We start from the raw sequence: 68,122 nt of genomic DNA on the forward strand, positions 1-68,122 counted from the left end.
ATTTATTTTCTGATCTCTAAAATATAGTTCAAACACTTGAGACAAAGATATGAACTGAAGACAGAACATCTTACTGTTTTACAATATTTCTTAAATCTGCAAAAAATGATAAAGTTAATAAAAATAAAAAATATATCTCTATGTTTTTTTTTACTGCAAGTCATGTGTACATGAATATAGCTTGTATTCAGTGTTGTGGTAATTAATTAGAGAGTACTCTAATTACTTTTTTCGTGTAACGTGACACGTTAGTTTCGTGCGTAAAGCAATCAGTAACTTCGTTATTTTTTAAAAAAGTAATCCGAAAGGAAAGAAAGGAAAATCCCGACTGCAGCCTGCTTTTTGTCCGACAGTACTGTGCCACCTGCGGATGTGTCAGCGGAGGCGTCTGTGCCCTGCTGATGACCGACGTTACCTGTGTGTGTGTGTGTGTGTGTGTGTGTGTGTGTGTGTGTGTGTGTGTGTGTGTGTGTGTGTGTGTGAGTGTTTTTCAAACCCCCGGCCAGATGGCAGAGAGAACAGCTTTTGCATCGTGGAAGTACGCACATTATTTTCAATTCGCCAGCGAAAAGGACAAGAACAACATAACGGTAAAATGCACACTCTGCGTTGGTGAAAAGCTTCTGTTGACCGCAAGAAATTCCACTTCAAATTTTAAAAAACAACAGAAAAGGCTAGATGACTTACGTAATTCATCATTGTCACGACTTCTCGGTGCATTTAAAGGAGGCTGTGTGTGTGTCAGTTAAGTTGCAGCATGTGCGAGGCGCTGCAAACGGCGTTTAATTTTTGGTAACGCATGAGTACTCTAACGCGTTTACTCTAACTTTTATTCATAGGTAACGCTGTAACGTAACTGATTACTTTTAATTGATGGTAACGTTGTAACCTAATTACCTACTTTCCAAAGTAACTATACCCAACGCTGCTTATATTTACAAATGATTATTTCGTTATTATCTTTATATTTAGGACGTTGTGTCGTTATTCACCCAAAACAAATCCAATAAATGATTTTAAGGTCACAAATCAGACAAATTAAATATCAAAATCAAGTTTGTACAAAAACAAACCAGTATCTTAGTTTTTGGTGTCATATTCAAATTTCTTGCAGAAATAATATAAATGAAAAAGAAAATGCATAATGAATCATTTTTTCGTTCTCCAATGTTGGAATCTTAATTGAACACAAGTTTATTGAAACTCTGCACCAATTTGCACTGGACAGTTAGCATCCAGCTAGCTTGTGTTAGCTGTGTGTTGCTGTCCACAGTATTAAACGAGTCAATAAGAGCTGGAGGGACTAAACCAGACAAGCTGCTGAACCAACCCAGTAAACTGACTGACTGTTGATTCACAGTGGGATCAGCAGTACGACACTTTGATGTCAGAGGAAACCATCTGATTCAATGATGTCATCAACACTTTAACTCAAAGGACCTTCAGCTTGTGTTTGTCTCTGAGTGGACAGACACAATGTGACTGATTCTTCATGATTCCTCCACAGAGTCGACCAGGAGAGCTCAGAGGTTCCCAGAGGTCCGTCTGTCCAGCAGCATCAGACACACCTGGACTCCATATTTATGGTCTGTACATGAACAACAACTACTTTTACATCCAGTCTGTTCATAATAATCTCCATGCTGCACTTTACAGACCAGTGGTGAATCTGTCCAACATGGATCTGATGTTAAATGTTGTCATTCATATAATATTCTGTTTCAGCTGCTGGAGGAGAACATTGTCACTTTTGTGAAGAACGAGCTGAAGAAGGTCCAGATGGTTCTGAGTTCAGATTACCCAGAATGCTCAGAGAATCAGAGAGAGGATGAGGAGGTGTTGGATGGTGAGGATGAAGAGCAGAGGAGGAGCAGCAGAGAGGCATTTCTGAAGATCACACTTCACTTCCTGAGGAGAATGAAGCAGGAGGAGCTGGCTGACTGTCTGCAGAGCAGTAAGAGGATTTCTCTAAAGATTTAACATGTTGGATCAATGAGACGTTTACTAAAGACTGATGATGAATCTGTTCATATATAAAATCTTTACAGGAGGGAAATTGACATATTTTCTTCATAACTCATCAATAACTCATTTAACTTTTTGATGTGTTTATTTAGAAAGTCATTCTGGAGTTTGTCAGCGTAAACTTAAATCTAACCTTCAGAAGAAGTTCCAGTGTGTGTTTGAGGGGATCGCTAAAGCAGGAAACCCAACCCTTCTGAATCAGATCTACACAGAGCTCTACATCACAGAGGGAGGGACTGCAGAGGTCAATGATGAACATGAGGTCAGACAGATTGAAACAGCATCCAGGAAACCACACAGACCAGAAACAACAGTCAGACGAGAAGACATCTTTAAAGCCTCACCTGGAAGAGATGAACCAATCAGAACAGTGATGACAAAGGGAGTGGCTGGCATCGGGAAAACAGTCTTAACACAGAAGTTCACTCTGGACTGGGCTGAAGACAAAGCCAACCAGGACATACAGTTCACATTTCCATTCACTTTCAGAGAGCTGAATGTGCTGAAAGAGAAAAAGTTCAGCTTGGTGGAACTTGTTCATCACTTCTTCACTGAAACCAAAGAAATCTGCAGCTTTGAAGAGTTCCAGGTTGTGTTCATCTTTGACGGTCTGGATGAGTGTCGACTTCCTCTGGACTTCCACAGCACTGAGATCCTGACTGATGTTAGAGAGTCCACCTCAGTGGATGTGCTGCTGACAAACCTCATCAGGGGGAAACTGCTTCCCTCTGCTCGCCTCTGGATAACCACACGACCTGCAGCAGCCAATCAGATCCCTCCTGAGTGTGTTGACATGGTGACAGAGGTCAGAGGGTTCACTGACCCACAGAAGGAGGAGTACTTCAGGAAGAGATTCAGAGAAGAGGAGCAGGCCAGCAGAATCATCTCCCACATCAAGACATCACGAAGCCTCCACATCATGTGCCACATCCCAGTCTTCTGCTGGATCACTGCTACAGTTCTGGAGGATCTGTTGAAGACCAGAAGGAGAGGAGAGCTGCCCAAGACCCTGACTGAGATGTACATCCACTTCCTGGTGGTTCAGGCCAAAGTGAAGAAGGTCAAGTATGATGGAGGAGCTGAGACAGATCCACACTGGACTCCAGAGAGCAGGAAGATGATTGAGTCTCTGGGAAAACTGGCTTTTGATCAGCTGCAGAAAGGAAACCTGATCTTCTATGAATCAGACCTGACAGAGTGTGGCATCGATATCAGAGCAGCCTCAGTGTACTCAGGAGTGTTCACACAGATCTTTAAAGAGGAGAGAGGACTGTACCAGGACAAGGTGTTCTGCTTCGTCCATCTGAGTGTTCAGGAGTTTCTGGCTGCTCTTCATGTCCATCTGACATTCATCAACTCTGGAGTCAATCTGCTGGCAGAAGAAGAGCAGTCAACATCCTGGTGGTCTGACGTCTTTGGAGGGAAATCAACACGTTTCTACCAGAGTGCTGTGGACAAGGCCTTACAGAGTCCAAATGGACATCTGGACTTGTTCCTCCGCTTCCTCCTCGGTCTTTCACTACAGACCAATCAGAATCTCCTCCGAGGTCTGCAGACACAGACAGGTAGAAGCTCAAAAAACAATCAGGAAACAGTCGAGTACATGAAGAACAAGATCAGTGAGAATCTGTCTCCAGAGAGAAGCATCAATCTGTTCCACTGTCTGAATGAACTGAACAATCGTTCTCTAGTGGAGGAGATCCAACAGTACCTGAGTTCAGGAAGTCTCTCCACAGATAAACTGTCTCCTGCTCAGTGGTCAGCTCTGGTCTTCATCTTACTGTCATCAGATGAAGATCTGGACGTGTTTGACCTGAAGAAATACTCTGCTTCAGAGGAGGCTCTTCTGAGGCTGCTGCCAGTGGTCAAAGCCTCCAACAAAGCTCTGTAAGTGTGGAGAAGTTTCTTCAGAATGCAGTAAATGTGCTGTTATTGACCCAAATACAAATAATTGTCTTGTTCTGCTTATTATTCTTTATCCAGACTGAGTGACTGTAACCTCTCAGAGAGAAGCTGTGAAGCTCTGTCCTCAGTTCTCAGCTCCCAGTCCTCTAGTCTGAGAGAACTGGACCTGAGTAACAACAACCTGCAGGATTCAGGAGCGAAGCTACTTGCTGCTGAACTGAAGAGTCCACACTGTGTCCTTGAAACTCTCAGGTCAGGATTCATTATTTTATTTTATTTTATTTTGAATGTGCTGTTATTGACCCAAATAAAAATTAATTTTCTTCATCATTCTTTGTCAAGACTGAGTGTCTGTAACCTCTCAGAGAGAAACCCTGCTACTTATTATAGTTTAATGTCTGTTTAATCCAGATTTAGTATTAATGATTTTTCATATCTCTGACATATTCGCGTAAAACAGAAAGAAAGTCTACATGTGCTACAATGATATCATGAATACTGCATCGCCTAATGTCTTCTTCACTGTTCACGCTCCAGGCTAGGTGTCTGTAACCTCTCAGAGAGAAGCTGTGAAGCTCTGTCCTCAGTTCTCAGCTCCCAGTCCTCTAGTCTGAGAGAACTGGACCTGAGTAACAACAACCTGCAGGATTCTGGAGTGAAGCATCTGTCTGTTGGATTGGAGAGTCCACAGTGTAAACTTAAAACTCTAAGGTCAGGTAGTTCATAGTTTGTCTCAAACTACTTTTGTTATTTCTTTAGCATTTGAATTCAGTTCTCTCTCTCTGCCTCGTGTTAGAACTATGTTTTGAAACCATACTACTCATTTTTGTTAAATGTCTGTTTATTCCAGATTTCCTTTTGTTGATTACTAATTTCTCTGACATATTAGAGTAAAACAGAAAGCAAGTTCACATGTTCTACAATGATATTATCAATACTGTAAATGTCTTTTTTACTGTTCACGCTCCAGACTTGGTGTCTGTAACCTCTCAGAGAGAAGCTGTGAAGCTCTGTCCTCAGTTCTCAGCTCCCAGTCCTCTAGTCTCCAGGCATAAATCTCAAGCACAACCGGACTAAATAGTGAGACGCCATCTGTCTCAACTGGTTGGGTTGAGACAGACACAGAAGCCCCATTCACACTCTCTCTTCATTCCACCTTACTGTAGATGTGAAAGTTACAAAGGTGGAATGGGGGAACAGTTTCATTCCACCTCTGATCCTCCTAAAACTATAATATATATATTAAGATATATACTTTCCTCAGGATGAACTGTAATTTATTTTCTTGCCATCATCAGTTCATCATTTTAATCTGTACAATATGTTGGTTCATGGCCAAATATTTGCAAAACTAATGGCATTTCCATCGACTTCAGTTATACTCAACGTTTAGTGCTGATTATTGAAAACTAAGATAATGAATATGATAAATATTAAACCCTTAAACGCAGATGTGCACTGAATTATCAGGACCGTCAGCTGATGTGTGATGTGTGTTGATTTGTGTGTCTGCAGGCTGTCAGGCTGTCTGATCACAGAGGAAGGCTGTACTTCTCTGGCCTCAGCTCTGGACTCCAACCCCTCCCATCTGAGAGAGCTGGACCTGAGCTACAATCATCCAGGAGACTCAGGAGTGAAGCAGCTTTCCGCTCGACTGGAGGATCCAGGCTGGAGACTGGACACTCTCAGGTATGTAGAGTCCTGCTGCAGCCACAGACAGTCAGTAGCCACATTCACACTGCACACTGCCAATTCTCCGCATCTGTGTGAATTTTTCGGAGGCGGCGAGGGGTGAAATTTCGCTCCGACGCTGATCCGCCTCTGGAGGTAGTATCAGGGGCGCATTATTGACAGACTGAACCAGTGAATGAATAAGCCAGCTGTGCATATCAAGGGACTGTCGGTCTGACAGTCTGATAACAACACAGGTCCTTCACTCAACTCAGTAAAGAGAAATGTCCCACAAACCAAAGTTACAGGACCAAACAAAAGCTGAGCAAGAAAATACAGCAGATACACGTGACTTCAGTGAATTTTCCCCCAGAAAACAGCCTCCGTCTCTGTTAGTGAGTCAGACAGTGTGGAGTTTACTGATGGAAATTATTTACTTAAGCAAGTGAGGTCCTGACCCACCAAACATCCTTGAGAGTGACAAAGTTAGGTTTTTAGCTCTAAATCACTACACATTATAACAGCATCCATGTAAGGGATAATGCCCGACGAGGCGTCCATAAACAGGAGTTAATGGATGACGCAGAGGCCCATTAACTCCTGTTTATGGACACCTCAAAGAGCATTATCCCAATTATACCATGGTCACTTGCCAAAGAAAAGAAATTCGGACCATTAATTTACATTTTCATGCGTTTTACAATCAAAATATAAAGCTTTTCACAAGCCATAACTTAGTTTCCCTGGTAACGCCTGAGGGTTTGACTAATACCTGGAACAGTCATTACTCTCCCGTAAGGTTCTTATGCAACGGAGACGTTGTTCACTCCTCCAGTAAATAGGACGGACCATAAATACGACTTGGCAACGGGAGATATTCTAGTCCGCTCGGCGATGAGCCAGAAAGCTAATGCTATGCTAGCAAGATTCAAAGTCAATAACATTGCATACGGTTGACAAACAATAAATGTACTTTGACAGTATGCTAGCTAACACGATTAGCTAACTAACCAGTCATGTCATTGTCCCCAAATCAATAGCAAGATTTTCACAAACAATGACGGCCGTGTGTAACGTTACTGCCGCCGCAGCCTGAAGCAGAGAGCTGAACAGTGAACAGGATGTGAGATTATTCGCGTATCAGTAAGTTTAAAGGGGAAGTGAACTTTCTGCAGCTTGTGTGTTACAGTCGCCACCCTGTGGTGTTCAGAGGATACTGATGGACTGATACACTGAACTCAGTGCTGGAAATAAAATATTCAGATTTGGTACGCCAGCTAGCGCATTAATTTGCAGTGGTGAACAGTCAAATTGACTGGAACTACTTAGTAGGTGTCCATATATCAGGGGTTAATTGACACCCTGCAGCCAATCAGAATCGAGTATTCCCCCAGACCATGGTATAAATGATTATAAAGTATTCGTGGGTTTAGATTGACAATGAAAATGGGGAAACACCTTAAAAACACACAGACGTCATCATCATGATGTGTAGGTCACGCCTCTATAGGAGCTGCAGCGTCGGCTTTCTGTGTGAATTACACGTCAGTTTGTAATCAAGGCGGAGCTGCTTCACTCTGTGTGAGCGACCAACGGCAGAGAATTGGTGAAGCGCTGCTGCGTTTGGGTAGTTATCATTATAACAGCCTGCAGGGGCAGGAAAGTTTCAGTGTTTTGCACCACCAGCTAAATCAAATGACAGAAGACATTCTGTGATCAATCATCTGCTCCATTGATAAACATGATATGTGAGCTGTGCAGAGCTGCAGCTCTCTACAGTAGTTGGTGGACCTCTGGTTTAATGCTGTTGTAATTTACTTCAGCCTGGCTCGTAGCTGCTGACTCAGTTTCACTCTCAGCTGTTCTGGAGTCTGTTAAAGTGCAGCTGGTGGAAATCCAATGTTTCCTAAATTTGCTGCTTCCAAGTAAAATCTGTTAAATAACTACATAATGCAGGACCTTCATTTTGAAAGATTTATAGGAAGTGTTGCATGCAGGAAGATCGCGTGACAACGTTGCATGAATGGACTTTTAATTTATCTTCTGTGGCAGCAACACATTGTTTCAGTCACTAACTGAGTCTGTCCACACACTTTATGTCCGACTACAGTAATAACAGCAGCACTTTACTGTGACTGCAGCAACGTGCTCGTAGCTCTGTCACATACCGGAGAGACTCACTCCCTACCAACACAACAAAGAGTAGTGTTTGTTGTCACAAGTTATAGAGCTGCAACTAACAACTATTTTCATAAACCATTAATCACATAAAATCACAAAAGCAGATGTTTTTGTTTTTTTTACATGTCCAGCATTTTATTAAAAGAATAAAACATTGCTCTTACATTTTCCTCTTTAGTCTTGTTCAGTTTACTTTCAAACAACTTACAAATTGTAAAAGCAACATAAATGTATTAGAGGTGATGAAATGTCTCCATTATAAGATGCATCATGCTGCAGAGACAGAGCATCATCAAAAGACTGCAGCTCATGTTGATTGTTGATTGTTCGGCCCCAGTGTTGTATCTTAAAGCTGCCATGTGAAAACTAGATTATTGCAGACAAACGTGAAAGACGCTGCAGATGGATACAGGTTTGATTGAAGAGATGCAGCTTTTATTTTGTAGACTGCTGTAGTCTGATTATTGGAAGGACTTTCAGAATAAAAGATCATTGAGGATTAAGGCCCGACTGATAAAGGATTTTTAAGGCCGATACCGATACAAATATTTGGTGATTTAAAAATCAGATATTATATATATATATATATATATATATAAGATATCGACCGATGTATATACATGTACATTTAAAAAATTAATCCAGAAATGTGTCACAAAACATAAACACATTTCTGTAACATTAGTTATTTGTAGTTACTTATGAGTCCTCAATGAAATAATATGATAATGCAGTTTAAAAATAAACTTGTTTGTTTTATTGTCACAACAGAACAGAGGACCATCAAAATATATCATAGGGTTTGTGGCGTTGTAGAGCAGGGTGCACACACTGTTTTAACTTGTGAGCTACTTTCAAAATGACCAGGTCGAAATGATCTACCTACATTAAAAATACTAAACATCTCTTAATTTATACATACACTGAGTATACTTTATATAACACAATGCATAACTGATGTTGAGAGAGTATTGTAACCCTTGGTGCTGCACATAAACATTGACAGCAGTAATGCACATAGGTGACAAACAGCCGTCAATACTGCACAGTTTACACACCAGGACCTGCTGCTGGTTTTCTCCTGAAAGTCTTTGAATGACTGAAAAATGTCCTCTCCCCACGTGTGTTCTTTCATGAGCAGTAATGTTAACAGCTCCTCTTTTACAGTCATATCTGTAAACATCATCTGAATAAAAATGCACATCTGGGCTGTATCGCTGGTGTCTGTAGACACAGGCGGTGAATAACCCGAGGTTTGTTACCCTTTACCATTTACAATAACTTAAGCAAAATATATGAATCCATTAAACATTTTTTTTACTGTGTTACTGAGTAAAGCTTTAAGCTTCTTGGGGTCCAGAGGCTGCGTCTCTCTGCAGATGGACCGACCTTGTTGACCCCTCCCGTCAGGTTGGACTTCAGTAGGACATCAGTGCTGAACAGGCCCAGCAGAAGGGTGCGGGCCTTTCCTTTCACTGTGGGTTGTGATTTTACAGTCTCCCAACAATGAGCAGACACTCCGGTGGAGTCTCATTCCCTAGTTGCACCTAATTAATTGTAGGAAGGAAAGAAACAGGAATAAAAACAAAGAAAATCACCAGTGACAGAATGTTTTATGTTTTTAATTGATCATTACAAAAATGTACTTACTGATGTTGGTTTGGGAGATGTGGGTTAAGGAGGTGGTGATTGTAGAGCAACACTGGCCTCATATTCACTTTCACCTTCATAGCCTGAGCTCTCTGTGACTTTATCTGAAATGAGGGTCTTCACAGCTGCAAAGAGTGATGGAATTTCTGGGAAATATGGCCCACTGAATTTACCACAACAGGACTCCAAACAAGTTGTAAACACATAATATGTCAACAAAAATAAGCAAAATACACCTGCGCTCATTTTTGGTGTCTCAAAGTGTAACAAAATGTGTGAGGGGTTCTGAAGTAGCTAGCTAGCTAACGGCCGTTAGTCACTTGAGTTCTGCTTCATTAGCTAACGCTAATGTTAGCTAGCTAGCTACAAGTTCAAATGAAGGACTCATGTGACTGATGTTCGCTAGCCAGCTAACATTAGCGGCCGTTAGCGCGCTAGCTAACGGTCGCTATCGATAGCTAGCGCGCTAACGGCCACTAACGTAGCTAACGTTAGCGAACGTTAGCTACGTTAGTTAGCTGGTTAAAGGCCGCCAACGTTAGCTAACAGCCGTTAGTCACGCGAGTCCTGCTTCATTTGAACTTTTAGCTAGCTAGCTAACGTTAGCTAACATGTCTGGAGACATGTGAACCACAGACAGACAGAAAGAAAGACAGATTCCTGGCTTCATAGTCAGATGTTCCTCTGGTCACATCTGGACACATCATGTTCACCACAGCAGATTTCAGACTGAGAGACATTTTCTGTCATTGTTTCTGCTTTTAATGGCATCAAACATGACATGAAGTTCTCCTCACAGTAACTATTACTGCTGTAATATACATCAGATATCAATCCAGCACCAAACTATAGTAACATGAACATGTCAACACATGAAACCATGAAACTGTTTCTATCACAAACAGGTTCAGTGACACTTGTGAGGTTCTGGAGGGAAACAGTCTGGGAGTCTCTGTCACTTGGTTTTGTGGCAGAGGTCGGGAACCAACGTCCAATGTTTTCTGATTGATTTATTACGTATAAATTGTATTTGTTTCTTTGCACAGTAAAACAAAGCAGCAGAAACACAGCAAGAACAAAAAGCAGACTGTGCAGCTGAGATTCAGAAAAGCCCTCCAAGCTTCAAACAGGAATCGGACCTCAAAAGTTCTGACGTCCAAATCCAAAAGTCCTATAATATAGAAACATAAGCACAAGTTGACACTGGATCAAACAGCAAGCGTAAGGTCGCCCACAGGAAACAGCAACAACATCCAATAAAATAAAGATGAAGTGATAAATCCAACAGGAGGTTTGTGTGTGTTCTCAGATGTTGTGGTCTTCTTTCACACACACCAACATCCTGTGGCTCACTCTCAGTGTGTGAGGAGAGTGGCAGAGGTGAAGAGGTTCAGGGAGAACAGGGAGAAGCAGCCTGATGGACAGATTGTGTTTCTGTGTATGAGAGTCATGTCATGTCCATGTTTGCATGCTGAAAGAGGATGTGCTGCTCTGACCCCCCTCCTCCTTTCAGGGTGGAGCCTGCTGGAGTCCGATGGTTGACACCAGGTCTGAGGAAGTGTGAGTGTCTTTTTACTTTCATTCATGAAAACACTGTGACATCACTCATTCACATCTGTGATGTCATCATCACACTGATGACACATTAATAACTGCAGCTGTGTTGTGTCTTTTTCCCTCCATCAGATTCCTGTGAGCTCACAGTCGACACAAACACAGTCAACAGAAAGATCAAACTGTCTGACAACAACAGGAAGATGACACGTGTGGAGGTTCAGTCATATCCTGATCATCCAGAGAGGTTTGACTGGTATCCTCAGCTGCTGTGTAGAACTGGTCTGACTGGTCGCTGTTACTGGGAGATCGAGTGGAGAGGAAATGTTTCTATGTCAGTGAGTTACAGAAGAATCAGAAGGAAAGGAGGCAGTGATGACTGTGGGTTTGGATTCAATGATCAGTCCTGGAGTCTGAGGTGCTCTGATGATGGTCGTTACTCTGTCTGTCACAATAACAGACAAACAGACATCTCCTCCTCCTCCTCCTCCTCCTCCTCCTCCTCCTCCTCCTCTGGTAGAGTAGCAGTGTATGTGGACTGTCCTGCTGGCACTCTGTCCTTCTACAGAGTCTCCTCTGACTCACTGATCCTCCTCCACACCTTCAACACCACATTCACTGAACCTCTTTATCCTGGATTTGGGTTCTGGTCCAGTTCTGGTTCCTCAGTGAGTCTGTGTGGTGTTTAGTGTGCAGAGTCTCCTCCTGTCACAGAAACATTGTCAGTGCTGAACAGTTGAGTCTGTACAGGATCACAGTCACATCAATCTTTCAGCTTCTTGTAATAAATTCATCAGTCAACTTTGTACAAAATGATTCAAACTGATTGAAAAGATTCTTCATTTACATTTTAAACTTCTTCCATTAAATTGTGTAAATTGCGTTGACTTGTACTTTCTGTCATGTGTTGTTTTGAATTCTGGCTCTTGTTCCAATAAAATCCAGAACTATTAGTGAAATGTAAGAAACAGAAAACATTGACTCGTCTGCAGCTTTAATTGTAAAGAATCATTGTGAACAAAGTTGTGAATGGACAGTAAAATCTGATCAAATGTACTCGACACTCCACCTGAAACACTCTGACTTGTTTCATGTGTTTCTAATGATGAAACTAAAAGTTTGATGGTGTTGGTTAACACATGTAATTATGTCCGTAGTTACGTGATAAACTGCACAACATCTGTTCATTTCTGTGTGATTATTATATGAGAAGAAAACACATTTTAATGACAATCATTGTGTTTCTCTCAGTGTTTTGTGGCTGTTGAAGTCCGGCTGTATTTTCAGGACGTTTGTTGGATTTGAATCTCGTCTGTGAAACTAAACAGCTGTGAGAAAAGTCTTTCTCTGTCTGAGCCGGTTGGCTGAAGATGTTTGGAAGTCTGAGAGCCGGATGAAATACTGAAACACTTTCAGAGATCACAAACTAAACTGTCCTGATGACGTTTTTAAACAACTGCTGAAGAGATTTGAGCTCATGTTTGATGCTTCTGAACGTTGATGTTCAGAGCAAAGAGTCCAAAACTTGTACAAATTGTTCCTTTTTGTTTCAATCTGACTGTTTGTGAAACGATCAGCTGACGAGTTTATAATCAGACTGAAAGATGTCGCACAGCATCACTGAAATGTTTCTCCTCTGATAAAGTAGCTCAATATAAGAACATCAAATATTTACAATATTAATGAGGTAATAAGACAATTTTTTTCCAACAGAACACTGTTTGAAGCCAGAGAGGTGGCAGGGTCCGCCACATATAAACACAGTGAAACAGTATAAAGTGTGTTTATTTAGTTTGTTGATCAGCTGATGAAGATCTTTGTCTGCTCGTTGTTGTTGATTCAACTAAACTACAGACTGTTCCTTTAAACTTTCTTTCCTGGTATCAGAAATCGAGTGAAGAACAAAAACTTTGACTTGATTTTAGAAAATATCTGAAACAGAGTATTATTCTGTGTGATTGCAGCACAGCGAGCACAACTTAAACTCCTCTTTTTATTTTATTATTCTGACTTGTTTCAGGATAAAAGACGTTTTTAAAACAGATTTTTAATATCCTTAAAGCTTAAACATGTTTTCTTTTAGAGAAGGAACAAATAAATAATAAAACCAAAACAGAATGAGTGTAAAAGTTTGCTGAGACATGAATTGATGATGAAATGAAAGCAGGTGGCAGCACAGAATCAGTGGGACTCAGAGATCTTCTGTCCTGATGACTCTCATCAATCTGTATGTGACTCATTTGTTTAACACTCACATTCAATCATTCATTTTCTCTTCATTTCTTTTGTTCAACGCTTTAAGTTCTCACCAAATATGTTCAATGCTTCAACATGTGTGTGAATCAATAAGTCATGTAGTGATTATGGGTCGTTCCAACCAGCCAACTCACCCACAATCCAGAACTTTTCCCGCTTCTCCAGAACACTTCATGTAGAAACTTAAATGAACTGAATGTGATCGTGCAGCTGAACTCCAAATACTTTTTAACTTGTGGATTTTTGAACTTTGACTCTCTAAACTCAATTTCAGGATTTTGGTGAAATTTGGGACAAAACAACTATTTGGATTTTACAAGTTGTCATGAATTGAAGCAAAGTTTCAGCACAAATGTCTTTAAAAAGAATGTGTGACATGAGCTGGCAGGTCCTGGGTCAGTCGGTGTGGAGCGACCCGTATCTACAGAACATCTAAATATCTTATTTTACTCTGTCGTTTACAGATGTTCTGAAAATAACACGTGTCATACTTTCCATACGACTTCAGTTTTTATATTTAAACACTTTCACCTGAAAAACATTCAGGACGTAAAATCAAACGTCTCTGAAGCTTTATTTAACAAGATGTGTGTCACTCACATGTTGATGTTTCTGGTTGTTTCATGTGTTTTTATAACGATGAGAAGAAAAAAAAAACCTGTGATCGTGTTCATAAACTCATCTGATGGTTTCCATGGTGACATAATAAACAGATGGATGTAAAAACAGGTTGTTTATCAGGATGTTTTATTACAGAAACTGAATATTAACAGCTGATTAGAATACAAAACAAACAAACAAGTCTGTATTATCATGTATATATTCATTAAACTGTCTCATTGTGCTGATGTGGTGTTTTTCTACTGTTAACTTCATGTTATTTATTGTTTTAAGTGTTTCTACCGTTCTGACAACAGATGTGACACGTTTAACCAGAGTTTGATCACTTTTACTTTGAAAATACTCAGGATGGAAGAATGAAAGAGGTGGAAACCTTTTAGAAACAGGTGAGCATCATCAAAGATTGTATAGTCTGAGGGTCTTAGCAGGAAGTAGACGGAGCCGGAATGATCTCCTCTGTCAGTAGAAACACCTGGTTTCACCTTTTAGAAACAGGTGAGCATCATCAAAGATCGTCTAGAGTCTAGATGATCTTTGATGATGCTCACCTGTTTCTAAAAGGTTTCCATCTTTTCCCAGAGATGATAAAGAGCTCTGTGAGGAGCTGTTGTCTGTAACACCACTGAGACACATCGAGAGGAGAGGACATATATGCAGCAATAAAGGAGATGTTGAGACAGAGAGGTGTCGATCTGAACCAGGTGGTCTCATCACCACAGATGGAGCCCCTGCCATGGTGGGAAGAGAGAAGACGACCCTGATCTCAGAGCTCACCACCGTCTCATCCATCACACTGTTCTGTGCGCTGAAGTCATGAACAAGAGCAGCTCAAGAGTCAGACAGCAACACAGATTTCACTGTTTCTGCAAGATGAGCACAACATGGAGACGGTTGCTGTGTCGGCTGACATCACATCACACCTTCATGAGCTCAAGTTAAAGCTGCAGGACCGGAAACATTCAGTGGTTCATTGGATGAAAGCTGTCAGATGTTTCCACAGGAAGCTGCACATTCTCACAGCAGATGTTGAAGGAGAGTGAACACACTTCCCAAAGCTGCAGAACACACTCAGTCTGAGAGAGATGTTCCTCCCTGTGTTGACTTCATACACAAGCTGAGTGGAAACTTCAGTAAAAGCTTTGACAGCTTCAGCCTCGGGCAGCAGCTCCTCCTGCTGACCCACAATCCTCTCCTCATCACAGAACTTTTCACAGGAGGTGACACAGACGTTGAGGTGGGCTCATGTGGGATCTCTGCAGCTGGAGCTCATTGATCTGTGAGGAAGTGATGCATGAAGAGCATTTAGAGGCCACTGACCTGCTGCTTTCTGGCTGCTGCACACTGTTTTCATGGTCTAACCAAAGCAGCACTGCACACCTGGACCACGTTTGGACCCACTGACGGCTGTGAGTCGGCTTTTTCCACCGTCAACAACATGAAGAACAAGTCTGGTTCCAGGCTCACAGGTGAACACCTACAGATCTGCATGAGAACGGCAGCGACTCCATTCAGCCAAGATTGAAATCAGTGGCAGGACCATCACATGCCCATTCCTCTCAGGAAGACAAGTCAAAGAAAAGAAGCAGATATTCAAAGAGAAAAGGCTGTTTGCACTTTTTATTGACTGTTTTCTGAATATGTTGACGTGTTTTCACTTGAAATGTCTAATTGAAGCGTAAAAAAGGTTATTCTGAGCTCTGTTTTCACCTTTTATAGCTTTTATACTGAGGCCTTCTGTTTTCTTTAACTTGAAATAAAGGCCTTAAATTAATTCGCCTGTGACGACTTCTATTTCTGGTAAAATATCTGGTTGATGACTGTACAAGTGTTGAACATTGAATGTGGGGAAGACTGTAAGACACAAGCTGGACTTTGTGAGGTTCAGACCTTTTACTGGGAGGAAATTTTAGTAACTTTAAAAGCTTTGATTGATTGATTGAATCAATGAATTGAGGCATTGGAACTGGATTTGTTCAAAGAGAATCAAACTCCCCCACAGAAATGGTACATTCCGGGGGCGGGGCCACTGCAGTGCACCTGATCAGCCACCTGTAGCCTATAAAGCTGAGCTGCTGCCACACAGACGGTCTTTTGTTCCTCAGTGTGACATTCGTAGTGATGTGTCTTCTGTGTCGAGTAGTCCAGGAAGATATTTGTGAAGCGCGTATCGAGGTTTGTTCGAAGCCTCACGAGCCGGCCGTACCACGTGACTGATTCAGGAACTGTTTCGTGGTTTTGGTGTTCAATACGAAAGTTAATGGGGCAACAAAATGCAATGGAGGTCCCCCGTTACCTCACATTTTGTGTAGTTTCTGTTTTTTCTTTGCGATCTATTCGAGTGTCATTCGACTTTATGATGGAACCTGCGAGAAAGAAAAGATTTTCCCTGTCTGGGAACAATTTGAGCTGATCTCCCATAATAATGTATACACATAGTAATTACTAGTGTAATATAAATGTGGCAACACAGCATATCCCTTGTTCTGATTTCTTTCTTCTCATGTCTGGTATTTTAAAAGGTGAAGTGTCTGTGTTCCAAAGAACTTGGATACAACAACACCTCCTCTATGCTGAGGCATTATAGGGCCTTACATGAGAACAAGGAGACCAACCAAGGTGGACCAAACTCAGGTAAGCCATTTTAGGATGCAATGATAAGACAGCATACAAACATACAACTACAACATTAATCTATATTTTAAATGTGACTAATTAATGACATCTGTAATTGAATACTGCATTTTTTTGTCATCAGGAGGGAAGACTGATGTGGATGAGGCATGGTCACCATGGTTACTGAGGATTCCCAGCCCTTCACTATTGTGGAGGACAAATGGTTCAGAAAGCTTGTGAAAGCTTTGAACTCTACCCATGTTCTCCCCACAAGGCAGGTGCTTATGTGAGCACATGAAGCATTTTTCCCCATTTCCTAATATTTGCCATTCCAAGAATGTTCTCTTTTCTTTAGACTTTGAAAGCTGTGGTGGAGGACAGATATAAGGAATCCAGGGACAAAGCCAAAGTCCTTGTGTCCCAGGCATCTGCAGTCAGCCTGACTTCAGATATGTGGACCTCAGTTAATACTGATGCGTATCTGGCTGTGATTTGCTATTTTGTAGATGCAAGCACCTCATTACAATCTGTTGTTTTGGGGGTGCTGCATTTCCCTGAGGCCCACACTGTCGAGGATCTGGCTAGGATGAAAGCAGCACCTTTGTCAGAGTGGAGAATCACCCACAAAGTCACGTGCCTCGTGACTGATGGTGCAGCAAATAGGGGTGCTTGTGCCAAGGAGCTCCGTTTGCATCACACAATTCGTGTGGCACATATGTTAAATCTATTGATTAAAAAGGCTCTTGGACAAAACACTGTGCTGTCTGACATCAGGGTAAAAGCAAGAAAGATGGTGGGCTATTTCAAGAGCAGCACCACTGCAAAGGTGAGTTCCTTTATTTCAGTGCAATATTCTAAATCACTCTGTTTTGTTTAAGTTGCTGCTGCAGTAGTGACACTTGAATTAATCACTTTTTGTTGGCAAATTTTATAGGAGAGGCTGACAAAGGTTCAGGAGCAAATGGGACGGCCTTCTCTAAAGCTCATTCAAGAGGTGGAAACATGTTGGAACACACATGCTCCAGCCGTTCACAAACTAAGGGAACCTGTAGGAGCGGCTCTGGCAGGTCTACGTATGGACATTGTCCCCCTGACAACAGAACAGCACGACATCATTGCAGAATCTCTGAAAGTGCTGTCCCGCTTCAACGATGCCACAGTGGAGCTGTCAGAGGAGAAGAGGGTGTCGGGATCAGAGTAATTCCCATCATCGTCATCAAATTGTGTTATTGTAGGCCTGTTTAGTCACTTACAGCCTGTTTCTCTATCCTCAGTAGCAAACTGTGGCATCGGTTGGACGCCACAGTTGTGCAGAAGAGGACCACAAACGTCACAGCTGATGCAACAGAGGTCCAAAAATACCTTCAACCATCATTCTATCAGAAAAACAGACATTATGACTATATTATGTTTATTGGCATTATCATTTAAGCACAATTCAAGTCAAAGCTTCTTGCACCAAAGCCATGAAGCTTCGGCCCAAGTGTGAACCAACTGGATGGAAAGCTTCAATGCTTCATGAAGCTTCATCTCGCCATCACTAGCCGTGCGTACCTGCTCAGGTGAGTGATGTCATGACTTGGTGTTGGTGACGTGATGCTACTTTAGGTTTGGACACATTCTGGGAGCTGCTGTTGGGTTCTGGATCACATGTGTTGGGCTGTTGGTCCACTGGGTCTCTATTTAATGATCATTATGGTTGACTGTCACTTCTGATGCACTTATGGTGTTGCTGAAGAGCACTTTGGTGAAATCAAAGGAGAATTTACAATTATGAATTTCCTTTGTAAAGTCACCAGTCTGAGTTTGTTACTAATTATTTCTGTTTGTTTCTTTTATAGGAGACCACTCCTACTGAACTGTTTCCAAATCATCACACTCAATCTTCAATAAAATAACTGAACAGAATCTGAAATCCTGAACTTCTGATTCTAATAGATCATCTATGGTGGTTAGTTTATCTGCACAGGCAACAGTTTTTCAGGAGAGCTGAAGTCAGCCGATCCTCCGTCACAAGATTTCTGAGACAACACAACAGGCTGAGGGGTAAATGAATTCAGAACCAGCTGACAGATGATCCAGTCTGATTTAAATGTACTTTTAATGTTTCCACAATAACAACTTCCATGTTACAGTTTCTGAATGATGAAAAGGCCAGGAGGATTAATGTACAGACGGACAGCAGCAGTCCAGGAACGATTCTAATATAAAAGTAGAAACGGGTGACAGAGGAGCACAACAGTTCTGGGAGTTGCTCCTCTTTGTCCTCACAGAACCTCAGATGAGCTGATTTCTTCTTCTGGTCCTGTGTGCTGGTGAACCTCTGGTCCAGCAGCTTCTTGCTGTAGTAGATCTGCCAGGCGTGCAGCTGCACAGCGATAACCATCAGCAGGTACGTGGGACACCAGGCTCAGCTGGCTGACTGTCACCTGAGAATGAAAAGACAACAGCCACAACAAGTAGAAAATAAACAGTTTGAAGGTTTGTGTCAGTTTCTACATCCTGTAGTGTTTCTGTCTGATTCTGTCTGCATTTGATTTGTTTCAGATGTTCAGCAGAAACAAAGCCCTGCACGATGAGAAGAGGGGCGGACCCCGGGACCAGAACTTTAAAACCAGCTGCCGTCCAGCTGACGAGGCCTGAAGGACTCGCTGGTGAAAAGGTAGCAGGTGAGAACAGATGAGGCATTTGTAAACCATCCTGTAATGAGGAACTAAGTTTATCATCTGTCAGATTCTTGTTGCTAACAGGAAACTTTAACTTTGTTTCTTCTTCTTCCAGGTGCGTCAGATCCTGAGAGGGAACTCACCGTTATGTCTTTTACACCAAATAACTTCCATACACATTAAAACAAAATCAACATTTAAACATGCTTGCAAAATGTAGAATATGTCTAGAAGATAACACAGCAGCCTTTCACAATAAAATGTAGTTCAGCTGTTTGAACCTCTCGTCTTCTTCATGAACTGAGACCAAGATGAAAAAGTTTTTTTTGTTCACTTTCAATATGTCAACTATTATTGCATTTCTAAGTATAATACATTGTTATACTTGAAAATGCATTAATAGTTACTTTAAAATCATTTTTGTTTTTTTAATGAAAGTTTTAAGCAGCTGCTTCATCTTAATGATGACCATTTTGGTATGATGAGTCTGTAAATCCAATTAGAAATCCTTTTAAAAGAAGTTCATGTGCAGAACTTGCCTCAGAAACTTCACAATTTTAAGTTTCCATCAGTATGAAAGTAATCTGGTGACAGTAGCGTGTATATCCACAGGCACACTGCAAACAGGAAGTTCTGATAACTAATTCAGCAAAGTTTAATTGAGCTCCAGAGATGTTCTGTGGACTACGACACTTCACCTGACTCTCCATCAGCACGGAGCTGAAAAGACGAGGACTGAATTCCTATTTTCAGTTGAATTTACCCTTTAATATCTGACAGCAGCTCTGGGTAGATACAGATGAGGTTCATTTCAAACTCAGAAAAATAAGAACATGAACAAAAAGGAGAAAAATTAAAGCTTTCAACCCCCCTGATGATAATTCATGGAGCACTTTCTGAATCAAATCACACATGAAAAGAAAATATAAACGAGTAAAGTGACAGAAAACAGTGAAACAGGTCAAAGAGATTTATTAAAGTGTGTTTTTGTGTCTCCTGGTGCTTCTCCTCTGCTCTGCTGCCCTTTAGCTCCCTCTTGTGGTGAATCTCGTGTCCTGCGCTCTCAGTCTGACAGCTCTGACTCTTCATCCAGCCCTGAACTGATCTTGTAACAAAGCTGCTTTTATATTCAACATGACTAAGAAGTAGCTCATATTACAGTAGTTACTGTTTAATGTAGGCTGGTGCAAACTGACACGTTTTACAAGGAAATAAACATCCTAATGTTTTGCATTTTAAAGCCGAATTTACAAGAAGTCACCAATGATCTAGGATTTGTTGTAGCTGTTTCACAAATTCTAGAAAGTTTCTCCTCACTCAACAACTCTTATAAACAGACGATTTGTTAAGGGAGTCTGGTTATATTGTATTTATAATCCTTGCCGAATTAACAAGTAGGTCCAGATAGTTAGGAATATGTGGAGAAAGCATTTTAAAACATTTGTTACATTTTTTAATTGAATTCTGCTTCCATCTCGTGCTTCTTTGCTGTAAAAAGGTGGAAACCAGGTGAGCATCATCACAGATTGTATAGTCTGAGGGTTTTCTGCTCCAGTGTGATAAAAACACATTTGTTTTTTATCACAGCAGCATCACACAGACAAATATATTCAAGGATATTCATTGAAATGTGCCGTATTTAATAATGAATGGTGTCCACATCAGCTGTGAAAACATTCTGACCAACACATTCTACTCTTGATTGGAACTTCAATACCCAGAAAGCCTCTGTGGCGACGTGACTAACAGTTTGAACATGTCAACCCCCAGACTATGAAATCTCTCCATTTAGTGAGTTTTTGAGTTAGGAGACACTTTATAAACTCCAGAAACGCTGTTTGTGACTGATTCTTCATTATTTGGGCCTTCTTGTAAATTCGGCATGTGTTAGCTCGTTGTGGGTCGTGCTGCAGCTCTCAGTCTAACAGGAAGACTCCCAGTCAGTCACACGCCTTTCTGGCTGTTTCCTGCTCACAGTTTAGTTTCACTTTCTCTGACAGGTGTGTTGCAGATAGTTTTCTCCGTCTGAACCTCCAGCTGAAGGTAATGTAATGAATCTGACATGTTCGACTCGCTAACACAAGCTCTACTTTTCATTGTTACACCGGAAACAGCACAAAAACTGAAGCTCGGTTGTTTATTTCTCGACGAACTCGTTTAAGTTTAAACTCGGGACGACGGCGGAGAAACAACTGCCGATAAGAACATCCGCCATTTTGTGCCGATACTTGCTTACTTACTGAAACACAGCCAACACAGACTGACGACAGTTTAACTACCTTGGTTAAACATATTTGAGTATTTAGAGTTTCACTGTAGAAGCTTAACTTCTTCTCATTATTCATATTATTACTCCACGGTGTGTTACGTCATGTGACCTCAGACCTAAGCTACGTCACACAGGTGAAGCACACTCGCAACCATAAAGTAAACAAGTGTTATGTTCGTGACATAGGTGTATATTATATATTATGTTATATTGTTGAGCTTGTAACACATTAAGTAGTCACACACGAGGTTAAACTCAGATCGCTGCTCTTTGTATCAGAGTAAGATGACGAACAGAATCTGTAAAAGATTCACTACATAAAAAACATGTTGGAAAACTCTTTTCTTACAAGCATTGATATTTTATTGATCACATATATATAAATATGTATAACATATTTTCACATAAACAAGAAATATTTTTTGGGCTCGATGTCGAGACATTTTTCTCTCTGAACTCAAAATGAATGCAGTTAATTCATCACATGCAGGTAAAATCATGTTAGATGTAATAACAGAAGCACACTAGCAAAGTGTTGATTGTCTATTAATAACAATAATAATAATAATAATAATAATAATAATAATAATAATAAAACATCAGTGTCTTTATTTTTCTTGATGTTTTTCTGACATTAAATACATTCAAATGAAATATTTATGAACAAACTCAGACAACAGTAAATATGTTAATAAATAGAAACTATTAGAGTTTTAGATGATTATTATCAACAGAGGTGGATTGAAACTTAGTACATTTACTCAAATACTGTATTTAGGCTCTAATATTTCTTTTTATGCAACTTTATATTTCTACTCCACGACATATTAAATCTAAATATTTGTCTGACAGACTTAATTAATAGTTAGTTTTCAGTTTCTCCCTGCTGTCCTGCCAAGTGAAGACTCTGTGTCGTTTGGTCTTTAAGATGTCAAAAGTTGTGGAGAACACTTGACAGTTTCTTAGAGCCAAACGTTGTTTAGAATAATAATTTCATTGGTGTGTGTGTGTTGCTGTGTAATCTTTGCTTCACACCTCTTGAATTTAGTCCATTAAACCACTGATAACCACTGACCAATCAGGAGCTGCGCTGTGTAATTCTGCAGCTCATCTTAGTTTTTAACATTTTCATTTTATTTGTTGAATGTTTCAAACATTTTGTCCTTTCTCTCTTTTTCAAAGGTCACTTTATACTTCTTGTTGAGAAATAATTGTTTTATGTTTAAATGTTCATGGTTGAAATGAATAATAGTCAATTAATGTTCAGTTGATGTGCAGATGAATGATTTGTGTTTCCTCTCCAGATGAAAGTGTGTGTGAGTTGAGCAGCATGAATCAGTGTGAGGACAGAGAGGAGGGAGGCCCTCCCTCTAAAACCACTGGACCTGGACCTGGACCTGGACCTGAACCAGGACCTGGACCTGAACCTGGACCTGAACCTGGACCTGGACCTGAGCCCAGCTGTGTGTCCTTCAAGAGTGACCAGTCAAATGATCTTCTCATTGATTTTAAAGGACAACCAGCTCCTGCTGTAAAGAGGTGAGCTGTTAATAACATTAATATGTGACTGATTCATGTTTTAACTGTGGAGATGTTTTTTGAAACCTGATGTTTATTTTCAGCTTTGTTCTTCTTCACTTAAATTTATCTTCTCACTTTAGAAAGCTGCCCAATAGAACCAGTCTTCAACTCTTCATTTCACTTTATTGAATTAGTTTGGTCCAATATTCTCTGAAGGTTTATTCCTGATATTTTCCTCTATTTTATGGACAGAAGCTTCTGTGTCTGAAGACTATAAAGTGAATTAACATCTCTGGTGGTCTTCTTCTCTGTCCAACAGGAGACCAGCCTCTACTGGACCTGAACCTGAACCAGGACATGGACCTGGCCCTGGACCCAGCTGTGTTTCCTTCAAGAGTAACAAGTCGAACGAGTTTGTTATTGAATTTAAAGAAGCACATTCCTCAGACAGACAGTAAGTTGTTGTCATGTTGCTCTCTGTTGATGTTTGTCCTCATTAAATCCAGTCTGACCAGTTGTCCTGATGGTCTTCATGTTCTCAGAGTGATGATGGAGGTCAGAGCAGGATTAGTATTAAAGGACAGGTTCACATTTCTTCATGTCCGTCCCTCAACAACTCTGACAGGACAGTGTTCCTCCTGTGGACAAACAGCAGTGACTCACCTCCTCCTGAAATCTGAGTCCTGCTGCTGAGGAGAGGAAGAGCTGTGTGTTATATCTGATGTTACAAGGGCCCGACCCATCCGGACTTCATGGGGCCGGTACTGAAACCCATATGAAGGAATAAAAAACTCTGATAACTGATACATCGGCTAATTAGATATAAAATATATAAAAACAAATAACTCATTTTCTGATCTCTTAAATATAGTTTGGACACTTGAGAAAAAGTTATGAATGAAGGCAGAACATTTTACTGTTTTACAATATTTATTAGATATCCAAAATAATAAACTGTTACAAATATGTCTAAAGTTACGTGGAGCATTTTTAAACTCAGAGATAAGTATTACAAGTCATGTCTACATGAGTATAGCTTGTTTTTACAAATTATCAATTCATTGTTATCTTTATAATTAGGTCATTGTGTCGTTAATCGCCATAAAGCAACACACAAAATAGTCAAAATCAAGTTTGTACGACAGTCAGATTCAAATTTATTGCAGAAACAATTTAAATGAAAACAAAAAGATGTAATGAATAATTTTTTCATTCTCCAATGTTGGAATCTAGATTGAATACAAGTTTATTGAGACTCTTCACCAATTTGCACTGGACAGTTAGCATCCAGCTAGCTTGTGTTAGCTGTGTGTTGCTGTCCACAGTATTAAACGAGTCAATAAGAGCTGGAGGGACTAAACCAGACAAGCTGCTGAACCAACCCAGTAAACTGACTGACTGTTGATTCACATTGGGATCAGCAGTACGACCAACACTTTGATGTCGGAGGAAACCATCTAATTCAATGATGTCATCAACACTTTAACTCAAAGGACCTTCAGCTTGTGTTTGTCTCTGAGTGGACAGACACAATGTGACTGATTCTTCATGATTCCTCCACAGAGTCGACCAGGAGAGCTCAGAGGTTCCCAGAGGTCCGTCTGTCCAGCAGCATCAGACACACCTGGACTCCATATTTATGGTCTGTACATGAACAACAACTACTTTTACATCCAGTCTGTTCACAATAATCTCCATGCTGCACTTTACAGACCAGTGGTGAATCTGTCCAACATGGATCTGATGTTAAATGTTGTCATTCACATAATATTCTGTTTCAGCTGCTGGAGGAGAACATTGTGACTTTTGTGAAGAACGAGCTGAAGAAGATCCAGAAGGTTCTGAGTTCAGATTACCCAGAATGCTTAGAGAGTCAGAGGGAGGATGAGGAGGTGTTGGACGGTGAGGACGAAGAGCAGAGGAGGAGCAGCAGAGAGGCATTTCTGAAGATCACACTTCACTTCCTGAGGAGAATAAAGCAGGAGGAGCTGGCTGACTGTCTGCAGAGCAGTAAGAGGATTTCTCTAAAGATTTAACATGATGGATCAATGAGACATTTACTGAAGTCTGATGATGATGAATCTTTTGGGGAAGGAATTTGACATATTTGCTTTATAAATAACTTAATGATATTTTTTGTTGTCTGTCCATTTAGAACTTCTTGCTGTAGTTTGTCAGCGTACACTTAAATCTAATCTTCAGAAGAAGTTCCAGTGTGTGTTTGAGGGGATCGCTAAAGCAGGAAACCCAACCCTTCTGAATCAGATCTACACAGAGCTCTACATCACAGAGGGAGGGACTGCAGAGGTCAATGATGAACATGAGGTCAGACAGATTGAAACAGCATCCAGGAAACCACACAGACCAGAAACAACAATCAGACAAGAAGACATCTTTAAAGCCTCACCTGGAAGAGATGAACCAATCAGAACAGTGATGACAAAGGGAGTGGCTGGCATCGGGAAAACAGTCTTAACACAGAAGTTCACTTTGGACTGGGCTGAAGACAAAGACAACCAGGACATACAGTTCACATTTCCATTCACTTTCAGAGAGCTGAATGTGCTGAAAGAGAAAAAGTTCAGCTTGGTGGAACTTGTTCATCACTTCTTCACTGAAACCAAAGAAATCTGCAGCTTTGAAGAGTTCCAGGTTGTGTTCATCTTTGACGGTCTGGATGAGTGTCGACTTCCTCTGGACTTCCACAACACTGAGATCCTGACTGATGTTAGAGAGTCCACCTCAGTGGATGTGCTGCTGACAAACCTCATCAGGGGGAAACTGCTTCCCTCTGCTCGCCTCTGGATAACCACACGACCTGCAGCAGCCAATCAGATCCCTCCTGAGTGTGTTGACATGGTGACAGAGGTCAGAGGGTTCACCGACCCACAGAAGGAGGAGTACTTCAAGAAGAAATTCAGAGATGAGGAGCAGGCCAGCAGCATCATCTCCCACATCAAGACATCAAGGAGCCTCCACATCATGTGCCACATCCCAGTCTTCTGCTGGATCACTGCTACAGTTCTGGAGGATCTGTTGAAGACCAGAGCGGGAGGAGAGCTGCCCAAGACCCTGACTGAGATGTACATCCACTTCCTGGTGGTTCAGGCCAAAGTGAAGAAGGTCAAGTATGATGGAGGAGCTGAGACAGATCCACACTGGACTCCAGAGAGCAGGAAGATGATTGAGTCTCTGGGAAAACTGGCTTTTGATCAGCTGCAGAACGGAAATCTGATCTTCTATGAATCAGACCTGAAAGATTGTAGCATCGATATCACAGCAGCCTCAGTGTACTCAGGAGTGTTCACACAGATCTTTAAAGAGGAGAGAGGACTCTACCAGGACAAGGTATTCTGCTTCATCCATCTGAGTGTTCAGGAGTTTCTGGCTGCTCTTCATGTCCATCTGATGTTCATAAACTCTGGAGTCAATCTGTTGTCAGAAGAAGAGCAGTCGACATCCTGGTTGTCTGACGTCTTTGGAGGCAAATCAACACGTTTCTACCAGAGTGCTGTGGACAAGGCCTTACAGAGTCCAAATGGACATCTGGACTTGTTCCTCCGCTTCCTCCTCGGTCTTTCACTGAAGACCAATCAGACTCTCCTCCGAGGTCTGCAGACACAGACAGGTAGAAGCTCAAAAACCAATCAGGAAACAGTCGAGTACATGAAGAAGAAGATCAGTGAGAATCTGTCTCCAGAGAGAAGCATCAATCTGTTCCACTGTCTGAATGAACTGAACGATCGTTCTCTAGTGGAGGAGATCCAACAGTACCTGAGTTCAGGAAGTCTCTCCACAGATAAACTGTCTCCTGCTCAGTGGTCAGCTCTGGTCTTCATCTTACTGTCATCAGAACAAGATCTGGACGTGTTTGACCTGAAGAAATACTCTGCTCCAGAGGAGGCTCTTCTGAGGCTGCTGCCAGTGGTCAAAGCCTCCAACAAAGCTCTGTAAGTGTGGAGAAGTTTTTTCATAATGCAGTAAATGTGCTGTTATTGACCCAAATACAAATAATTTTCTTCATTCTGCTCATTATTCTTTATCCAGACTGAGTGACTGTGACCTCTCAGAGGGAAGCTGTGAAGCTCTGTCCTCAGTTCTCAGCTCCCAGTCCTCTAGTCTGAGAGAACTGGACCTGAGTAACAACAACCTGCAGGATTCAGGAGTGAAGCTACTTTCTGCTGAACTGAAGAGTCCACACTGTGTCCTTGAAACTCTCAGGTCAGGATTCATTATTTTATTTTATTTTGAATGTGCTGTTATTGACCCAAATAAAAATTAATTTTCTTCATCATTCTTTGTCAAGACTGAGTGTCTGTAACCTCTCAGAGAGAAACCATGCTACTTATTATTGTTTAATGTCTGTTGAATCCAGATTAAGTATTAATGATTTTTCATATCTCTGACATATTCGCGTAAAACAGAAAGAAAGTCTACATGTGCTACAATGATATTATGAATACTGCATTGCCTAATGTCTTCTTCACTGTTCACGCTCCAGACTGAGTAGCTGTGACCTCTCAGAGAGAAGCTGTGAAGCTCTGTCCTCAGTTCTCAGCTCCCAGTCCTCTAGTCTGAGAGAACTGGACCTGAGTAACAACAATCTGCAGGATTCTGGAATGAAGCATCTGTCTGTTGTACTGGAGAGTCCACAGTGTAAACTTGAAACTCTAAGGTCAGGTAGTTCATAGTTTGTCTCAAATTATTTTTGTTATTTCTTTAACATTTGAATTCAATGTTCTCTCTCTCTCACGTCAGAACTCTTATGTTTTGAAACCATACTACTTATTTTTGTTAAATGTCTGTTCAATCCAGATTTAGTTTTGTTGATTTTTCATATCTCCCAACATATTAGAGTAAAACAGAAAGCAAGGTCACATGTGCTCCAATGGTATCATGAATACTGCATCATCTAATGTCTTTTTTACTGTTCACGCTCCAGGCTAGGTGACTGTAACCTCTCAGAGAGAAGCTGTGAAGCTCTGTCCTCAGTTATCAGCTCCCAGTCCTCTAGTCTGAGAGAACTGGACCTGAGTAACAACAACCTGCAGGATTCTGGAGTGAAGCATCTGTCTGTTGGATTGGAGAGTCCACAGTGTAAACTTAAAACTCTAAGGTCAGGTAGTTCATAGTTTGTCTCAAACTACTATTGTTATTTCTTTAACATTTGAATTCACTGTTCTCTCTCTCTCACGTCAGAACTCTTATGTTTTGAAACCATACTACTTATTATGTTAAATGTCTGTTCAATCCAGATTTAGTTTTGTTGATTTTTCATATCTCCCAACATATTAGAGTAAAACAGAAAGCAAGGTCACATGTGCTCCAATGGTATCATGAATACTGCATCATCTAATGTCTTTTTTACTGTTCACGCTCCAGGCTAGGTGACTGTAACCTCTCAGAGAGAAGCTGTGAAGCTCTGTCCTCAGTTATCAGCTCCCAGTCCTCTAGTCTGAGAGAACTGGACCTGAGTAACAACAACCTGCAGGATTCTGGAGTGAAGCATCTGTCTGTTGGATTGGAGAGTCCACAGTGTAAACTTAAAACTCTAAGGTCAGGTAGTTCATAGTTTGTCTCAAACTACTATTGTTATTTCTTTAACATTTGAATTCACTGTTCTCTCTCTCTCACGTCAGAACTCTTATGTTTTGAAACCATACTACTTATTTTTGTTAAATGTCTGTTCAATCCAGATTTAGTTTTGTTGATTTTTCATATCTCCCAACATATTAGAGTAAAACAGAAAGCAAGGTCACATGTGCTCCAATGGTATCATGAATACTGCATCATCTAATGTCTTTTTTACTGTTCACGCTCCAGGCTAGGTGTCTGTAACCTCTCAGGGAGAAGCTGTGAAGCTCTGTCCTCAGTTCTCAGCTCCCAGTCCTCTAGTCTGAGAGAACTGGACCTGAGTAACAACAACCTGCAGGATTCTGGAGTGAAGCATCTGTCTGTTGGATTGGAGAATCCACAGTGTAAACTTAAAACTCTAAGGTCAGGTAGTCAGGTAGTTCATAGTTTGTCTCAAACTACTTATTTTACTTTATTTTGAATGTGCTGTTATTGACCCAAATAAAAATTAATTTTCTTCATCATTCTTTGTCAAGACTGAGTGTCTGTAACCTCTCAGAGAGAAACCATGCTACTTATTATTGTTTAATGTCTGTTGAATCCAGATTTAGTATTAATGATTTTTCATATCTCTGACATATTCGCGTAAAACAGAAAGAAAGTCTACATGTGCTACAATGATATTATGAATACTGCATCGCCTAATGTCTTCTTCACTGTTCACGCTCCAGACTGAGTAGCTGTGACCTCTCGGAGAGAAGCTGTGAAGCTCTGTCCTCAGTTCTCAGCTCCCAGTCCTCTAGTCTGAGAGAACTGGACCTGAGTAACAACAACCTGCAGGATTCTGGAGTGAAGCATCTGTCTGTTGGATTGGAGAATCCACAGTGTAAACTTAAAACTCTAAGGTCAGGTAGTTCATAGTTTGTCTCAAACTACTATTGTTATTTCTTTAACATTTGAATTCAATGTTCTCTCTCTCTGCCTTGTGTTAGAACTATGTTTTGAATCCATACTACTTATTTTTGTTAAATGTCTGTTTATTCCAGATGTTCTTTTGTTGATTATTAATTTCTCTGACATATTAGAGTAAAACAGAAAGCAAGTTCACATGTTCTACAATGATATTATCAATACTGTAAATGTCTTTTTTACTGTTCACGCTCCAGACTTGGTGTCTGTAACCTCTCAGAGAGAAGCTGTGAAGCTCTGTCCTCAGTTCTCAGCTCCCAGTCCTCTAGTCTGAGAGAGCTGGACCTGAATAACAACAACCTGCAGGATTCAGGAGTGAAGCTACTTTCTGCTGAACTGAAGAGTCCACACTGTGTCCTTGAAACTCTCAGGTCAGGATTCATTATTTTATGTCATTAGTTCATTTAACTTTACAATTGGAGCAGGTCTTGATCATACTCCTAATATAATTCAATTTATTTAAGAGACCCAACATTTTCCTCATGAGCAAGCAGTATTTACAGTGGAATGAAAAAACTGACTTTTAACAGGCATAAATCTCAAGCACAACCGGACTAAGTAGTGAGACGCCATCTGTCTCAACTGGTTGGGTTGAGACAGACACAGAAGCCCCATTCACACTGTCTCTTCATTCCATCTTACTGTTGATTCATTTCACCTCTGATCCTCCTAAAACTATAATATATATATTAATATTTATGCTTTCCTCAGGATGAACTGTTATTTCTTTTCTTGCCATCATCAGGTCATCATTTTAATCTGTACAATATGTTTATTCATGGCCAAATATTTGCAAAACTAATGGCATTTCCATCGACTTCAGTTATATTCAACGTTTAGTGCTGATTATTGAAAACTAAGATAATGAATATGATAAATGTTAAACCCTTAAACACAGATGTGCACTTAATTATCAGGACCGTCAGCTGATGTATGATGTGTGTTGCTTTGTGTGTCTGCAGGCTGTCAGGCTGTCTGATCACAGAGGAAGGCTGTACTTCTCTGGCCTCAGCTCTGGACTCCAACCCCTCCCATCTGAGAGAGCTGGACCTGAGCTACAATCATCCAGGAGACTCAGGAGTGAAGCAGCTATCTGCTCGACTGGAGGATCCAGGCTGGAGACTGGACACTCTCAGGTATGTAGAGTCCTGCTGCAGCCACAGACAGTCAGTAGCCACATTCACACTGCACACTGCCAATTCTCCGCCTCTGTGAATTTTTCGGAGGCGGCGAGGGGTGAAATTTCGCTCCGACGCTGATCCGCCTCTGGAAGTAGTATCAGGGGCGCTTTATTGGTGAACTGAACCAGTGTGAATGAATAAGCCAGCTGTGCATATCAAGGGCGTGTCGGTCTGACAGTCTGATAACAACACAGGTCCTTCACTCAACTAAGTAAAGAGAAATGTCCCACAAACCAAAGTTACACGACCAAACAAAAGCTGAGCAAGAAAATACAGCAGATCCACGTGACTTCAGTGAAACAGCCTCTGTCCCCGTTAGTGAGTCAGACAGTGTGGAGTTTACTGATGGAAATTATTTACTTAAGCAAGTGAGGTCCTGACCCACCAAACATCCTTGAGAGTGACAAAGTTAAGTTTTTAGCTCTAAATCACTACACATTATAACAGCATCCACTGAGATACACTGAACTCAGTGCTGGAAATAAAATATTCAGATTTGGTACGCCAGCTAGTGCATTAATTTACAGTGGTGAACAGTCAAATTGACTGGAACTACTTAGTAGGTGTCCATATATCAGGGGTTAATTGACACCCTGCAGCCAATCAGAATCGAGTATTCCCCCAGACCATGGTATAAATGATTATAAACTAATCGTGGGTTTAGATTGACAATGAAAATGGGGTAACACCTTAAAAACACACAGAGGTCATCATCATGATGTGTAGGTCACGCCTCTATAGGAGCCGCAGCGTCGGCTTTCTGTGTGAATTACACGTCAGTTTGTAATCAAGGCGGAGCTGCTTCACTCTGTGTGAGCGACCAACGGCAGAGAATTGGTGAACCGCTGCTGCGTTTGGGTAGTTATCATTATAACAGCCTGCAGGGGCAGGAAAGTTTCAGTGTTTTGCACCACCAGCTAAATCAAATGACAGAAGAAGACATTCAGTGATCAATCATCTGCTCCATTGATTAACATGATATGTGACCTGTGCAGAGCTGCAGCTCTCTACAGTAGTTGGTGGACCTCTGGTTTAATGCTGTTGTAATTTACTTCAGCCTGGCTCGTAGCTGCTGACTCAGTTTCACTCTCAGCTGTTCTGGAGTCTGTTAAAGTGCAGCTGGTTGAAATCCAATGTTTCCTAAATTTGCTGCTTCAAAATAAAAGCTTTCAAAATAACTACATAATGCAGGACCTTCATTCTGAAAGATTTATAGGAAGTTTTGAATGCAGGAAGATCGCGCGACAACGTTGCATGAATGGACTTTTAATTAATTTAAATTTTTCTTCTGTGGCAGCAAACAACACATGGTTTCAGTCACTAACTGAGTCTATCCACACACTTTATGTCCGACTACAGTAATAACAGCAGCACTTTACTGTGACTGCAGCAACGTGCTCGTAGCTCTGTCACATACCAGAGAGACTCACTCCCTACCAACACAACACAGAGTAGTGTTTGTTGTCACAAGTTACAGAGCTGCAGCTAACAACTATTTTCATAACCCATTAATCACATCAAATCACAAAAGCAGATGTTTTTTTTGTTTTTTTTTACATGTCCAGCATTTTATTAAAAGAATAAAACATTGCTCTTACATTTTCCTCTTTAGTCTTGTTCAGTTCACTTTCAAACAACTTACAAATTGTAAAAGCAACATAAATGTATTAGAGGTGATGAAATGTCTCCATTATAAGATACATCACGATGCAGAGACAGAGCATCATCAAGAGTCTGCAGCTCATGTTGATTGTTGATTGTTCGGCCCCAGTGTTGTATCTTAAAGCTGCCATGTGAAAACTAGATTATTGCAGACAAACGTGAAAGACGCTGCAGATAGATACAGGTTTAATTGAAAAGATGCAGCTTTTATTTTGTAGACTGCTGTAGTCTTATTATTGGAAGGACTTTCAGAATAAAAGATCATTAAGGTTTAGAGCCCGACAGATAAAGGATTTTTAAGGCCGATACCGATACAAATATTTGGTGATTTAAAAATCCGATATTCCAATATATCGGCCAACATATATATATTTATATTTTTAAAAAATCCAGAAACACGTCACAAAACATAAACACATTTCTGTAACATTAGTTATTTGTAGTTACTTATGAGTCCTCACTGAAATAATATGATAATGCAGTTTAAAAATAAACTTGTTTGTTTTATTGTCACAACAGAACAGAGGACCATCAAAATATATTATAGGGTTTGTGACGTTGAGCAGGGTGCACACACTGATTTGGACATATAAAAGTAGTAGATCTACTTTTGAAAGTAGATCTACTTTCAAAATGACCAGGTTGAAATGATCTACCTACATAAAAAATACTAAACATCTCTTTATTTATACATACACTGAGTATACTTTATATAACACAATGCATAACTGATATTGAGAGAGTAAAGTAACCCTTGGTGCTGCACATAAACATTGACAGCAGTAATGCACATAGGTGACAAACAGCCGTCAATACTGCACAGTTTACACACCAGGAGCTGCTGCTGGTTTTCTCCTGAAATTCTTTGAATGACTGAAAAATGTCCTCTCCCCACGTGTGATCTTTCATGAGCAGTAATGTTAACAGCTCCTCTTTTACAGTCATATCTGTAAACATCATCCCAATAAAAATGCACATCTGGGCTGTATCGCTGGTGTCTGTAGACTCTATGCTATGCTAACAGCTAAGAAGGAAAGAAACACAGGAATAAAAAAAAAGAAAATCACCAGTGACAGAATGTTTTATGTTTTTAATTGATCATTTCAAAAATGTACTTACTGATGTTGGTTTGGGAGATCTGGGTTAAGGAGGTGGCGATTGTAGAGCAACACTGGCCTCATATTCACTTTCACCTTCATAGCCTGAGCTCTCTGTGACCTTATCTGAAATGAGGGTCTTCACAGCTGCAAAGAGTGATGGAATTTCTGGGAAATATGGCCCACCGAATTTACCACAACAGGACTCCAAACAAGTTGTAAACACATAACATGTAAACAAAAATAAACAAAATACACCTGTGCTCATTTTTGGTGTCTCAAAGTGTAACAAAATGTGTGAGGGGTTCTGAAGTAGCTAGCTAGCTAACGGCCGTTAGTCACTTGAGTCCTGCTTCATTAGCTAACGCTAACGTTAGCTAGCTAGCTACAAGTTCAGATGAAGAAGGACTCATGTTAGCTAGCCAGTTAACGTTAGCGGCCTTTAGCGCGCTAGCTAACGGTCGCTAACGATAGCTAGCTGGCTAAACGCGGATAACATAGCTAACATTAGCGACCGTTAGCTAGCTGGCGCTTACGGCCGCTCATGTTAGCAAACAGCCGTTAATCAAGCGAGTCAAGCGTGAGTCCTGCTTCATTTGAACTTTTAGCTAGCTAGCTAACGTTAGCTAACATGTTAGCTAACGTTAGCTAACATGTCTGAAGACATATGAACCACAGACAGACAGAAAGAAAGACAGATTCCTGGCTTCATAGTCAGATGTTCCTCTGGTCACATCTGGACACATCATGTTTACCACAGCAGATTTCAGACTAAGAGACATTTTCTGTCATTGTTTCTGCTTTTAATGGCATCAAACATGACATGAAGTTCTCCTCACAGTAACTATTACTGCTGTAATATACATCAGATATCAATCCAGCACCGAACTACAGTAACATGAACATGACAACACATGAAACCATGAAACTGTTTCTATCACAAACAGGTTCAGTGACACTTGTGAGGTTCTGGAGGGAAACAGTCTGGGAGTCTCTGTCACTTGGTTTTGTGGCAGAGGTCGGGAACCAACGTCCAATGTTTTCTGATTGATTTATTACGTATAAATTGTATTTGTTTCTTTGCACAGTAAAACAAAGCAGCAGAAACACAGCAAGAACAAAAAGCAGACTGTGCAGCTGAGATTCAGAAAAGCCCTCCAAGCTTCAAACAGGAATCGGACCTCAAAAGTTCTGATGTCCAAATCCAAAAGTCCTATAATATAGAAACATAAGCACAAGTTGACATTGGATCAAACAGCAAGCGTAAGGTCGCCCACAGGAAACAGCAACAACATCCAATAAAATAAAGATGAAGTGATAAATCCAACAGGAGGTTTGTGTGTGTTCTCAGATGTTGTGGTCCTCTTTCACACACACCAACATCCTGTGGCTCACTCTCAGTGTGTGAGGAGAGTGGCAGAGGTGAAGAGGTTCAGGGAGAACAGGGAGAAGCAGCCTGATGGACAGATTGTGTTTCTGTGTATGAGAGTCATGTCATGTCCATGTTTGCATGCTGAAAGAGGATGTGCTGCTCTGACCCCCCTCCTCCTTTCAGGGTGGAGCCTGCTGGAGTCCGATGGTTGACACCAGGTCTGAGGAAGTGTGAGTGTCTTTTTACTTTCAGTCATGAAAACACTGTGACATCACTCATTCACATCTGTGATGTCATCATCACACTGATGACACATTAATAACTGCAGCTGTGTTGTGTCTTTTTCTCTCCATCAGATTCCTGTGAGCTCACAGTCGACACAAACACAGTCGACAGATACATCAAACTGTCTGACAACAACAGGAAGATGATATATGTGAAGGAGGAGGATCAGTCATATCCTGATCATCCAGAGAGGTTTGAGTCCGTGTGGCCTCAGCTGCTGTGTAGAACTGGTCTGACTGGTCGCTGTTACTGGGAGGTCGAGTGGAGAGGAAGAGTTTCTATATCAGTGAGTTACAGAAGAATCAGAAGGAAAGGAGACATTAAAGACTGTGTGTTTGGACTGAATGATCAGTCCTGGAGTCTGTGGTGCTTTGATGATGGTCGTTACTCTGTCTGTCACAATAACAGAGAAACAGTCCTCTCCTCCTCCTCCTCCTCCTCCTCCTCCTCCTCCTCCTCCTCTGGTAGAGTAGCAGTGTATGTGGACTGTCCTGCTGGCACTCTGTCCTTCTACAGAGTCTCCTCTGACTCACTGATCCACCTCCACACCTTCAACACCACATTCACTGAACCTCTTTATCCTGGATTTGGGTTCTTCTGGTCCAGTTCTGGTTCCTCAGTGTGTCTGTGTGGTGTTTAGTGTGCAGAGTCTCCTCCTGTCACAGAAACATTGTCAGTGCTGAACAGTTGAGTCTGTACAGGATCACAGTCACATCAATCTTTCAGCTTCTTGTCATAAATTCATCAGTCAACTTTGTAAAAAATGATTCAAACTGATTGAAAAGATTCTTCATTTACATTTTAAACTTCTTCCATTAAATTGTGTAAATTGCGTTGACTTGTACTTTCTGTCATTTGTTGTTTTGAATTCCGGCTCTTGTTCCAATAAAATCCAGAACTATTAGTGAAATGTAAGAAACAGAAAACATTGACTCGTCTGCAGCTTTAATTGTAAAGAATCATTGTGAACAAAGTTGTGAATGGACAGTAAAATCTGATCAAATGTACTCGACACTCCACCTGAAACACTCTGACTTGTTTCATGTGTTTCTAATGATGAAACTAAAAGTTTGATGGTGTTGGTTAACACATGTAATTATGTCTGTAGTGACGTGATAAACTGCACAGCATCTATTCATTTCTGTCTGATTATTATATGAGTAGAAAACACATTCGAATAACAATCATTGTGTTTCTCTCAGTGTTTTGTGGCTGTTGAAGTCCGGCTGTATTTTCAGGACGTTTGTTGGATTTGAATCTCGTCTGTGAAACTAAACAGCTGTGAGAAAAGTCTTTCTCTGTCTGAGCCGGTTGGCTGAAGATGTTTGGAAGTCTGAGAGCCGGATGAAATACTGAAACACTTTCAGATATCACAAACTAAACTGTCCTGATGACGTTTTTAAACAAGTGCTGAAGAGATTTGAGCTCATGTTTGATGCTTCTGAACGTTGATGTTCAGAGCAAAGAGTCCAAAACTTGTACAAATTGTTCCTTTTTGTTTCAATCTGACTTTGTTTGTGAAACGATCAGCTGACGAGTTTATAATCAGACTGAAAGATGTCGCACAGCATCACTGAAATGTTTCTCCTCTGCTAAAGTAGCTCAATATAAGAACATCAAATATTTACAATATTAATGAGGTAATAATACATTTTTTTTTCCAACAGAACACTGTTTGAAGCCAGAGAGGTGGCAGGGTCCGCCACATATAAACACAGTGAAACAGTATAAAGTTTATTTAGTTTGTTGATCAGCTGATGAAGATCTTTGTCTGCTTGTTGTTATTTCTTCAACTAAACTACAGACTGCTCCTTTAAACTTTCTTTCCTGGCATCAGAAATCGAGTGAAGAACAAAAACTTTGACTTGATTTTAGAAAATATCTGAAACAAGTATTATTCTGTCTGATTGCAGCACAGCGAGCACAACTTAAACTCCTCTTTTTATTTTATTATTCTGACTTGTTTCAGGATAAAAGACGTTTTTAAAACAGATTTTTAATATTCTTAAAGCTTAAACATGTTTTTTTTTAGAGAAGGAACAAATAAATAATAAAAGCAAAACAGAATGAGTGTAAAAGTTTGCTGAGACATGAATTGATGGTGAAATGAAAGCAGGTGGCAGCACAGAATCAGTGGGACTCAGAGATCTTCTGTCCTGACGACTCTCATCAATCTGTATGTGACTCATTTGTTTAACACTCACATTCAATCATTCATTTTCTCTTCATTTCTTTTGTTAAATGCTTTAAGTTCTCACCAAATATGTTCAATGCTTCAACATGTGTGTGAATCAATAAGTCATGTAGTGATTATGGGTCGTTCCAACCAGCCAACTCACCCACAATCCAGAACTTTTCCCGCTTCTCCAGAACACTTCATGTAGAAACTTAAATGAACTGAATGTGATCGTGCAGCTGAACTCCAAATACTTTTTAACTTGTGGATTTTTGAACTTTGACTCTCTAAACTCAATTTCAGGATTTTGGTGAAATTTGGGACAAAACAACTATTTGGATTTTACAAGTTGTCATGAATTGAACCAAAGTTTCAACACAAATGTCTTTAAAAAGAATGTGTGACATGAGCTGGCAGGTCCTGGGTCAGTCGGTGTGGAGCGACCCGTATCTACAGAACATCTAAATATCTTATTTTACTCTGTCGTTTACTGATGTTCTGAAAATAACACGTGTCATACTTTCCATACGACTTCAGTTTTTATATTTAAACACTTTAACCTGAAAAACATTCAGGACGTAAAATCAAACGTCTCTGAAGCTTTATTTAACAAGATGTTTGTCACTCACATGTTGATGTTTCTGGTTGTTTTATGTGTTTTTATAATGATGAGAAGAAAAAAAAACAACCTAAGATCGTGTTCATAAACTCATCTGAACGTTTCCATGGTGACATAATAAACAGATGGATGTAAAAACTGGTTATTAGGATGTTTTATTACAAAAACTGAATATTAACAGCTGATTAGAATACAAAACAAACAAACAAGTCTGTATTATCATGTATATATTCATTAAACTGTCTCATTGTGCTGAAGTGGTGTTTTTCTACTGTTAACTTCATGTTATTTATTGTTTTAAGTGTTTCTACCGTTCTGACAACAGATGTGACACGTTAAACCAGAGTTTGATCACTTTTACTTTGAAAATACTCAGGATGGAAGAATGAAAGAGGTGGAAACCTTTTAGAAACAGGTGAGCATCATCAAAGATTGTATAGTCTGAGGGTCTTAGCAGGAAGTAGACGGAGCCGGAATGATCTCCTCTGTCAGTAGAAACACCTGGTTTCACCTTTTAGAAACAGGTGAGCATCATCAAAGATCGTCTAGAGTCTAGATGATCTTTGATGATGCTCACCTGTTTCTAAAAGGTTTCCATCTTTTCCCAGAGATGATAAAGAGCTCTGTGAGGAGCTGTTGTCTGTAACACCACTGAGACAAATCGAGAGGAGAGGACATATATGCAGCAATAAAGGAGATGTTGAGACAGAGAGGTGTCGATCTGAACCAGGTGGTCTCATCACCACAGATGGAGCCCCTGCCATGGTGGGAAGAGAGAAGACGACCCTGATCTCAGAGCTCACCACCGTCTCATCCATCACACTGTTCTGTGCGCTGAAGTCATGAACAAGAGCAGCTCAAGAGTCAGACAGCAACACAGATTTCACTGTTTCTGCAAGATGAGCACAACATGGAGACGGTTGCTGTGTCGGCTGACATCACATCACACCTTCATGAGCTCAAGTTAAAGCTGCAGGACCGGAAACATTCAGTGGTTCATTGGATGAAAGCTGTCAGATGTTTCCACAGGAAGCTGCACATTTTCACAGCAGATGTTGAAGGAGAGTGAACACACTCAGTCTGAGAGAGATGTTCCTCCCTGTGTTGACTTCATACACAAGCTGAGTGGAAACTTCAGTAAAAGCTTTGACAGCTTCAGCCTCGGGCAGCAGCTCCTCCTGCTGACCCACAATCCTCTCCTCATCACAGAACTTTTCACAGGAGGTGACACAGACGTTGAGGTGGGCTCATGTGGGATCTCTGCAGCTGGAGCTCATTGATCTGTGAGGAAGTGATGCATGAAGAGCATTTAGAGGCCACTGACCTGCTGCTTTCTGGCTGCTGCACACTGTTTTCATGGTCTAACCAAAGCAGCACTGCACACCTGGACCACGTTTGGACCCACTGACGGCTGTGAGTCGGCTTTTTCCACCGTCAACAGCATGAAGAACAAGTCTGGTTCCAGGCTCACAGGTGAACACCTACAGATCTGCATGAGAACGGCAGCGACTCCATTCAGCCAAGATTGAAATCAGTGGCAGGACCATCACATGCCCATTCCTCTCAGGAAGACAAGTCAAAGAAAAGAAGCAGATATTCAAAGAGAAAAGGCTGTTTGCACTTTTTATTGACTGTTTTCTGAATATGTTGACGTGTTTTCACTTGAAATGTCTAATTGAAGCATAAAAAAGGTTATTCTGAGCTCTGTTTTCATCTCTTATAGCTTTTATACTGAGGCCTCTTTTTTCTTTAACTTGAAATAAAGGCCTAAAATTCATTCTTTTATTTCTGGTAAAATATCTGGTTGATGCCTGTACAAGTGATGAACACTGAATGTGGGGAAGACTGTAAGACACAAGCTGGACTTTGTGAGGTTCAGACCTTTTACTGGGAGGAAATTTTAGTAACTTTAAAAGCTTTGATTGATTGATTGAATCAATGAATTGAGGCATTGGAACTGGATTTGTTCAAAGAGAATCAAACTCCCCCACAGAAATGGTACATTCCGGGGGCGGGGCCACTGCAGTGCACCTGATCAGCCACCTGTAGCCTATAAAGCTGAGCTGCTGCCACACAGACGGTCTTTTGTTCCTCAGTGTGACATTCGTAGTGATGTGTCTTCTGTGTCGAGTAGTCCAGGAAGATATTTGTGAAGCGCGTATCGAGGTTTGTTCGACCACGTACCACGTGACTGATTCAGGAACTGTTTTGTGGTTTTGGCGTTCATTTCGAAATTTAAGGGGCAACGAAATGCAATGGAGGTCCCCCGTTACCTCACATTTTGTGTAGTATCTGTTTTTTCTTTGCGATCTATTCGAGTGTCATTTGACTTTACGATGGAACCTGCGAGAAGGAAAAGATTTTCCCTGTCTGGGAACAATTTGAGCTGATCTCCCATAATAATGTATACACATAGTAATTACTAGTGTAATATAAATGTGGCAACACAGCATATCCCTTGTTCTGATTTCTTTCTTCTCATGTCTGGTATTTTAAAAGGTGAAGTGTCTGTGTTCCAAAGAACTTGGATACAGCAACACCTCCTCTATGCTGAGGCATTATAGGGCCTTACATGGGAACAAGGAGACCAACCAAGGTGGACCAAGCTCAGGTAAGCCATTTTAGGATGCAATGATAAGACAGCATACAAATATACAACTACAACATTAATCTATATTTTAATTGTGACTAATTAATGACATCTGTGATTGAATACTGCATTTTTATGTCATCAGGAGGGAAGACTGATGTGGATGAGGCATGGTCACCATGGTTACTGAGGATTCCCAGCCCTTCACTAATGTGGAGGACAAATGGTTCAGAAATCTTTGAACTGCTCGCCTCAGAAACTTGACATTTTTAAGTTTTCATCAGTATGAAAGTAATCTGGTGACAGTTCAGTTCAGACAACTTTATTAGTCCCCGGGGGGCAATTCAGTTCAAGCAGTTCTGGCATAGAAAAACACAAACAACAACCATGACATAACAATGAGCAGCAAGGCGACAAACAGGAGTACACTAATATGCAGATCAGTACATATCCCCAGGGGGCCAAGGCACTTAGGCCACTGTCACATAATTGTGTAGAGTGGCACAACTAAATAACAGAGACCAAGAATAAGAGTAAAAAAAGTAATAAATTATAAGTGGCACATTAAGTTACAGGGACACTGGGACACAAGTTTACAATGTTACACATAGTGGCTGCCACTGTCCATGTTCAAGAGCTTGATAGCAGATGGGATAAAAGAATTGGCATACCTATTTGTCCTCCAAATAGGTGCTATAAAACGGCGGCCCGAAGGCATCGTCGTAAACTCAGAGGACAGGATGTGGCCATACTGGGAAATTATTCCTTTGGCTTTCTGAACCACCTGCCTCTCCCACAAAGACCCCAAGTCCCTCTGCTGGATGCCAATTATTTTAGAGCAGACCTTTACAATGCTGCAGAGGCTGTTTTTGTCTCTTACAGCCAGGCCACCAAACCAGCAGATGAAGGAAAAAGTTAAAATGCTCTCGACAAAAGACTGATAAAACATACACAACATTTTGTTACAGACTTTAAAAGAGTTCAGCTTTCTTAGTAAGTGGATTCTCTGCTGGCCTCGTTTGACAATGGACTCAATATTTTTGTCAAACTTCAGCTGTGAATCAAAAACAGTGTCTAAGTACTTATAAGTTTCAACAATTTCGACTTTATTCCCATGAATTGTACTTGCCTTAGGTTTTCCACCATTTTTTTTTTTTTAAATCAATGATTTTGTTCACGTTAAGATCGAGGAAATTTTCATCACACCAGCTAACAAAGTCTGGCAGGGCACTACCGTGGTCTGACTCTGACCCCTGGAGGAGAGTCAGAAGTGCCGTGTCGTCCGAGAATTTCAGCAGGTAGCTGCCCTCTTTGTGAGACCTGCAACTGTCTGTATACAAAATAAAAAGAAGGGGAGATAGAACGCAACCCTGTGGGGAGCCTGTATTTGTAACCACAACATCTGACAAAGCTCCATTAACTAAGACCTGCTGCTTCCTATCAGTTAAAAAGTTTAGAAGCAACAATAAGAACTGATCAGGTAGATTAAAATATGAGGAAAGTCGTTGAATTAAAATATGTGGTTGCATCTTGTTAAAAGCTAAAGAGAAGTCAGCAAATAAAAGTCTCACATGTGATTTTGGCTTCTCCAAGTGCTTGTAGATTTTGTCAAGGATGAGGAGCTTAGCATCCTCCACACCTTTTCCAGGTTGATATGCAAACTGTAAGGGGTCTAATTTGTCATACACTAAAGAGACAATCTCATCTTTCAGAATTTTCTCAAAGATTTTCATAATAAGTGATGTAAGAGCGACAGGCCTAAACTCAGTAAGTTGCTCAGGATTTTTTGTTTTGGGGATTGGAATTATTGTTGAGCTTTTCCAAATTAAAGGAAGCTGACAGTGATTGACACACATCTGAAAGAGTGTAGAGAAAACTCACTGAGCTGGTTGGCACAGTACCTCAGTGTGCGCCCACAGACAGCATCTGGGCCCGCAGCCTTCCTTATGTTGGTTTTCTTCAACAAAGCTGTAACCTGATCTTTGCATATAACAAAATCAGTCAGGGGTACAAGAGAATTCTTCAATGCAGAGATATTCTGAGTAAAATCACAACTTTCAAAACGAGAAAAAGAACAATTGAAAGCGTTTGGTAACTCAGCATCCGGTACTCCTTTAATGGTGGTGTGCTGCTTGGCCTCATCTGCCTGCTTGTTAACACAGGCTATTGATTTAAGTCCTTGCCAAGCTGCTCTGATATTGCCACCTGCAAACCTCATTTCGATTTTATTCTTGTAGTTTACTTTAGCCTTTGCTATTTCTTTCCTCACCTCCCTGGAGAGGGCCCTTTTCTCAAGAAGATCACCTGTGAAGAAGGTCCTTTTCTTTTTGTTAATAACGGTTTTGAGCTCCTTAGTTACCCAGGGTTTGTTATTAGGATAAACAACAACTTTATTTGATGGGATAATAGAGTTTACACAGAATGAAATATAGGAGGAAACCGTGTCACCGAGGACGTCAATATTCTCACAGCTATCATAGAAACAGTCCCAATCAGTGCAGTCCAAACAGGCCTGGAGAGATGAAACACTGTCCTCCGACCAGATTTGGACTTCTTTCTCTTCATGCTCAAGACGTCTGAGGGCAGGCTTATACGTGGGCATTAAAAACACACAGTTGTGGTAGGAAGCACCAAGAGACGGCATGGGCAAGGATTTATAAGCACTGCTTACTGAACCATAGCATAGATCAATCGTTGAGTTTCTTATAGTGGTGGCACAAGACACATATTGTTCATAGGTTTTCAGTGACTTGGTCAAGGTGCAATGATTAAAATCCCCGAGGATAAACTTTGGAGCATCAGGGCAGATGGAGTCGAGTCTATGGCTGTGTCCAAATTCAGGGGCAGCATCCTTCGGAGTGCGTATCTGAAGTGCAATTACGTCACTAAGCCGCGCAAAGCCTGTCCAAATTCAAAGTGTGCTCCAAATGCTCCCCACAAATGCCTCCTTCTTTTGCCTGTTCATGGAGGACACACCGCTACTATCCTTCGCGGCTACAAATTGCCCAAGATTTATTGCGCGCCTAAAGAGAAGAAATAAATAAACACATAATGGCGACCTCAAGTGGCGCAGATCTCGCATTCAAATGTTATAGACTCGTTTTACTTCTTGTACATAAATGGACCAAGATGAACAGATTTAGATCAGGCAGTGATCCCTGTAAAGTCTAGTTAAACGTTGGAATAAAGAGCTATGTTTATGATTATTATCCTTATGATTATATTATTTTGCTGTATTAGAACTCTTTGGTGTGTTTCACATTCCATCGTGTTTTAGGGAGTAAACAGAGAAGCTTCATCACTGTCCGAAGTCAGAACAACATTTGTTCACAGGGCAAAACATTCCGCCGACTGGATGGGAGTATGGCTATAATATATAATAATAAATAATAAATAGCCGATTTGTCAGTCCTGATGTCACTTTTTGTAAATCTTTGCATCCCTGTGTTAATGTGATCTTGAGTTTACCTTTTCTCTTGCTTCGAGGAGGATGAAGGAGGACATGAGGCTGCAGAGAGGATGGAGAGGCTCTTCTCTGCTCCAGAGGACAATCCTTACATTATATCTGTTATTTAGTTAAATATATGAGTTATTTTTAAATTATTTGTTCATAATTGTTCATGTTATATAATTCATGAAATAAAATATTGTTTTATTGTAACACATTCTCTATTCCACTCAGTATTTACAACTTAAGTACAATTTATAACAGCAAACAGCATCAAGTGCTACTTTTCAGGAACAACAAGGGATTGAATGTTTTCTTTTATCTTGAAGGTCTTAACATTTACAACTATTTACAAAATTACAGCATAAATAACTATTTACAGATTATTATTAACTATTAACAAAAACAATCATTATTAAAAAACATATTCAAACACTTATAGATGATGTACAGTAACAGGCTGAGCAGGAGTCCCTGCAGTGCTGCTGGGCTGGATGGTGTCAGTGGGACATCATCTGGGTCGGTACTCAGGGTGTTTGGGGGTCCAGTCTCCTCTGTCCACCACATCCTCCATCTACTGGGTCTGCAGTTCTGACTCGACCGACGGCTGTCAGGTCACTAAGAATGTTTTAAGAAAGAGGCAAGAATTATAATTTCATGCTCTAATTATAATAATAATAATCATAATAAATTACAGCAAACAAAACTATCTACCAAACATTTTAAATACAACGCCTTTAAAATCTAAATTAAAACCCTAAGTGGCGATCAGCAGTTTATATGTCAGCATTAATGTAATGTATCTGTATGTTAATGACCCCAAACTGTTAGCTAGCTAATAATGATTATATTGATAACATTACTGTGGGTTCAATAACAGGTTTACCTCTCCACGGTCCTCTCAGCCGGAGATAAACCAGCTGCTTCTCCTCTTCCTCCACAAGCAGGAGGATTAAAAAGGAAATCAGGAAATCCTGAAGCTCAAACAGACCTGACAGTCAAACTTTACTCTTCTTGTCACTTTCGCGGACCTTACCTCACCAGAAATAGTGAGGTGCGGGGCGGGAACAAATGGTGACGCAACCAGGAAATGCTGCGAAGGGTAGACCGTCCAATTTCACAACAGGCTGACGCTGCCTGCAGGTCTCTCTGAAGGACCCTGCCTTTGCTGGCTGAGGAAGGGTGGGTCCTTGAAGGATGCTGCCCCTGAATTTGGACACAGCCTGTGTGTCCGTCCTGTCTCCTAACAGCACTCTGTAGCTCAGAGGTGACAGTCTGACAGCCTGTAGCTTCAGCTGGAGATGGAAAAGCAGCCAGTTCACTACTGAGTCTAATAAGTCAGCAACATAAACTCACTAGATGTCAAGAAAGGAAATATTTTGACTCCTACTTATATATATAAACAGAAAAATCCAACCGTCCGTCAGCACAGCTGAAGGATTTTATAACACAAGTTTTTACCTGAATGTTTCTTCATGACAACTTGTGAGTTGTGTGTGAGTTGTTGTGTAGTGACCTCATAGAAACTAACAGTCAGTTAAAGTGATGTTGGTCTGTAAAAGTCACTAAAGCTGCTTTGTTGAACCAAAGTAACAACAACTGAACATGTTTTTGACCTTTACACTCTCATTAAACACACAAGTCATCAGATTTCACTCATATGATTCATACGATGTGATTAATGTGTAACTCTAACAGCCTCTTCGGGCGGCGCCGGTCCAAAGTCTCATTCACTGTGATGGTTGTGGTGCAGACAGTCGTGTCCGTGTGAACCTCCAGCTGAAGGTAATGTTACACATTTAAAATGTTTGACTCGTTAACACAAGCTGTCGTTAGCTTAGCAACACTAGAAACAGCAACAATCTGCCGCTCCATTGTTCATTTCTACAAACTCACAGCTGTGAGTTCAAACAGCCGCCATTACAAACATCATCCTCCATGTTGAGAGGAGAACGGTGGAGGAAGAGCAGAGGTGGAGTTAGTTGGTCGTCAGTAGTTGATGTGGAGACAGCAGGAAGCAGCATTCAGAGGAAGCTGAGCAGACGAAAGCTTTTATTTTGTAATGAAAGAATAAAAATGTCAGTGTGTCACTAAATGAGCTGTCAGAGCTGTGAACACTCCTCCAACAGGAAGTGTCGCCTCTTTCTGTCACTGTTGACTGAAATGTGATCAATAATCAAATCAAACACATTTACTCCACATCAACTGACACACTTTTATTTTGAAGGATTTGTCTGCTGTACTAACTTCCACAGGTGATAGTAACTAATTACTGCAGTGTCTGGCTTAGCAGGATAGACTGGTGAGAGAGAAGCTGCAGGCTGGAACATGAACTAGTGTTTACTGCTCACTGTCATGGTGCTTCTTCCTCTTCTGGTGACCAGATGTTACTGATGAGATCAGAGGACGAAGCAAAACCTAAATCAAAGTTTTAAACAATTACACCTGCATTCACACGAGGGGAAGACGTGTTGCATCATTTGGATCATTGTGGGAGTGTAGCCGGAGAAATGAGAGTAGAAGTGGAGTTAGTTGGTCAGTGTTTGAACACAGAGTGGTTGTTACTGTGTAGCTCCACTTACTGATGACTGATACAAGGCTGGAGAGAAGCTGTTCACCTGGATGCAGGAGCTGGAGGTGCTGATGGGGCTGCAGCACCTCCTAAAACGAGGCTGTAACATATGCCGAATTTACTAGAAGGCCCGAATCATGAAGAATTTGTCATCGACAGCGTTTCACACAGTTAATAAATGTTCTCTTAACTCAACAACTCTCCAAATGGAGTGATTACTCAAGGGAGTCTGGGGACTTCCTGTCGCTCCTCCTCTCCCTGCTGCTTTTGACTGTAGCTGATGTGACTTATAATATGTTGGTGTTCTGGTTCTTGTTCGTAATCATCAGATACATGTTATCCTGGAAGTTCAACTGAGCCCAAACACATGAATGTGGCCCACCATTTACTATGACGTCATCATAAAGATTGAGCCCTCAGCACCAACTGTGACTGACTTCCTGGTGTGGAGACGCTCCACCAACAGTCTCTTCTTTATGTCACTTTGACCTGAAATGTGATCAATAATCAATCACATTGCCCTTGAATTAGTTTTTTTAGTGTACTCTCTTTGTATGTAACTGAGTACATTATCTCAGTACAGTGCTAAAGTACAACCTGGATCTCAGCCCTCTGATATACTGAACTTTTAACTTCTCTACATGTTGTTGTGAATATGAAAGAGAATCCTGACAGACAGATGTGTGACGGCGCCCTGATGGAGTGACAGTCGCTTTTCTTGGGAATAAAAACCATTCAGTCAGATTTTATGGACATGGAAGTGAAATAATGTTTGTATTGAGCCGAGGAGCTGATACAAATATTTAGTCCTGACGCAGTGAACAAGATGACATCATCTAGTCTGCATCAATCAAACCATCAACAGCTGTGACTTGAAGATTCCCAGAAGTGGATAAAAAAAGAAGAGGCTCAGTAGGTTTCAAACAGAGAGAAACCCTTGAAGATAACACAATACAAGCCTGTGAAATAAAAGCAGTGAATGTGATATTACAGCCAGTGATGAGAGAGAGATTCTAATTTTTACTTTGCAGATAAATGTTTTAAATAAACAACAGATGACCAGATTGACTCTTTTAGATTAAAAGATATCAGAGAAACGTGTGTGTTGACTCCACCACAGCGTCATGATGTCATCTAGTGGACTGATCCAAGTCCAGCAGCTGATGTTCTGACAGGAGACGTGACATCAGTGAGACGTCATAGCCTCTACAGACCAAACCCACCTGAACACACCTGAGACTTTCATATTTTATAATAACACAACAGGTTATTAGAACAATTTCTGCCTCTTGGTTAAATCAACTTGTCAGTATTTGTTTTAATCAGTTATTTAACACTCCAAGCTCCACAGAAAGTCTCCACAGTCATGTACAGAAGGAAAGTGACTGTTATTATACCCTTTAAAATGTGATAATGTTTACGTAGAAATGACATAGATAAAATTCAAAGTAAATATTATAAAACATATAATGAGAGATCGTCTTCTGGAGTCACTGGTGTTACTGTGTGACAAAAGTCTTTTATTTTGAAATACAACTCAGACTGATGACATCACTTTCCTTCCTGCAGATCAGTGAAGACAGGTCCTGGATCAGTCCACTGTCTCTTTTCTGTCAGAAGACATTTTCACATTTGTCTCCAGATTTCTGCTGTGAGCGACTTTATTAGTAGAGAACAATAAAAAACAGAATAGAAACAGATTTAATGACATGATTTACTTTTGGTTTGTTGTCCTGTAGCAGCCATTTAGTGAAATATGTATTAATAGAGTCAGTGAGTTCTGGAATAATGTGCTCTGAGTTTAAATGTTAGAAGAGGAAGTCGACTTTCAGACATTTTGTCCTTCAAGAGTGTTTCTGACCCAAAGGCTGATTTCAGTTGATGTGCAGATGAGTGATTTGTGTTTCCTCTCCAGATGAAAGTGTGTGTGAGATGAGCAGCATGAATCAGTGTGAGGACAGAGAGGAGGGAGGCCCTCCCTCTAAAACCACTGGACCTGGACCTGGACCTGGACCTGAACCTGGACCTGGACCTGAGCCCAGCTGTGTGTCCTTCAAGAGTGACAAGTCAAACGATCGTCCCATTCATTTTAAAGGACAACCAGCTCCTGCTGTAAAGAGGTGAGCTGTTAATAACATTAATATGTGACTGATTCATGTTTTTCATGATTCATGTGGAGAAAGATGTTTTTTGAAACCTGATGTTTATTTTCAGCTTCATTCTTCATTCACTTCTTAACATGAAAATCTGACTGATTCATGTTTTATATTTATTCAGATACATTTGTTTAAACTTGTTTTTTTATCATCGTTCTTCTTTAGTACATTTATATTCTCACATGTGAAAGCTGCCCAGTAGAACCAGTCTTCATCTCTTCAGTCCAGTTTAACATTTGTCTGATGATTTAACCTCTTCATCATGTTTGACTACATATAGTGTTTGTTTGTGGAACGTGCAGTAAAACAGTTTGTAGTTGTTATTCTCACTTTGATTCAGTTGATCTGAGCTCAGTCTCAGTCTCAGTCGTTGACAGTATGTGTTAGCAGCCGACTCCTCCTGTCTTTTCTCAAGGCGCCCTCAACTGTTAAATCAGCTGCTGTAGTTGATCTGAAGTTCACAGACTTAAATACCTGTTTGCAGCGAGTGTCCATGTTTCTCTGATCAGATCCACTGGGATGTTGTCTTTAGATTGGAAGACAGGAATACTGACCTTCAGCTTGCAAGGAACCATGAAGCCAGTGTTTTCCCCTCACTGTTCTCTGGTGTGTTAGTTTTGCTCCAGCCTCCAGACTGTCTAGTTCCATCCACACCACATAGCTGGCCTTCCTGTCCAGCTTATTCAGTTTGTTTGTACCACAGCTGCTGATGCCACCTCCCCATCCACCACAACACAGATAACACTGAACCACAGACTGGTAGAACATCCGTAGCAGACTAGTGCAAACATTGAAGGACCTGAGCCTCCTCAGAAAGAACAGCCTGCTCTGTCCTTTCCTGTTGAAGTTTTCAGTGTTGTCTGACCAGTTCAGCTTGTTATTCAGTTGCACCCCAACGAAACATGGAGGTGTCAAGCATCTCCACCTCCTCCACATTTATTACAACAGGGATGTGGGGCTTCTTCCACATGACCTTCAGCTTGTGTTTGTCTCTGAGTGGACAGACACAATGTGACTGATTCTTCATGATTCCTCCACAGAGTCGACCAGGAGAGCTCAGAGGTTCCCAGAGGTCCGTCTGTCCAGCAGCACCAGACACACCTGGACTCCATATTTATGGTCTGTACATGAACAACAACTACTTTTACATCCAGTCTGTTCACAATAATCTCCATGCTGCACTTTACAGACCAGTGGTGAATCTGTCCAACATGGATCCGATGTTAAATGTTGTCATTCACATAATATTCTGTTTCAGCTGCTGGAGGAGAACATTGTTACTTTTGCGAAGAACGAGCTGCAGAAGGTCCAGAAGGTTCTGAGTTCAGATTACCCAGAATGCTCAGAGAGTCAGAGGGAGGATGAAGAGGTGTTGGATGGTGAGGATGAAGAGCAGAGGAGGAGCAGCAGAGAGGCATTTCTGAAGATCACACTTCACTTCCTGAGGAGAATGAAGCAGGAGGAGCTGGCTGACTGTCTGCAGAGCAGTAAGAGGATTTCTCTAAGGATTTAACATGATGGATCAATGAGTCATACTTTAAGGGAAGGAAATTGTCTTATTTTATTTAGGAATAACTTAATGATGTTTGTTGTTGTGTCTTCATTTAGAAAATCTTGCAGCAGTTTGTCAGCGTAAACTTAAATCTAACCTGCAGAAGAAGTTCCAGTGTGTGTTTGAGGGGATCGCTAAAGCAGGAAACCCAACCCTTCTGAATCAGATCTACACAGAGCTCTACATCACAGAGGGAGGGACTGCAGAGGTCAATGATGAACATGAGGTCAGACAGATTGAAACAGCATCCAGGAAACCACACAGACCAGAAACAACAGTCAGACAAGAAGACATCTTTAAAGCCTCACCTGGAAGAGATGAACCAATCAGGACAGTCATGACAAAGGGAGTGGCTGGCATCGGGAAAACAGTCTTAACACAGAAGTTCACTCTGGACTGGGCTGAAGACAAAGACAACCAGGACATACAGTTCACATTTCCATTCACTTTCAGAGAGCTGAATGTGCTGAAAGAGAAAAAGTTCAGCTTGGTGGAACTTGTTCATCACTTCTTCACTGAAACCAAAGAAATCTGCAGCTTTGAAGAGTTCCAGGTTGTGTTCATCTTTGACGGTCTGGATGAGTGTCGACTTCCTCTGGACTTCCACAAAACTAAAGTCCTGACTAATGCCACAAAATCCACCTCAGTGCATGTGCTGCTGACAAACCTCATCAGGGGGAAACTGCTTCCCTCTGCTCGCCTCTGGATAACCACACGACCTGCAGCAGCCAATCAGATCCCTCCAGGGTGTCTTGATATGGTGACAGAGGTCAGAGGGTTCACTGACCCACAGAAGGAGGAGTACTTCAGGAAGAGATTCAGAGACGAGAAGCAGGCCAGCAGAATCATCTCCCACATCAAGACATCACGAAGCCTCCACATCATGTGCCACATCCCAGTCTTCTGCTGGATCACTGCTACAGTTCTGGACGATGTGTTGAAGACCAGAGAGGGAGGAGAGCTGCCCAAGACCCTGACTGAGATGTACATCCACTTCCTGGTGGTTCAGGCCAAAGTGAAGAAGGTCAAGTATGATGGAGGAGCTGAGACAGATCCACACTGGACTCCAGAGAGCAGGAAGATGATTGAGTCTCTGGGAAAACTGGCTTTTGATCAGCTGCAGAAAGGAAATCTGATCTTCTATCAATCAGACCTGAAAGATTGTAGCATCGATATCAGAGCAGCCTCAGTGTACTCAGGAGTGTTCACACAGATCTTTAAAGAGGAGAGAGGTTTGTACCAGGACAAGGTGTTCTGCTTCATCCACCTGAGTGTTCAGGAGTTTCTGGCTGCTCTTCATGTCCATCTGACATTCATCAACTCTAGAGTCAATCTGTTGACAGAAGAAAAGCAGTCAACATCCCGGTGGTCTAAACTATTCAAAGACAAACCAACACATCCCATCAACTCCCAGAAGTCTGAAGCACGAAAAAACGTAGTTGCAATGACACAGTACCTCCAGAGTGCTGTGGACGAGGCCTTACAGAGTCCAAATGGACATCTGGACTTGTTCCTCCGCTTCCTTCTCGGTCTTTCACTGAAGACCAATCAGAATCTCCTCCGAGGTCTTCAGACACAGACAGGAAGTATCTCGCAGAACAACCAGAACATAGTGAAGTATATAAAGAACAAGATCAGTGAGAATCTGTCTCCAGAGAGAAGCATCAATCTGTTCCACTGTCTGAATGAACTGAACGATCGTTCTCTAGTGGAGGAGATCCAACAGTACCTGAGATCAGGACGTCTCTCCACAGATAAACTGTCTCCTGCTCAGTGGTCAGCTCTGGTCTTCATCTTACTGTCATCAGAAAAAGATCTGGACGTGTTTGACCTGAAGAAATACTCTGCTTCAGAGGAGGCTCTTCTGAGGCTGCTGCCAGTGGTCAAAGCCTCCAACAAAGCTCTGTAAGTGTGGAGAAGTTTCTTTAGAATGCAGTAAATGTGCTGTTATTGACCCAAATAGAAATAATTTTCTTGTCCGCTCATTATTCTTTATCCAGACTGAGTGGCTGTAACCTCTCAGAGAGAAGCTGTGAAGCTCTGTCCTCAGTTCTCAGCTCCCAGTCCTCTAGTCTGAGAGAACTGGACCTGAGTAACAACAACCTGCAGGATTCAGGAGTGAAGCTACTTTCTGCTGAACTGAAGAGTCCACACTGTGTCCTTGAAACTCTCAGGTCAAGATTCATTATTTTATTTTATTTTAAATATGCTGTTATTGACCCAAATAGAAAATAATTTTCTTCATTATTCTTGTCAAGAGTGTCTTTAACCTCTCAGAAAGAAACTAGGGATGCACCCATCGATATTAAGATCGGATATCGGCTCCGATATTGAAAAAACGTTCCTTTGTTTGGTTTGTTCCACTTTGTTACTTGTGTCCTTGGGTACCCTGACAGGCGCTATATAAATTAATTGTATTATTATTATTATTATTATTATTAATGTTACACATGTTTGCAATGTTCGGTAACTGTTTGATTATTTTGTATTAGTTAAGAAAATCTGGTGCCTTTAGTCCCTTTCACATGGTGGAAGGTATACAGTTTATTATTAATTCAACAACGGTATCGGATCGGTATCGGGTATCGGCCGATACACTCAGTCCAGGTATCGGTATCGGGATTGGATCAGAAAAAACTGGATCGGTGCATCTCTTAAAGAAACCCTGCTACTTATTATTGTTTAATGTCTGTTTAATCCAGATTTAGTTTTGTTGATTCTTCATATTTCTGACATATTACAGTAAAACAGAAAGCAAGTTTACATGTGCTACAATGATATTATGAATACTGCATCATCTAATGTCTTTTTTACTGTTCACGCTCCAGGCTAGGTGACTGTAACCTCTCAGAGAGAAGCTGTGAAGCTCTGTCCTCAGTTCTCAGCTCCCAGTCCTCTAGTCTGAGAGAACTGGACCTGAGTAACAACAACCTGCAGGATTCAGGAGTGAAGCTACTTTCTGCTGAACTGAAGAGTCCACACTGTGTCCTTGAAACTCTCAGGTCAGGATTCATTATTTTATGTCATGAGTTCATGTAACTTTACAATTGGAGCAGGTATTGATCATACTCCTAATATAATTCAATTTATTTAAGAGAACCATGAGCAAGCAGTTGTTACAGTGGAATGAAAAAACTGACTTTTAACAGGCAAGCACAACCGGACTAAATAGTGAGACGCCATCTGTCTCAACTGGTTGGGTTGAGACAGACACAGAAGCCCCATTCACACTGTCTCTTCATTCCACCTTACTGTAGATGTGAAAGTTACAAAGGTGGAATGGGGGAACAGTTTCATTCCACATCTGATCCTCCTAAAACTATAATATATATATTAAGATATATGCTTTCCTCAGGATGAACTGTAATTTCTTTTCTTGCCATCATCAGTTCATCATTTTAATCTGTACAATATGTTGGTTCATGGCCAAATATTTGCAAAACTAATGGCATTTCCATCGACTTCAGTTATATTCAACATTTAGTGCTGATTATTGAAAACTAAGATAACGAATATGATAAATATTAAACCCTTAAACACAGATGTGCACTGAATTATCAGGACTCTCAGCTGATGTGTGATGTGTGTTGTTTTGTGTGTCTGCAGGCTGTCAGGCTGTCTGATCACAGAGGAAGGCTGTACTTCTCTGGCCTCAGCTCTGGACTCCAACCCCTCCCATCTGAGAGAGCTGGACCTGAGCTACAATCATCCAGGAGACTCAGGAGTGAAGCAGCTTTCTGCTCGACTGGAGGATCCAGGCTGGAGACTGGACACTCTCAGGTATGAAGAGTCCTGCTGCAGCCACAGACAGTCAGTAGCCACATTCACACTGCACACTGCCAATTCTCTGCCTCCGCCTCTGTGTGAATTTCTCGGAGGCAGCAAGGGGTGAAATTTGGCTCCGGCGCTGATCCACCTCTGGAGGTAGTATCAGGGGCGCTTTATTGACGAACTGAACCAGTGTGAATGAATAAGCCAGCTGTGCATATCGAGGGCATGCCGGTCTGACTCTAAATCACTACACATTATAACAGCATCCATATGATTATAAACCATTCGTGGGTTTAGATTGACAGAATGAAAACAGGGAAACACCTTAAAAACACACTGAAGTCATCATCATGATGTGTAGGTCACGCCTCTATAGGAGCCGCAGCGTCGGCTTTCTGTGTGAATTACACGTCAGTTTGTAATCAAGGCGGAGCTGCTTCACTCTGTGTGAGCGACCAACGGCAGAGAATTGGTGAACCGCTGCTGCGTTTGGGTAGTTATCATTATAACAGCCTGCAGGGGCAGGAAAGTTTCAGTGTTTTGCATCACCAGCTAAATCAAATGACAGAAGAAGACATTCTGTGATCAATCATCTGCTCCATTGATTAACATGATATGTGACCTGTGCAGAGCTGCAGCTCTCTACAGTAGTTGGTGGACCTCTGGTTTAATGCTGTTGTAATTTACTTCAGCCTGGCTCGTAGCTGCTGACTCAGTTTCACTCTCAGCTGTTCTGGAGTCTGTTAAAGTGCAGCTGGTGGAAATCCAATGTTTCCTGATTTTGCTGCTTCAAAATAAAAGCTTTCAAATAACTACATAATGCAGGACCTTCATTTTGAAAGATTTATAGAAAGTGTTGAATGCAGGAAGATGGCGTGACAACGTTGCATGAATGGACTTTTAATTTATCTTCTGTGGCAGCAAACAACACATGGTTTCAGTTACTAACTGAGTCTATCCACACACTTTATGTCCGACTACAGTAATAACAGCAGCACTTTACTGTGACTGCAGCAACGTGCTCGTAGCTCTGTCACATACCAGAGAGACTCACTCCCTACCAACACAACACAGAGTAGTGTTTGTTGTCACAAGTTATAGAGCTGCAACTAACAACTGTTTTCATAACCCATTAATCACATCAAATCACAAAAGCAGATGTTTCTTTTTTTACATGTCCAGCATTTTATTAAAAGAATAAAACATTGCTCTTACATTTTCCTCTTTAGTCTTGTTCAGTTCACTTTCAAACAACTTACAAATTTTAAAAGCAACAGAGGTGATGAAATGTCTCCATTATAAGATGCATCACGATGCAGAGACAGAGCATCATCAAGAGTCTGCAGCTCATGTTGATTGTTGATTGTTCGGCCCCAGTGTTGTATCTTAAAGCTGCCATGTGAAAACTAGATTATTGCAGACAAACGTGAAAGACGCTGCAGATGGATACAGGTTTGATTGAAGAGATGCAGCTTTTATTTTGTAGACTGCTGTAGTCTGATTATTGGAAGGACTTTCAGAATAAAAGATCATTAAGGTTTAGAGCCCGACAGATAAAGGATTTTTAAGGCCGATACCGATACAAATATTTGGTGATTTAAAAATCCGTGTTCCAATATATCGGCCAACATATATATATTTATATTTTTAAAAAATCCAGAAACACGTCACAAAACATAAACACATTTCTGTAACATTAGTTATTTGTAGTTACTTATGAGTCCTCACTGAAATAATTTGATAATGCAGTTTAAAAATAAACTATAAGAATAACTTTATTGTCACAACAGAACAGAGGACCATCAAAATATATTATAGGGTTTGTGGCGTTGTAGAGCAGGGTGCACACACTGATTTAGCTTGTGAGCTACTTTCAAAATGACCAGGTCGAAATGATCTACCTACATGAAAAATACTAAACATCTCTTTATTTATACATACACTGAGTATACTTTATATAACACAATGCATAACTGATGTTGAGAGAGTAATGTAACCCTTGGTGCCGCACATAAACATTGACAGCAGTAATGCACATAGGTGACAAACAGCCGTCAATACTGCACAGTTTACACACCAGGAGCTGCTGCTGGTTTTCTCCTCAAAGTCTTTGAATGATTGAAAAATGTCCTCTCCCCACGTGTGTTCTTTCATGAGCAGTAATGTTAACAGCTCCTCTTTTACAGTCATATCTGTAAACATCATCCCAATAAAAATGCACATCTGGGCTGTATCGCTGGTGTCTGTAGACACAGGCGGTGAATAACCCGAGGTTTGTTACCCTTTACCATTTACAATAACGTAAGCAAAATATATGAATCCATTAAACATTTTTTTTACTGTCTTACTGAGCAAAGCTTTAAGCTTCTTGGGGTCCAGAGGCTGCGTCTCTCTGCAGATGGACCGACCTTGTTGACCCCTCCCGTCAGGTTGGACTTCAGTAGGACATCAGTGCTGAACAGGCCCAGCAGAAGGGTGCGGGCCTTTCCTTTCACTGTGGGTTGTGATTTTGCAGTCTCCCAACAATGAGCAGACACTCTGGTGGAGTCTCATTCCCTAGTTGCACCTAATTAATTGTAAGAAGGAAAGAAACACAGGAATAAAAACAAACAAAATTACCAGTGACAGAATGTTTTATGTTTTTAATTGATCATTACAAAAATGTACTTACTGATGTTGGTTTGGGATATGTGGGTTAAGGAGGTGGTGATTGTAGAGCAACACTGGCCTCATATTCACTTTCACCTTCATAGCCTGAGCTCTCTGTGACCTTATCTGAAATGAGGGTCTTCACAGCTGCAAAGAGTGATGGAATTTCTGGGAAATATGGCCCACCGAATTTACCACAACAAGACTCCAAACAAGTTGTAAACACATAACAAAAATAAACAAAATACACCTGCGCTCATTTTTGGTGTGAGGGGTTCTGAAGTAGCTAGCTAGCTAACAGCCGTTAGTCACTTGAATCCTTCTTCATTTGAAATTTTAGCCAGCTAGCTAACGTTAGCTAACATGTCTGGAGACATGTGAACCACAGACAGACAGAAAGAAAGACAGATTCCTGGCTTCATAGTCAGATGTTCCTCTGGTCACATCTGGACACATCATGTTCACCACAGCAGATTTCAGACTAAGAGACATTTTCTGTCATTGTTTCTGCTGTCAAACATGACATGAAGTTCTCCTCACTGTACTTGCCAACATTGGGTTGTCATCATTTCTTGCCTGGTATTTTAAACCACACAGTCAGTGTTTCCTCTAATTTTTTTTATAGCAGCGGTGCTCTGAGTCGGTAACCAAGCAACAGTAGGGGGGTCCGGGGGCAAGCCCATCCCCCGAAGAACATTTTGAAAAATGACCCTTTCACCTACTGTCGAGATTTCTAAAAAAAAAAATTCATTTTCAGAATTTCAGAATCAAAGTCTAAGACATGAGACACGATAGTGAAGAAACTGACATTGATGCTTGAACATATGTTAACCTCTTGAGCATAAGAGAACTTTTTTAACATTGTTTTTCAGAAGTCAGTGGGTCACATGACACGGAAGCTATTGAGAAAGAAATCATAATTTCTGCATATTAGTATTCAGATAAAACAGAGGAAGCACTAAAATACGATAGAAAGAGCTGCGTCTCATTCATCAAGTAATTAAATGACAGTCCCTAAATCAGTCTCCAGTGGCTCAGTGCGCGGCTCTGGAGGTGAGCTAACCGTCCTCCTGCTGCTCACACTGGGCAAACCTCAGTAAAGTTGCGACCTGAGTGAATATCTGCCAAATATCCAACCTGAAACTAACTTCACCCTGGTGCGATGAGTCGCCTATTGCAGCTTGTGAATAGGATGATGAGGATTTCAGTCACTCAACTTAAACGGTGACTTGTAGAAATTACACAAATAGCAATAATGACAATAATAATCGGTTTCAAGATAACTGTAGTGCTTTCACTGTGTGCCACTTAAATTCGTCATTCGCCCGTAATATTATACCTACAAAAATCATCATCAAAATCAAATTACATTATGTTTATCAATACCTGAAAACAACTGATTTGCATGATTCTCAAGGGCATTTTCAGGTCTGAAAAGCCAGATTGCCGAAAATATCTGGAAGAATGACACCCCTGCTCATCCGTGCAGGCAGGCTAGGGTTGCCAGATACTGAGACAAATATCCCCCACAATCTTACTTGTTTCCTTCACTGTAAAATTGGGAGATTAACGGGAGATGTTACTGACCGGGAGCATCGACGGAGATGGGGTTAAAAATCATGAGTCTCCCGCGTGAATTGGGAGAGTTGGCATCCCTGCCTCACAGTAACTATTGCTGCTGTAATATACATCAGATATCAATCCAGCACCAAACTATAGTAACATGAACATGTCAACACATGAAACCATGAAACTGTTTCTATCACAAACATGTCCAGTGACACTTGTGAGGTTCTGGAGGGAAACAGTCTGGGAGTCTCTGTCACTTGGTTTTGTGGCAGAGGTCGAGAACCAACGTCCAATGTTTTCTGATTGATTTATTACGTATAAATTGTATTTGTTTCTTTGCACAGTAAAACAAAGCAGCAGAAACACAGCAAGAACAAAAAGCAGACTGTGCAGCTGAGATTCAGTAAAGCCCTCCAAGCTTCAAACAGGAATCGGACCTCAAAAGTTCTGACGTCCAAATCCAAAAGTCCTATAATATAGAAACATAAGCACAAGTTGACATTGGATCAAACAGCAAGCGTAAGGTCGCCCACAGGAAACAGCAACAACATCCAATAAAATAAAGATGAAGTGATAAATCCAACAGGAGGTTTGTGTGTGTTCTCAGATGTTGTGGTCCTCTTTCACACACACCAACATCCTGTGGCTCACTCTCAGTGTGTGAGGAGAGTGGCAGAGGTGAAGAGGTTCAGGGAGAACAGGGAGAAGCAGCCTGATGGACAGATTGTGTTTCTGTGTATGAGAGTCATGTCATGTCCATGTTTGCATGCTGAAAGAGGATGTGCTGCTCTGACCCCCCTCCTCCTTTCAGGGTGGAGCCTGCTGGAGTCCGATGGTTGACACCAGGTCCGTGGAGATGTGAGTGTCTTTTTACTGTCATTCATGAAAACACTGTGACATCACTCATTCACATCTGTGATGTCATCATCACACTGATGACACATTAATAACTGCAGCTGTGTTGTGTCTTTTTCTCTCCATCAGATTCCTGTGAGCTCACAGTCGACACAAACACAGTCAGCAGAAAGATCAAACTGTCTGACAACAACAGGAAGATGACACGTGTGGAGGAGGATCAGTCATATCCTGATCATCCAGAGAGGTTTGAGTCCTGGTGTCCTCAGCTGCTGTGTAGAACTGGTCTGACTGGTCGCTGTTACTGGGAGGTCGAGTGGAGAGGAAGAGTTTCTATATCAGTGAGTTACAGAAGAATCAGAAGGAGAGGAGACAGTGAAGACTGTGTGTTTGGATGGAATGATCAGTCCTGGCGTCTGGAGTGTTTTGATGGTGGTCATTATTCTGTCTGTCACAATAACAGACAAACATTCTCCTCCTCCTCCTCCTCCTCCTCCTCCTCCTCCTCCCCCTCCTCCTCCTCCTCCTCCTCCTCCTCCTCCTCCTCTGGTAGAGTAGCAGTGTATGTGGACTGTCCTGCTGGCACTCTGTCCTTCTACAGAGTCTCCTCTGACTCACTGATCCACCTCCACACCTTCAACACCACATTCACTGAACCTCTTTATCCTGGATTTGGGTTCATCTGGTCCAGTTCTGGTTCCTCAGTGTGTCTGTGTGGTGTTTAGTGTGCAGAGTCTCCTCCTGTCACAGAAACATTGTCAGTGCTGAACAGTTGAGTCTGTACAGGATCACAGTCACATCAATCTTTCAGCTTCTTGTAATAAATTCATCAGTCAACTTTGTACAAAATGATTCAAACTGATTGAAAAGATTCTTCATTTACATTTTAAACTTCTTCCATTAAATTGTGTAAATTGTGTTGACTTGTACTTTCTGTCATGTGTTGTTTTGAATTCTGGCTCTTGTTCCAATAAAATCCACAACTATTAGTGAAATGTAAGAAACAGACAACATTGACTCGTCTGCAGCTTTAATTGTAAAGAATCATTGTGAACAAAGTTGTGAATGGACAGTAAAATCTGATCAAATGTACTCGACACTCCACCTGAAACACTCTGACTTGTTTCATGTGTTTCTAATGATGAAACTAAAAGTTTGATGGTGTTGGTTAACACATGTAATTATGTCTGTAGTGACGTGATAAACTGCACAACATCTGTTCATTTCAGTGTGATTACTATATGAGAAGAAAACACATTGTAATGACAATCATTGTTAGCATCTTTGTCTGCTTGTTATTTCTTCAACTAAACTACAGACTGCTCCTTTAAACTTTCTTTCCTGGCATCAGAAATCGAGTGAAGAACAAAAACTTTGACTTGATTTTAGAAAATATCTGAAACGAGTATTATTCTGTGTGATTGCAGCACAGCGAGCACAACTTAAACTCCTCTTTTTATTTTATTATTCTGACTTGTTTCAGGATAAAAGACGTTTTTTTAAAACAGATTTTTAATATTCTTAAAGCTTAAACATGTTTTCTTTTAGAGAAGGAACAAATAAATAATGAAAGCAAAACAGTGCTAAGTAAAGTGTAAAAGATTGATGAGACATGAATTGATGGTGAAATGAAAGCAGGTGGCAGCACAGAATCAGTGGGACTCAGAGATCTTCTGTCCTGACGACTCTCATCAATCTGTATGTGACTCATTTGTTTAACACTCACATTCAATCATTCATTTTCTCTTCATTTCTTTTGTTCAACGCTTTAAGTTCTCACCAAATATGTTCAACGCTTCAATATGTGTGTGAGTTCAATATGTGTGTGAGTCATGTAGTGATTATGGGTCGTTCCAACCAGCCAACTCACCCACAATCCAGAACTTTTCCCGCTTCTCCAGAACACTTCATGTAGAAACTTAAATGAACTGAATGTGATCGTGCAGCTGAACTCCAAATACTTTTTAACTTGTGGATTTTTGAACTTTGACTCTCTAAACTCAATTTCAGGATTTTGGTGAAATTTGAGACAAAACAACTATTTGGATTTTACAAGTTGTCATGAGTTGAACCAAAGTTTCAACATAAATGTCTTTAAAAAGAATGTGTGACATGAGCTGGCAGGTCCTGGGTCAGTCGGTGTGGAGCGACCCGTATCTACAGAACATCTAAATATCTTATTTTACTCTGTCGTTTACTGATGTTCTGAAAATAACACACGTGTCATACTTTCCATACAACTTCAGTTTTTATATTTCAACACTTTCACCTGAAAAACATTCAGGACGTAAAATCAAACGTCTCTGAAGCTTTATTTAACAAGATGTGTGTCACTCAGATGTTGATGTTTCTGGTTGTTTTATGTGTTTTTATAATGATGAGAAGAAAAACAAACAAACCTGTGATCGTGTTCATAAACTCATCTGATGGTTTCCATGGTGACATAATAAACAGATGGATGTAAAAACAGGTTGTTTGTCAGGATGTTTTATTACAGAAACAGAATATTAACAGCTGATTAGAATACAAAACAAACAAACAAGTCTGTATTATTATGTATATATTCATTAAACTGTCTCATTGTGCTGACGTGGTGTTTTTCTGCTGTTAACTTCATGTTATTTATTGTTTTCAGTGTTTCTACCGTTCAGACAACAGATGTGACACGTTTAACCAGAGTTTGATCACTTTTACTTTGAAAATACTCAGGATGGAAGAATGAAAGTGGATCAGGTCCAAAAGTTCATCCTGTCCAAACTTTTGTCAGTCAGCCTGTCCAACAAACAAATCCTGCTGCTCATTAAAACTCTGAACAATAAGTGACTAAAGGGACAGACACTACAGATCAGTGTAGACAGCTTCTGGGTTTGAAACCTTTACTAAGTCACCGTGCCGAGTCTCCTTCACCTGTAGTGGCTCCGACCTGCTTTCTCTTCAGAGGCCTGTACTGCGAAGCCAGTTTAGTGGGTTAGCGAGGTATGTTGAGTCTAAAGCCAGGCTTCCCTGTACTACAAAGGTGGCTCTCTTTTAACCCGGCTAGATCACCATGGTAACTTATGCTTAGCTCATAACCTGGTCTCGACCAGGTTATGTTCAGAGTTTCAGCTTAAAATCGGCTATAAAAGCGCCGCTGTTTCACTGTGTAACTCATTCGGAGATGGCGTCACCGTTCATTGAGAACCCGGTGGACCTGGGAGCAAGAATAATTCGGGCAGCACTGCGACGTGAGCGGCGCTGATCCGCTGGCATTTCCTGATGAAATTCTCTATGAGCGATATAGATTTTCAGCCGAGGGAATACGGTACACTCACATATTGAGCAGAGTGTCAGGAATGCCACTCGAAGAAGCGCTCACTGTTTGTGTAGCTCTTCGTTTTTTTTGCCACGGGAACCTACTTACATTCAGTTGATGATGCAGAAAATCTGAGCAAGAACCCACACTGACAAAATGATGGGGCAGCTTGGCTACATACCACTCTGAATGATGTTTTTGTATTTGGCTCTAACTTGCTGCCATGTCCGACTGCTGCGTCCACATCTTAATAAAATGCAATATGAAATATTAATTAGGCCAACCTAGTATTTATTTGTCACAGATAATGGGTAAAGTTAATTATTTCTTTGATGTGGCCATGAATAAACTGATGAACTGATCAATGTTTCACCCGTTGTAGGGCAGTGTACGCCCAAACACAAATCTTACAGGCTTGAGCTGTTTTCACTGCCAAAAAGCTCTTTATTGTCATTGTACAGGGACAGTAGCTACATTTGCTTGTTCATCCCGACACAGTGATACAAAACAAAAACAACACTGAACATTTATATCCTACGCACACTCAGCCTTCAATAAAACACACACGCGCTGAGATCAGTAAAATGTGAAAACAATATAGACATCATTCAAAAATGAAAAAAGATAGTTGTTGCTTCAGTGTATTTATTTATTAAATGGATGAGGGTTAATATGTAAAAGTTGCACAATGTTGAGCTTTCAGAAATTAAAACACTAAGGGCTTAATATAATATTGATCATAATATTAATCATTGTTAATCGCATTTACACGGTCAGCAATTTTCTGCCAGCAGCCCTCCCTCGCTCTGTTGGGGGTGACAGTGTTACTTTTTGCCGTGATGGTTTCTTTGAATTCTTCATAGCCTTGCATAATAAGAATCTGCTCATCTTGAGTAAAATATGTGGCCCGGGATCGATTCATTTTCGCACGGAAGTAGAATAATATGACGCCAAACGCCCCCTTTTATGTGAATGCGCGCAGAGCACAAAGCAGAGAACCGGACTTGACAAAGTAAGTTGATAACCACCGTCGCAGTACCGTTTAACTCTGTTTGGGGACTTGGGGCTTTGTTGAGCTGCATCATGAGCACAAAGCCTGGCTATGTTGAGCCCCCTTCGCAGTACAGGCCTCAGGTCTCAGTGATGTGGTGCTACCGGGCCATGTGAGATCAGCTCTGCACATCTTGTAGCTGTTTTCTTTGAAGACTTTAATATAAAGTGCTGCCACACTTTTGATGACTTGGCTCGTACACTTTTCTCTTCTATAATGTTTGTAGTTTTTGTTCCTTCGTGGCCTCCGCTATGTTGCAAATGTGGAACGGAGCCGATTCAGAAAGGAGACGGCAGAACTCTGAGGGCCTGATTTACTAAAGGTTTGCGTGTGTAAAAGCGTGTGCAAACTTGATTGCACACGCAAACACGTGTTAAAGCTGATCTACTAACCGGACGCAAGGAGGATTGCGTCCCTCAAACGGGCAAAATAGCACGCGCAATCCATTTAGCGTGTTTGCCTTAATGAATATGTAAATATGGGCGTCTCTGCCAGAACACGCAAAATATTGGGAGGAGTAGATGCAAATAGATTAATTTAGCGCACGCAATGTGATTTACCAAACCTAGAACTAATTGCGTTCGCTGATTTTGCGTCTTTATTTAGCACTTTTGAAAGTCATGTATTAAAGCTAGGGTCTACAATCCTGGAGAGCTAGCAAGATTTGAAAGTGGCACCTCCTCTAAGCCCCTCCCCCCCCTCCCCATCCCGTCAGTGCTCCGTCTAAAGCCACTCCCCCACAAACTTGAACGTGCATCTGTTAGTGAGACTCAGCAGGAGAAGGAGATGCCAGAGCAAGACGCAGCAATTCAGCTGAATTTAGCACGGAGCAGACAGGAAGTCAAGCGCCAAAATAACAAACTATATCCGGTTACTTTTCCAAAATAAAACACTCCGTGTTGACACTAGCACACATCGTGAGGCCAGCTGTCTACCGTACTGCGCGGCGGCGACAAACCGCAACCGGTGGGGATTGCCGAACGGCGGAGCAAAACCGGATCGGAGCCGCAACACAGCGGACCATATCCAGTGGAAATTGGGCTGACTCATTAGTCAGAAGCTAACGTTAGCATTGGGCTAATATGAGCTACAAACGTAGCCAGGTTGGCAAACCTCACATATTTCATGAAAACAAATCCCCCTGAAACAGAACACATAATTACCTGTCCAACAGAAAGAGAGCAACCTCTGCATCACTTTTCAAGCCCTTCACATGCCCCAGTTGTCTCCGCCACTCAAACGCAGCACCGATGTTGACTCGGTCCGACTTCTTTCTTTATCAGAGCCTTTTTCATTGCAGCCTTTTCTGCCTCAGTCTCTCTTTTCTTTGCCTTTGTAGCGGGTTGAGCTGTTACAAGTAACGCTGGCTGCATTTTCTCTGCCATTGTGACCAAATGAAAGTCTTCTCCTGCAACTCCGTATTTCTGCAGAAGAGTGTCTGAATATTTCCGGCAACAGTGAAACCTAACGTGTGCACGCGGAGGAGGGAGGGACAGAACGTGACATGAAAGCATCTGACCAATCCGTGCATCTGACCAATCCGTACTTGGATTGGTCAGCTTTTTCTCAGTCCTGCAGCTGCCACAGAGGTCCGATTATTTTCGTTCCTTTTTCTGAATACATAATGTATTGACTACTCTCAGGATAGCAGGATCATTTCACCCAGTATAACAAAATGTGTGTCTGAACAACATTACAGACCCTAGCTTTAACTGGCACAGCTTTACGCACATCGTCGTACGTCGTTGTAGCAAGGAGGAGGCATAGGCACAACGAACGAACTTTCTCTAACAAACAAAACAAACAATAACAGCCACCAAAAAACGACGACCCAGCCTAAATTTAAACAAAATGAATGTTGAATTTGCCATTATCTATTTTCTTTCCGTTTTCGCAGGCTGCGCTGGTGTCCACTAATGCCTAACGCGCTTCCATCTCCTCCTGCGATCTCCCCTCCCTCTCCCGGCTGCTCAGATGAAACACCACTGATGTTTAATGACCTCCCGGCTCCCTGTACGCCACCCTCGATCCCCTTTGCCAGGGCATTGATGGCCATCGTCAGCCCAGATACAGCACTGACTAGCTGCCTGGTGTGCGTAACGATGGCACGAGTGTCCCGCCTGAGCGCGCGCGTCACAGAGGCCACAGCTCGCACCTCCTGTGCCATGGCATGTAACCCGTCCTCAAGTGCCACAGACTGTTTCATCATGGGGAAAAACATCTTGTGATGCTGTAAAATGAAACGCACACACTTCTGCGTCACTGTTGGAAAATAAAATTCTCTGAGAAATGCAGAAGCAAAAATACTTTTGTAGCCTAAATTATGAAATTACGCGTTTTCAGTGCATATTCAACTCAACGTTAACACAGGAAGCACATTCTTTTTCTTTTCTTTTTTTTGGCTCATATCTGAATAAATTAAATGTATCCAATAAAAGAAATGCGTGTTTGTGCTATTATGGGCATACCTTGCTCTGCAGTTTCTGGCTCAAGGGTGTCAAATCTGTTCATCGGAGAAGGTCAGCAGTACCTGCTGCTCAATTGAAGACAGGGGATGTCCTCTGTCGGTCCACCACCTGTTTTATTTGCCGAGGTTTTATTATAACCCATTTTTTCTTTTGCTCTTCTTCTTACATCTTGCCATCCCCTCTTAATTTCATCGGCCGTTCTTCTTGTTTTGCTGACAGCATTGACTTTGTCACAGATATCCTCCCATATTTCCTCCCGTTTCTCCTGGATATATTAATGATTCTTTGTTGTAACTCGTGAATATGTTTGTTTGCCTCCTCCACTAACACCTCCAATTCAATAGCTTCAAATTTCATCTTTCGTTTGCGCCCACTCTCTCCCACGTTCTCCATGGTGAAAACTAGTAACACACGCAAAAACCTCATTTAAATAGGGCGGTTTCCAACACGTTTGCCCCTGTTATTCATTGCGCGAGGAATCTTAGTTGATCACCCACAACACGCAAACCAACAGCGCGTGCAATCTTTTAGCGCACGCAAGCAATTTAGCGCCCCTTATCTGGGATCTTAGTAAATCAGGCCTGATTTACTGAGAGTGTGAGAGCTCACCTGGGCTCCTCCTCCTGTGATGAAGCACACCTGAGAGACCGTCAGCAGCTGAGGACGGACTGTGTTTACTCTCACCTGCTGCTTTCAGTCCTTTAAAGGTAAGATATGATTTAACTTTACAATAACATTCAGCTAACCAGCTAACATTCAGCTAACCAGCTAATATTCAGCTAACCAGCTAACATTCTGAGCAGAGTGAAGAACAACAGTGTTGACGTCCTGTCAAAGACGTCTCTGTGTGTCCGTCCTGTCTCCTAACAGCACTCTGTAGCTCAGAGGTGACAGTCTGACAGCCTGTAGCTTCAGCTGGAGATGGAAAAGCAGCCAGTTCACTACTGAGTCTAATAAGTCAACAACATAAACTCACTAAATGTCAAGAGAGGAAATATTTTGACTCCTATTTTCATTATAAACAGAAAAATCCACAGTTTGAACTCAGTTTTCTGTCTCTGACTGAACTGAGATCAGTTTAATCTGCTCGTTAATTCGTCGTCAAACTCACTTCATTCAAACTGGACCTGAACTGAATCACAAACACTAACATGTAACTTTACTGTGAGTTTGACGAAGAGCTCGTGTGGATCAACAGCACAGCTCCATGTGTTGTTAGCTGATGAACACTGTTTACATATAACTTTGACTGTGACTTTATAGGATTTGATGTAAAATGGCAGATGAGCTGTTTGGACATGTTAATGTGGTTTAAAGGGTCAAGTGAACATAAATCTGATGAGAAATTACATCATTTTCCATTCAATGTGCTGTAAAGAACACAAACTGAAAGCAGGATGCTATTTTGTTTAAAGTCCACAAGGGTTCTTTCTCATGAAAACTGATTCTTTCCATCCAAACTTTGCACACAGCTGTCATATAAATATGTGACAGCATCATTTAGACACTGGTGTGATGGATTTTAAACAGCAGCATCAAAATACTTGTGTCTTCTTTAAATAGGCGACAGGCAGTGTAAATGTACATATTAGCTAAATATTTAGTTTCACCCGCGACATTTATATTTAACATTTATATTTAGATTTAACATTTAGATTTAGATTTAACAATTGACATTTTATTTTCACAAGAGAAGTAAATATCACAAAATTCACAAATATTGCTGTACATCTGATCAAAAGTAATCACATATGTTTTTTAACGTGATTTGTCGCTAAATGTGGTGAAAAGTTGCTGTTTATTTTAGGATGTGCATCTTTACAGTCGGCGCCCCGTACACTGAGCCTCTCCATGTTTACTGCGATTTAATCGGTTTGTCCTTGTGTGTTTTGAGTCGACCGTCACTGTGAAAACAACCAAAGTTAAAACTGAACTGGTGCCAACAAACCAACCCAACCTGTTTGTTCAGATGAAGGTTTGTTAACTTGTCATCAGTTGTGAAATGCAGGAAAACCAGTTTTCAGTCTCTGTGTGCTGCCAGCTGCTGGTTTGAGGCGGTGTTGTTGAACATAGCCTCCTCTTCTCTTCTTCCTCTGCCTGTCTGCTCTGATGCAGCATTTAATCTGTGATGTAACTAAAGTTATCACACAGATGTAGTTGAATAAAAAGTAGAATAATTGACCCTAAAATGTGGAAGAATAAAGTTGCAGTGCAGGACAGACGGATCAGGAGCTGCAGTGTCCGGCTCAGCAGGATAGACTGATGAGAGAGAAGCTGCAGGC

At 41.1% G+C, this 68,122-nt stretch overlaps 3 protein-coding genes and 1 long non-coding RNA gene across 4 annotated transcripts; all 4 read left to right on the forward strand.

Annotated features, from left to right (window-relative positions):
• The first annotated feature begins 16,696 nt into the window (after nt 1-16,696).
• Nucleotides 16,697-18,948, forward strand: LOC115577621 (uncharacterized). The gene is made up of 4 exons (XM_030410497.1): nt 16,697-17,302; nt 17,411-17,673; nt 17,751-18,038; nt 18,318-18,948. The coding sequence occupies exons 1-3, from the start codon at nt 16,928-16,930 to the stop codon at nt 17,905-17,907; spliced, it is 795 nt and encodes a 264-aa protein (XP_030266357.1). The 5' UTR covers nt 16,697-16,927; the 3' UTR covers nt 17,908-18,038; nt 18,318-18,948.
• Nucleotides 18,949-19,025: 77 nt separating this feature from the next.
• Nucleotides 19,026-19,422, forward strand: LOC115577622 (uncharacterized). Its single transcript, XR_003983234.1, has 2 exons — nt 19,026-19,145; nt 19,258-19,422. It is a non-coding gene; the product is annotated as an uncharacterized LOC115577622 (long non-coding RNA).
• Nucleotides 19,423-21,873: 2,451 nt separating this feature from the next.
• LOC115577617 (NACHT, LRR and PYD domains-containing protein 3-like) lies at nt 21,874-35,685 on the forward strand (the record flags this gene model as incomplete). The annotated part of the gene is made up of 10 exons (XM_030410492.1): nt 21,874-21,901; nt 22,926-22,950; nt 23,252-23,386; nt 24,496-24,574; nt 24,714-24,942; nt 25,088-26,882; nt 26,980-27,153; nt 29,673-29,846; nt 34,971-35,017; nt 35,144-35,685. Coding segments are annotated over exons 1-10 (3,228 nt in total), but the record flags the coding sequence as incomplete, so codon positions are not given.
• A 13,992-nt stretch (nt 35,686-49,677) lies between these two features.
• On the forward strand, nt 49,678-59,727 carry LOC115577620 (NACHT, LRR and PYD domains-containing protein 3-like; the record flags this gene model as incomplete). Its single annotated transcript, XM_030410496.1, has 7 exons — nt 49,678-49,752; nt 49,892-50,120; nt 50,242-52,090; nt 52,186-52,359; nt 53,014-53,187; nt 58,986-59,032; nt 59,159-59,727. Coding segments are annotated over 7 exons (3,117 nt in total), but the record flags the coding sequence as incomplete, so codon positions are not given.
• Nucleotides 59,728-68,122: the final 8,395 nt, after the last annotated feature.

This window comes from Sparus aurata, unplaced genomic scaffold (assembly GCF_900880675.1).
Source record: "Sparus aurata unplaced genomic scaffold, fSpaAur1.1, whole genome shotgun sequence".
Lineage (NCBI taxonomy): Eukaryota > Metazoa > Chordata > Actinopteri > Spariformes > Sparidae > Sparus > Sparus aurata.

Coding starts and splice junctions, on each gene's coding strand:
- LOC115577621 (XM_030410497.1), top strand. CDS start 16,928: ATGTGGACCTCAGTTAATACTGATGCGTATCTGGCTGTGATTTGCTAT. Junction 17,303..17,410: donor AGAGCAGCACCACTGCAAAG/GTGAGTTCCTTT, acceptor CAAATTTTATAG/GAGAGGCTGACAAAGGTTCA. Junction 17,674..17,750: donor AAGAGGGTGTCGGGATCAGA/GTAATTCCCATC, acceptor CTCTATCCTCAG/TAGCAAACTGTGGCATCGGT.